Consider the following 72,089-nt stretch of genomic DNA (forward strand, 5'->3'; position numbering starts at 1 on the left):
CTATACACGATGAGAACACCATGGAGACAAGGCTTGATGACTCAATGTGAAGACCAGTCTCTTCCTCACAACCTTCTGTTAGTTCACATTGACTAGTTCTCAAAGTTCTAAGCCCCCACAACTACTTCACTATGCTGTCACATTGATCAGAATCACCTCCTTTGCCTACTTAAGTGAAAGCAGCGACATCTAGCAATTCGTGTTGTGGATCAGAGAATTTGGAGGCATCGATGCATATCGTTATCACCGGTCTGGATGATTCTCCAGCACCCTTGTAACATGATGACTCACGTCAAGGTAGGAGGTCCTTAGGCTGGGGCCCCACATGATGACAAAGGGCCCCCACATGATGACAGAGTCCACCGCCACCGCCAACCTAGCATCGTGTAGTTTGAGAAGGGAGTCTTGCCATATCTGGTACCACACTTCCACTTGGGGTCATCTAACTAAGATCGTGCTCCACCCCTAACCAGTATAGGGCGAGGGCGATAGGGTCTTCCTTCTCATCCTTGTCACCAGACTCGGATCCCTGATGGATTACGTAGCATGGAGGAGGCCTGATGAATCCTTGGTACTGATCTTCATGACGTAGGTTCACGATCTTGATAACTAGCTATGGAATAGCTGGATAACTTGCTACAAGCAGCGATAACTAGTGCAACCTAACAAATAAAACTCAAAGCCAACCACCATCTTTAACCGAGAACCTAAATCAAGGATTTATCCAACCACACTCTCAAAGAACCAATCAACACAACCTACAATCAATCAAGCCAAACCTTGAAGGAAGTAGGAGCACCAATTGGGAGCGGATGAAGCCGCCACTTCTATAACCCCATGAAGGAAATCACAAGAGTAAAGGGGTAGGGATCACTCTCAAGTTTTGTTAGCCATATCTGAACAAAGGGGTTCTATATTTTGATTATCAAAAGTCTTCATTTGCTTAGAAGCACAGGAATATTTATACTAGGTGCAACCCTCCTTGATAGGTATGAACATGAAATGGAAAAGACAAGATAGAGTATGTGAAAAAGCTTCCATGAAATGGATTTCCAAGAGTTGCCACGTGGCTGTTGGTCTCTTGAGCAGTCCCCACTAATAGAGTTGTAACTCCCTAATGGGAAGTAAAAAAGATGAGTAGTTGGTTAGGTGTCAAAGTAGACTCAATAAGCTTTCCATCCATGTGTAGCATGCATCATGAAACATTGTAGAATGGTATAGTTTTGCATGGGAAGTTATACAAACATTCTATCTCGGAGACACTATTGACCTTCTGAGTAGTCTTCACTAATCTGGTCGTATCTCAACATTCGGAAGTCCAAAATACTTGGAACTGGTGCCATTGGAAACTAGACTTGATAACCTTTCCAAAATATCATCATGGACCTTCCTAACTTTTGGAAATCAAAAGTTATGGTTGTTTCTTTCTAGGGTCCGATACTCCTTCCGTGTTACTTTTTCCTGGCAGCAGATTGGTCTGGTCATCCGTTCATGTTACTTTTTTGATGGAGCCATTTTGTAGCATCGTGTCTTGATGCTTAGGCCACATGTCTTTCATGTCTTCATGTGTAAACCTAAGCAACATCAAGATAGAATATTTAGGTAGTATAACATTCTTGGAAGTGTTGAAATTAAAATCAGTTAGGAATGAATTTACCTGCTCTTGTAGTTTCATGGCGCGACTTCTTGTAAGTGGCCCTTGGTTTGCATATTTTATGTTGGATGGCGGATGATTGATACTTGAGCTAGCATGTACGGTTGGGATGTCCTCATCAAGGCCCGTTTGCTTGAAGTGCCTCAGCAATGAGCGTAGGTGTCCACTCTGTAATCATCATCGTTGGCGGCGGGGGCAAGGTCTCTACATAGTGTGAGGTGCGGTGCTTCTTGTCCTCAGCCTCGCCACTGGGGAATAGGACACGGCCTCTCCATAGTGGAGCTTCTTCCTCTCTACGTCCGAGAATAGGTGCGCAAGCAAGTTAGATCGGTGCTTCCTGCCCTCTCCGCTCTGTAGCATTAACTATTCTACTTCAACGCTGGCATTTCTTGTCCTCGACACCGACAAATATGTCCTCACCTTGTGGGTTTTCTTCTTCTCCCTGTCTAAGAAGAGGAGTGCAAGCTTGCCAGCGTGGAGCTTCTTGCACTCATCGCCCAGGAACAAGGACCCGTTTCACCGGTGAGGCACCTCTTCTCTCCATCTCTACTGAAGGACAGACCCTCCGTGCCCTTGTGGGGCTTTTACTTCTCTCCGTCTAAGAATAGGAGTGTAGGCTTGCCGACATGGAGGTTCTTGCACTCGTCGCTGGAGAACAAGGACCCCAACTTGCCAATGAGGCGCCTCTTCTCTCCATCACCGCTGAAGGACAAACCCTCCTCACCCTTGTGGAGATACTTCTTCTCTCTGTCCCTACGTGCCTCCATCTCTCTTCTACGAGGATGGACCTAGTCAGCTAGGGAACGATAATTGCACAGAGCTTCGAATAGGAATCACAATTGCTGTAGCTAACTTGGTCGATCAACCATTACCAATTTGTTGCCCCTTTTGTCTAGACTTTGGAGAATTTGGATTGCAACCGCCTTTCATTGCAACCGCCTCTCGAATGGGTTGATGCGCCTATCTGCACGGGTCGTGTAAAATTTTAAATGGACTTGGCCATGCAAGGACACTGGTGTGCCTGGAGGGGTAGTCACCATCATCTGTGTGACTGTGTCTTCATCACATCAAAAGAGTGGTCACCATTGCTAGCTTGCTACAAGTCCTCCAAAGTCCAGACAATGCTCGAGCTACCACTATTTTCAAAGCCTCAAGTCTCTCCTCACAACACGTCGTGCTGCCTACAAAACCATGGCCACAATATCATTATTAGGGCTGCATGTGGTATAGTTTATGAGGCAGTTTCAGAAGCTATTTTCAGCTTCAAGTACCAAATGGAGATTTGGGAACAACTTCACAAGTGAAGTCCCCCAAAATGTGCTCTTAGAGGCTAAGGACCGCTACTGACTCTAGCTTTGGTTAGGCAAGGCTGACTCTCTGGGTTGGTGATGCATAGATGCAGGCGTAAGGAGGGATAGAGCCACTGATCATTAGAGCTTGAGCGCCAGATCTCGGGCACACGAAAGTGTGGAGCCACTAGGTTTAGGCATGGGCGCTAGAGCTTAGGCATGGCTACGTAATGAGGGATGGAGCCACTAGAACTTGTGCCACTTGGCGCATAGGAAAATTGAGGGCATGGACGCTAGGGAAGTTAAGGGGGCGGTCATTGGGAAACCAAGGAGGCAGCTGTTGAGGCACGTGAGCTCATGTCTTCTGAGGCTGAGGGGCACATGATTGGTGGGAGCGCGTGCCACACTATGTAAAAATGATTTTTAGCAATGGTTCAAATTTTTTGTAGGGCCGGCTGGTGATAGAGCTGCCCCTACAGTGGCATGCTCGGGTGCCCAAACACCAACCGCCCCTACAAATGGAACAGCAGGGGCGGCTGGTGATATGAGCTGCCCCTACAAATGGGGTCTGATTTGTAGGGGCGGCTCAATCACTAGCCGCCCCTGGAGTTGCTATTTGTAGGGGCGGCTAGTGATTGAGCCACCCCTACAGATGCCCCCATATATATAGCTTTAATTTGTAGGGGCGGCTCAATCACTAGCCGCCCATACAAATGACCCACATATAATACAGCTGCAGCACCTTCTTCCTCCTCGGGTCACTCACTCCAACCCATGAAAGAAAGGTGGCGAGGCCTTGGGCACCTCCCAAAAATTGCTCTACTAAGGGGAGAAGGTTTTAGTCTCAAATCCTTTGGTGGAGAGGTTGTAGAAGGTAAGAAAATGCTATTCCACATTTTTTTTGAAGTTTTAATGGTTGGTTAGTGAGTAATTAGAGTTTTGTTTTACTCTCTCTTCTATGGTGCTTGAGCTACTTATGAAGCAAATTAGACCCAAGTTTTAAATGTACTAGGGTAAATTAGGGAGGGGAACAAGATCATACCCTTATTTGGTCCATGTTTCTTGATTTTAGTGAACAATTAGTTAGTTTTATGGATGTTTCATGTGCATGTGGATCTAGATCTAGGGTTTGGTTTTTTTATTAATTTTGTTTTTGTAAATTTATGTTTGATGAAATTGGACTAGGGTTTATATGAAAGATATTGGGTAAAGTATAATTGTTGCTAATTGTTGTCTTTCAAATTGTTTATTGTAATCAATAAATATGTATTTTAATTATTTATGGATAAATGGGCCATTAATCAATTTTCCTCTACCATGGTGTGTTTGTATGCTTCATGTAATTATATTAGATTTATATTCATATATATTTGAAGTATATACAATTATTCTCAAGTAATTATTAATTTGATTCATTTTTATATATATCTGAATAAGTAGTCCTTTAATGTTTGTTTTGTTGTTGTTGTAAAAGGGAGTACATGAACTCTTGGATGTATGGTTCATTAAGGTTCAAGGTAGGTTTCCGTGAAGAGGTGGATAAATTTATTGAAGCCGCAAAGAAACATGCAACGACATTGAAAGAGAATAAGGATACAATTATTTGCCCCTATAAAGATTGCAAGAACCGTATGGATAGATATGACTATCATCAGATCACATTTGATTATGCGAGGATTTGTTGAGGACTACACAGTGTGGATTCATCATGGTGAAACAGTTATTGTTAACGACGAGGATGAGGAGGAATACGACGACGAAACCATATAATCCCTGTCCCAATATTTAGTAGAGCTTGATGCACGAATGGATTTTGAGTTTAGCAATGAACAAGATGGTGATGTTGGTGGATGGGATGGTAACGACAAAGGTGGTGCTAATAATGATGGTAGAGCACGTGTCGGGGATGAAGACGATTTGAAGGACATGATTCGAGCCCTTGGACCAGAGATTTTACTAAATAGCCTGAAATGTCTAGAAAATTTGGAAAGGGTGACAAAAGCATCAAAGGAGACCGTGTATGGTGTTGAAAAGGGTTGTCTGACACATTGGACATTGCTACATTTTGTGCTTGAGCTGCTCATCCTAAAGGCTAAGTACGGCTGGTCAGACTGTAGTTTCAATGATCTATTGCATCTCCTATCATGGGTACTGCCACAACCAAACTCAGTTCCCACCAACACATACCAAGCGAAGAAGGTCATAAGTCCATTGACAATAGGGGTTGAAAAAATCTATGCATGCCCCAACCATCGTATACTTTTTCATGGCGAAACATTCAAGTCACTAGATAAATGTCCCTGGTGTGGGGCCAGCCGGTACAAGAACAATAACCTTTATAGTGGGGATGAATCCTCCACTAGGAAAAAGAGGAATAAGAAGGATACAAAAAAGGTGGTACAAGAATCTCAATCACCAGAGGACACTCTATTAGGTAACGATGCAAAGCAGAGAAGAATTCCTGCCTTGGTAATGTGGTACCTGCCAGTGACCGATCGCTTGAGACGTATCTTCCTAAACCCTAAAGAAGCCACACTCATGACATGGTGGGATGATGAGCACAAGGTGGATGATGATAAGATTGCACACCCGACTAATTGTAGTCAGTGGCAAAGGTTTGATGAGAATCACAAAGAATTCAGTGATGACCCAAGGAATGTACGATTTGGCTTGAGCACCGATGGAATGAATCCCTTCAATGAGAGGATGAGAGACCACAACACATGGCCAGTGATCTTGACCATGTACAACATCCCAACATGGTTGTGTTAGAAGAGAAAGTACCTTCTCCTCACTATTCTTATTTTTGGCCCTAAACAACCAGGCATTGATATAGACATGTTCCTCGAGCCTTTGATGCAAGAAATGAAGAGGCTATAGAGGCATGGGGAGCAGATGTACGATGCATTCCAAAAGGAGGACTTCATATGTAGAGCAATAATATTTGTTACTACTAATGATTATCCCATGCTGTTTGCTTTGTCTAGACAGATTAAAGGAAAGACGAGATGCTTGGTTTGCTTGGATGGTACTACATGGGTGTACCTGGATGCATCCAAGAAGATAGTTTACCTAAGGAACCGACGCTTCTTAAAGACAAGTCACAAGTACCATAGCAAATTGTTCTTTAGATTTTATGACAACACCTTGGAGATTGAACCCCTTCTAGAGAGACGTCATAACGGAGAACACGTGTATAGAATGGTGAAAACATATGCGTTGTCTATGGAAAGAAGAATCCAGATGGGACGAACAGAGATAGAAGCACACCTCCTGTCGAAGGCGTACCTTTCAAGAAATAATCGATCTTCTTTCAGTATCTGCCTTATTGGCCAGACTTGGAGGTCCCCCATGCCATTGATGCTATGCACGTGTAGAAGAATGTCTTTGAGAGTCCCATTGCTACCTTGATAGACACAGGCAAGTCAAAGTATGGTCTAAAAGCACAGAAAGCCATGGTGCAGCTAAACGTGATGCCATAGCTTCACCCGGTACCTGAGGCTAATGGAAAATACACTCTGTCCGTGGTGTGCTTCAACCTAACACCAGACAAGAAGAGAGCTATATGCACTTTCCTGAGGAGATCAAAGTTTCGACTAGGTTTTCATCCAATGTGAAGAAGCTAGTGTCGATGAAGGACTTGTCAATAACACACTACAAGGCTCACGATTGCCATGTGATGCTGATAGTGTTTCTACCTATTGCAATCAGGGCTATAAAGCTAGAGTTCTTGAAAATGGCCATCACCCGCATGTGCTACTTCTTTTTGAATATCTCACATAAGACGATTGGTAAGCAAGAGCTGAGTGACCTACATGAATTTGTGGTGGAGACACAAAACCAACTGGAGATGTGTTTACCTCCTACTTTTTTTGATATAATGCCATATCTCATGATTCACATGGTTCATCAGATACAGGCGCTAGGCCCTTGCTACTTACATGAAATGTGGTCCTATGAGCGGTTCATGTCGGTTCTAAGTCGATACGTGCATAATCGAGCATACCCAGAGGGCTCCATGATAGAGGGTTATAGTACTGAAGAAGTCATCGAGTGCTATCAAGAGTACCTAAAAGTACAGAAAGGGATTAGTAAACCCAATTCTCATCACAAGGGTAGGCTGGCTAGGAAGGGCACCAGTGGTAGAAAAGTGTTCATCAACCATGATTACAAAGAGGTGAGTCGGGCGCATTATAGTGTCTTACAGAGTACACAACTAATGCAACCGTACATTGATGAACACTTGGCTATCATTATGGCGGAGAGAAATGGCCGTTTGGATGATTAGGTCATGAAACAACACAAGCAATGACTAACTACATGGTTGAAGGACCAAAACATACTGTCTGGAGAAACCATAGACTCTATTACCATCAGTAGGTTGGCAGAGGATCCATCGAGACAAGTGACATCTTGGAATGCTTATAACATCAATGGGTATACGTACTATACCCATACAAAGGATAGTAAATATGTGAACCAAAACAACGGCATTCGAATAGAGGCTCTCGATGGATTGGGGTGAAAGATCCAATACTTTGGCATCATTGAAGAGATATGGGAACTTGACTATGGAAGGGATATAACGGTGGCCCCATTTCAATGCCACTGGATCAAACAATACCAACTGAACGAGATCGGATTGAGAGTCCTAGACCTCGAGAATCTAGGCTACCAAGATGACCCTTGGGTGCTCGCTTCACGTGTTGCACAAGTTTTCTATATGTCTGACCCATAAAGTAACCTCCCCCCGAAGAAGAAGACAAAGCATGTGGTTGCCTCCAAGAAATAGTACATTATTGGAGTTGATGGCGTGGACGATGTTAAAGCTTACAATAACTATGATGAGATGCTGCTATTCATAGACTTTCCTAAGAAGATCAGTGTTGTGGAAAAGAACCTCCCCAAAGACATAATGCTATGGGAATGAAAAGGTGTCAAAGGGAAAGTCGTTACAACGGGCTAGCTATTTGTTGAACGTGGAGTGTTTGTGTAAGTGTGTGTTTTAAGACTTCATTTATGCATGCGTGTGAGACTATATATTTATATACGTGTGTAAGACTATATATTTTTGTATGTGTGTAAGACTACATATTTTTGCATGCGTGTTTATAAGATGATTTTTTCCTAAAATTTTGTAAAATCTTGCCCTATCAAGTTAGTGTGTTGATTTGGGCATTCTTTTCATTTGACAAAGTTTGAGCACTTTAAATTTTCAAATTTAAAAAAATGACAAGTTTGAACGAGATTTTCAACCATTAAATGATTTCAGCTAAAAAAGTGATGAATACCAAAGTTGTATAACTCATCAAGTTCTACGACTTTTATTTTGATAATTTCTTCATCTGATAAAGTGATAGTAAACATTGTTCACAAACCAACATGTTTCTCGTATAGTTCATGAAACTATGAGTTATATGTGAATTTATGAACAATGTTTATTAATACTTTGTCACATGAAGAAGTGACCAAATAAAAGTTTTAGGTAGTGATGAGTTCAACAACTTTTATGTTCATGACTTTTATTGTTGAAATCATTTAAGGTTTCAAAATCTTGTTTGAAGTTGCCATTTATTGAAATTAAAATTTTCAACTATTCAAATTTTGTCAAATAAAAATATGGTCAAAATAAAAGTTGTACATATTGATGAGTTCTACAACTTTGGTATTCATGAATTTTTCATCTAAAATCATTTACTCTTTCAAAATATTGTTTAAAGTTGAAATTGTTTGAATTTCAAAATTTGAATCGTTCAAACAAAGCCACATGACAAGATGACCAAAATAAAAGTTGTACATGTTGATGAGTTATACAACTTTTATATTTACAATATTTTCATTTTATTTCATTTATTGTCATAAACTTGTAGTCGAAGTTTTAAAATTCAAATTTTTAATTTTTGTTTTTTTGTTTTCTATATTGTTTTGACTACAATTGTTTATATATATATTTATTCATATATAGAATAATACAAAATATTATATTTGTGCATATACACAATTTTTTTATATTACTTTGTGTTTTTATGATATAAAAAATATAGAATTTATAATTTAAAAAAATAGAAAATATTTGTAGGGGCAGTTGGATCAGGAACCGCCCCTACAAATGAATTTTTAGAGGCGGCTGGATCAGGAACCGCCCCTACAAATGAATTTTTAGGGGTAGCTGGATCAGGAACCGCCCCTACAAATGCATTTGTAGGGGCGGCTAGATCAGGAACCGCCCCTACAAATAGTCCCAAGTATAAATACAAGGGCGCACGGGAATTAACCAGTTGGGCACTGTCTTCTTCCTCCGACGCCGTCAGGCTACCCCGTCGACACCGCCTCCTAGCCGGACCTATCCCGACATTGGCCCGTGCTCCCTCCCTGCACCCACGCACCCCATCTCCACACCTGCGCACCCCCTTCCCACACCCGTGCCCCCTCCCCGCACCCACATGCCTGCTCCTCCCCGCCCTAGGGTTTCCAACGGCGGGCGGCCTCCGCGCACCTCCACCAGCGTCCGTGCACCTCCATTTCTCCACCTTTAGACCTAGGTACTCGTAATCTTCCCCATCTATTCATTCTCTCTAATATCTCTAATCCCTTCTCATGGGTGGCGCCAGCTGCAGGATTCGAGCGCGAGCGGTTAGATCTGAGTACGGACGGCTAGATTTGAGCATGGCGGGATCCTAGCCCGAGTGACGGCGACGGTGAGATCCTGACATTGGGGCGACGACGGCAGGAGGATCCAGGTGCGTGGCCTATAACCTAGCCATCTCGAGTCTCCTCCTCCATGGTGCTCTGCATGCTCATGGGTAATCCTAGCCACACCTGTGATGCCCCAAACCCTAGCTGCATTCTGGATCAAGGGGTCCATTACCTATATAGTTCATGGATTTTATTTGGGTAACCCTAGCTGCTTAGGTTTTGTACATATGTCCCTTCGTTCTCTCCTTATTTCCCCAAATTGATATGGTTCCTTGATCTATGATGGCTGCAATTTCCTATGAATTTCCCCAAACTAAGACTTAAAGGTCCTTTACCATGTGATTTGGGCTATATGATATAGCAGCTCCACTTAGCCTATGGTTTTCATGGTATATTCTGTTTCATGTCTAAATTGTTAATCATTGAATTGTTACAATCAGAGGATATAGCAGCTCCACCAAGTAGTATGGAAAAAGTAATGGGAATTGATGAGCACATAGGCTGTGCCATGAGTGGACTTATTGCTGATGCTAGAACACTAGTTTTGACTACAATCATGGGAGAACTTGCACTACCATGCAAAGTCCTCAAGAGCTTGGCCATTTACCAAATATTGGTCGTCCTAGTTTCTCAAACCTCAATAAGACTTTTTCCCTTGTGGATGGATGTTACCAGCTAAGAAAGCAGCACAATGCACATAAAAATAGGATCACTCACATTGCCTTGCCCTCTCACATGTCCAGCCAAATGCTGCTCTTTTTTGTTCTAAGAGTTTATAGAAAACTACTCAAGATCTGAAAAGACACTAATCCCACAATAACACTAAGGATAACTATAGTTTCTAAGATGCACACTACTTTGGACATTATGGCATTTAATTCTCAGAAAAAATCAGTCAGAATCTAATATTTGAAAAAGTGCTTATATACTGCTGGTGTGTAGTGACTGCTACTGCTGCTACTACTACTACTGCTGCTACTACTACTACTACTACTACTACTACTACTACTACTACTACTACTACTACTACTACTACTACTACTACTACTACTACCACTACTACCACTACTCCTACTCCTCCTCCTCCTCCTACTCCTCTTACTACTCCTACTACTCCTCCTCTTACTACTCCTACTACTCCTCTTACTACTTGCTACTCCTAAGTGGTTGCTGCTCTTACTCTACTACTACCACTCTACTGCTACACTTACTCTACTCTACTACTTTCTACTTACTACTACTACTTGCTACTCCTAAGTGGCTGCTGCTCTTACTCTACTACTACCACTCCTTCTCTATTTTTTGCTTATATACTGCTGGTGTGTAGTGGCTACTGCTACTACTACTACTACTACTACTACAACTCCTCCTCCTCCTACCACTACTCCTCCTACTACTACTCCTCCTCCTCCTACTCCTCTTACTACTCCTACTACTTCTAAGTGGCTGCTGCTCTTACTCTACTACTTCCACTCTACTGCTACACTTACTCTAATCTACTACTTTCTACTTACTACTACTACTTGCTACTTCTAGCTACTAACCATTGGCTACTGTTGCAAATTTTCTTATATAATTCTAGTGTTTCTTATCCTCTCCTCTATGTTTGGCAGCAGCTGCTGCTCTATTTGTTTTGGCAAGCTGGTGCTGCTATTTTTTTGCTTATATAATGCTAGTGTGTAGTGGCTGTTGCTACTACTACTACTTAACTACTACTACTACTACCACTACTCCTACTAGTACTCCTCCTGCTCATACTACTACTCCTTCTCTGTTTTTTTGCTTATATACTGTTGATGTGTAGTGGCTGCTGCTGCTGCTGCTACTACTACTACTACTACTACTACTACTACTACTACTACTACTACTACTACTACTACTACTCCTACCACTACTCCTACTCCTCCTCCTCTTACTACTCCTACTACTCCTACTACTCCTCCTCTTAATACTCCTATTACTCCTCCTCCCTGTACTTGCTACTCCTACTGCTGCTCTTCTTTCAATGATGCTCCTACTACTACTCCTAAGTGGCTGCTGCTCTTACTCTACTACTACCACTCCTCTATTTTTTTTGCTTATATACTGCTAGTGCATAGTGGCTGCTGCTACTACTACTACCACTACTACTACTGCTACTCCTACCACTACTACTACTACTCCTACTCCTACTCCTACTCCTCTTACTACTCCTACTACTCCTCTTACTACTTACTACTCCTAAGTGGCTGCTGCTCTTACTCTAATACTTCCACTCTACTGCTACACTTACTCTACTCTACTACTTTCTACTTACTACTACTACTTGCTACTTCTAGATACTAACTATTGGCTATTGTTGCTTTTTTTTGCCAAATCTCCTAGGACTCACCCAGGACTTGTCCTACTTTTGCCATCAGCTGTTGCTCTATGTTTGCTAAGCAGCTGTTGGTTTTTTTGCCAAATCTCCCCTCTCCTCTCCTCTCCTTTGTTTTGCCAATGATGAAATTGTCCAAGTCCATACATTATATGGAATATGAGCTGATGATCAAGAACTTGTGAGGAACTTGTCATCATTAGCAGTCGTCCCTACATTACCTTCTCCTCTCTTCTCTGTTATGATGCCTTGATGCTCCAAGTTCAAGATCAAATGATGATTGACATGTTTCTGAGGCATCTACCACTGCTACTACTCATTTTTTGATATATTGTTATTTTATAGGACTACTTTGGTTTATAAACCTTTTTGATTTCTTATACCATCTCGCGTACCTAAAGCACACTTTCTTGCATCTATTAGAATAAAGCGTGAAATAATATCGTGGACACTAGACAGTGCAGCCCAATGCCCCAAGCATGATGAGCACCCAATCTATGAGGAGCAAGCACTAGAGGACCAGCTTACTTAGGAGCAGTTAGATAACAAGTTAGAAAAGGATCTAGAAGTGATGCTTACTCAGGAGCAGTATACCAAGGAGGAAGGGGGAGCAGAAGGAAGAGTAGGAGAGACTACTAAAGGCAAAGAAGTTGATGATGATGATGATGAGGACTCAGAAGAGGGATATGTAAGTCCCAAGGATTCGTTCCCACGTGAAGCCAGAAGGAGGCCAACGGAGGAAGATTTGGACAAGGATTTTGACCTGAACGAGGAGGTAGGGAAAAAGCCTTAGTTTGTAAATTTTGTTAAAGCTTTGGCTGTGTTACCTCTGCTAACACTTTGACCTGTCATATATACAGGTCCCTCCTAAAACTCAAAAAAGACGACATCAATGTCCGTGACATCTTGCTGGACAAGACGGAGTAGAGGAAAGGAGAGCAGAGGCAACAGCCATAGAGACGGATCACGATGCCTCTATTTCACAACCTCAAGACACAACCATGACTACCAAGCCTAAGAGGAAATGAGGGGATAGAAAAGAAAATCTATATCTAGATAAGGCATGCTATGTGATAACGGAGGTCGGGCCAGCAGGGGAGATCCTTGAGCCAAAGGAATTAAGAGGATGATTCTGTAATGCGATCGGAGCCCTAGTAAGAGATAAATTGAACCCAGCAATCTCTAACTAGAAAGAGGTACCAGAGAACACAAAGAATGCACTATGGGATAGGCAGCTAAAGCTTAATTTTAGATTTCCAAAGGGTAAGCACGAACTGGTAAAAAAATGCTTTTAGGGGGAGAGTCATTCCGACGTTGGAGGTTGGAGCTCAACACGAAGTATATCCAAAAGGGGTTAACTCCCTTCAACGAGTTCGGCAAAATAACTCCTAGTAAATAAGAGGAGCTTGTGGCTCGAAAGACTTCACCAGAGGCATTGGAGGTCAGTGCCCGTAACACCAAGCTGGTGAAGAGGAACAAACACCACCATCATCTAGGCCCCGGTGGCTACTATGCCAAGGAAGAGAAGTTTAGGAAGATGGACGAAGAGGCCGCAACTACTGGGAATATCAATGTGACAGATTTGAAGGTACGCTCAAGGAATTAGATATATGCGAGGAGTATAGAATCATCCAGCGGTAATCTTAAGTTTGATAAGTCGAAGACCCAAGAGGCAGTATCAAGGATACTGAAATATGCTGAAGACAAGGAGAAGGGCTCATTCAATCCTTCTAGAGAGAGGGATGAGCTTAGCCTTGGCTTAGGAAACAAGGAGCACACAGGCTGCACCAGGGGGCTAGGGAAAAGGACGATATGGAAGCAAGGATTCGAAGAGGATAGGCACATGTACAAGAAACATGGTAGAGACCGGGAGACTAGTCTTGAGCTCCAAGTGAAGGCTCTAGTTGCGAAGGCGTTGGAGGAGCAAGGACTGTCTATGGAGCCATGGGTATTAGTGATGCCGCTGGGAGAACTAGCATTAGTTGGTAGCCCTCCAAAAGTTCCTAGCAGCCAAGGTTCCACTACAGCCACAACCCCCATTGATCGCATATGGGAACCAACTAGTTGCACCTTGGTGTTTCTCAGTAGCTGGTAGAACACTGTGATGGAGGTGGCAACGGGTGTGGCATATCCTCCCGGTGGCTTACACCACAATAATAAGATACCACCGGACTATACTAAGGTCGAGGTGCATACAGTGAAGCTTGAGTTCATGTAGTGGAGGATAGACTACGCAACTCCTAAGGGGCTGGTGTTACTCAGAGACGTTAGGGGGCAGTTCATCCTCTGGCACAAATGGGACATTATATTGACTGCTTCTTCATCGCCTCCCCCTCTCCCAAATTTGGAGCGAGTTGTTAAGGTTGGGGAGATATTTTCACCACCTCATGACCACCACATTCCTAAGATGCCACATTCTTCCCTGCCTCCTAGCGAGCATGTGCCTGATGAGATGCCACAACCTTCTCTAGCTCATACCAAGCAAGTGCATCATGAGATACCACAGTCTTCTCAACAAGCACAACCAATACATGAACAACGAGTGCCTCCTGAAGAAGGTGATGCACAAGAAGATGAGGATGTGCCTGAATGGGAACTTTGAAAGAAGCATCCAATCACCATAAGGCCAGTTTATATTCCGATCAAAGATGTCTCGTCGGTGTCCAAGTGGTTTTCCCATGACCAAATCAAGCCTGAGAACCAAGTTAAAAAAGTCCCATCATAGGGTTCTGAGGAGGCCGTCACTAGCAAACTCCACCAAATTACAAAGCAGTATCCAAATGTTGATGCCATCGAATGGTCAAAGGATTGTCCGAAAACATATGAAAGAGGCAAGCCCTTCCTACCAAACTGGGACATCCAGCGCCTACCACTTGGAATGAGAAGGTTCCATGATTGGTACTTGCGTGTTCTCCCAACAAGCATAGATCTCATACAAGCATGCTTCCCCACCAGCATATTTGGAAGCCTCGCCGGGAAAATTGTCTTTGACTTCAATGACATGCACACATGCTTTCACCTAGGAGAAATGGAGATGAATCTAATTCACACGTGGTGCCTGTAAGTCCTTGTCCTCCTGATATGATATGAATGTAATCTTTGAATTTTGTTGTAACTAACCCATGCCATGATTTGTAGAATGCAAGTGTAGATTGTCAAACAAATGCCAAGTGTGAAAGCCGGGTATCTAGACCCTCAAGCTGTAGCCCAAATAAATTTTAATTACCCTAAACGGTGGACACTAGATGCCAAAGAGCTAGCTGTTGCAAAGACTCTTCGGAAGAAAGAGTGCATCCGTATGGCAAAACTAAGGGAAGAGTCCCTTAAGGTTGCGGCATACATTGCCCTGGCTTTCAAAAATCTCCAACAACACTCTACTATATGGCTACCATACAACTTCAAGTAAGTTCAACTCTATACTTAAAGCTTTATTCGATATATTTTATTTGATGCAAAAGAGCTTATCTAGTTCTATGATTAAATCCATGTAGCAACCACTGGATTTGTTTAGCCGTTGATGTCGGGAGGAGCATGGCATGGGTCTTTGATTCAATAGATAGGGACCCCATGACATACAAAGACTTCATATAGATTCTCAAGACGTATACAGATCGACAATCCTCATTAGCTTATATATTTGTATACGTACTTGTAACGTTCACTTTTCGATTCTAATAAGTTGTATTTGCTAAAATAATTCAAATAGGGCATTTAGGTTCTATGTCACTAATCATCACGGAAGGCATGATCCAGCAAGGAAGGAAAAGCTAGCTATAAAAACACTATGTGCGGTAAGTGTAACTTACTTCTTCAGTACTCCGATACATGGCTGTCAAAAGCATTACTTAACATTTTCATATGCAAAACACACAGTGCCCCAAGCAGAAGCCTAGGAGTGTACATTATGAATACTATATATGTTCTATGATAAGTAACACCGGTGCCTACATGAGATGCCCCTTAAGGGTAAGTTTGGACCTCTTCACCCGTAGTATAAAAACTTCATACATGGTATGAAATACTAAACTGAAACTTGTTCTCTTGTAGTGGAGAGAAGAGAAAGGAATGAAAAGAGACCCATGCAAGGATGACCAACTCTTAGAGCTCGTCGGTGACCTTTGCAACTTCATATTGAACCAGATTGTACACATCAGAGGCGCCTACCATGACCGAGAGTCTAACTTAGGTACAAATCCTTAGTACCAACACCTTCGTGAGACTGAAAGGCTAGCTCTAGGATGTTGATAACAATGTGTATAGAATTTGTATATTTAATGATGGATTGTATATATTCTTGTGAATTGGACTTGTAATTGTAGTTTATATAATACTCTTGTGCTTGTAGTCACGGTCGCGGGGTGTTTGGCAACGCGAACGCTAGTTGTGGGGCGTTCGGCAACGCGAACGCTGGTCACGGGGCGTTCGGCAATGCAAACGCGGTTCGAAACATTAGTCGCGGGGCATTCAGCAACACGAACGTGGTTTAGAACGTTGGTCGCGGGACATTCGGCAATATGATTTTGAATTGTAAATTTGAATTTTTTGGCGAGAAAACGTACTGTAGGGGTGGTTCTAGATTGAACCACCCCTACAAACAGGTATTTGTAGGGACGGCTGGTACTATGGCCATCCCTACAAATCAATTTGTAGGGGCGGCTAGAAACACCAACCGCCCCTACAAATTAATTTGTAGGGATGGCCTGGGAACCGCCCCTACAAATGCATGATTTATAGAGACGATTCGGTAGGGGCAGCTGGCCAAATCGCCCCCTACAAAGGCTTACTAGCCGCCCCTAGAAATGCTTTTTGTAGTAGTGCCACCGAGGGCTGAGGGGCTTGTGGCCACCTGGAACTCATGCCACCAAGGCACATATCGCTAAGCGCGTGGCCGGTTGCTCATGAAAAACTGAGGCCTAACCAAACACATGAAGTGGCTATGGACAAGGAAGAAGAAATATGAGGTAATAAAGAGTAGGGCATTATGGTCATCTCTTTCTTTCTTTTTTTGTCTACTCTGAGGTGCAATTTTGCCAAACAGTTCACCAAAACTATTTCAGCTTCACCGGCAAAGCAACTCGAAGAGCTAAAGCTAAAAAGAAATGCTCAAAGCTAAGCTATGGCAAATGGGGTCTAGATATCTCAACATACAAGTCATAGTGATACGAACATAACATATATAAACTCGGCAGGAGTGAGCTAGCCCTATGGTATTGTTTGGAAGAAGAAACCTCGTCCTTTAATCGACCAATAAACTTGCTGAACCATGAGTGTAGGCCCTATAAAGCCACACCATAACCTTAGGCTAGCACCCTATAGTGCCACACCATAACCCTAGTCACAACCACCTACTCCCTTCATCCCAAAATAAGTGCTCATCTCGTACTTCGAGGAGTCAACAAATCTTAAGTTTGACCAAATTAGGAAAAATAATATTAACATCTTGTCACGCCTGGTTTTCCAAAGAGAACCAAGCACTCATCATATGTGTGCCCAAGAAGTCCGCATATACAACAACAGAATAGAAATATTAGAAAATAATGTTATATAGCGAAAAACATACTTATGTTAACACTTACAACTATCAGACTATCATGGAACAGTTGCTAAGCTTCTTCTCGGGCTCCATTCTTCCCAGGGACGGCTGACTGGGGGCTCCATATGCCAAGCACTTCTGATAGACCTTGGAAAACTTCTCTGAACCTTTGTCCTTCTGAGCAGCACTTTATTACACACTCGGGGTGTGGGGGAGATAGCAAGGGTGAGTCCATGTTGAACTCAACAAGTACAGGCAGAAAGTATATGACATGCAAGGCTATAACAAAAGTAGGCTTACTCAGGTTTACTGTAGATTAGCATTTTAGTTGGCAAACTTTTATTATTGCAACCTAATCACTAAGGTGAGTGAAAGATCCCAGCCATTAATTAATAGAGTTAGTATACCATTTTTATTATCATCATATAACCAAGGTAGCAACCTCAACATTAACCATAGGGTAGCAATCCCAAATATTAACCATGGGGTAGCAACCCCAATTAAGAGCACGGTATAGCAATCCTGCCAAAGCACCAGGTAGCAACCTCAAACCGCAAAACCAACTCCATTGTCCATGTGAGTCATATTCTAATCATGTGAGAGTCTGGGCCGCTCGTGTCCGTGAGCATGGCTGATGTATCAGTTTTAACTCTGTAGAGGTGTACATTTTCACTTCAAGTTGTGATTCCCATTTTCCCAGGGTTGTGACTCCCCAAAACACTACCAAGGTGAGTAGGTAGAGTTTCACTATGAGACTGTTCAAAGTTCCTACTAGTAGGTAGCAACCCCCAAAGGATTCTCCAACAGAAGGTAAGATCCCTCCTCCAAGTGGTGACTAACAAGAAATCCAAGAAAATCAAAATGCACCACCTTGGTAGGCCGAGATCAAACCAACCAGGGCCCCTCTTGCGCCTACCTAGTAAGCTGCCACAAACGAGCAGAAGGTCTGCTACTATGTCAAGCTAGAGCCATGTGGTTTGAAGATGTACTATAAGTCCCAGGTGGCCGCTCCACGAATAGGTCCTTAGGGAGGCAGACACAGGTACCCTCAAAAAACCAGGCCAAGCTCTAGTACCCGTTCCCCCTTCATCACCATAACCACAATGCTATAATGCATCTTTACTTCACCATCATTATAGTAGCCATTAATCACCATCATAGTAATCATTAATCATCATTAAAGTAGTCATTAATCATCATTACTTTCATCAACATGTAATAATTGTGAGTAGAGCATCTAAGCATAACTACACTACCCAAGTATTGAACCCTAGGTAACACAACGAATGTACTAAAGGGCTAGTCATGTCCTTAGGGTTTGCAATATTAGACACATGTAATGAAAGTAAAAGTGAATTATAAATGAATAGGTACAATATGATCAAATGGAGCCTGCACTTGCCTTTTTCCAAAGTTTAGCTGCTCAAAAGTCTTTGGCTTCTATCTTCTGGTCTCCAACTTCTGTTGCACTTGTCGATCCTCAGCTCTTGGTCTTCAGTGCTAACGGACCGCTCTTCTTCTACTCACAACAACCAAGCAAGACAGACAACAAACAAGCACAACTAAGAACAACAAACATAAAACAAAAGAGACACTTGAAAAGAGCGCACTGAATGGCATGACTCGCTGCTATGGTCATGAGAGCGCAAGAACGACTGAGAACGAAGCTATCGTTAAGGAGGACATGACTAACGAGGTGTTTGCAACATAACTAAAAGAGCATATTATGATCTTGGTCTATTTTATTTAATGAAATAAGGTAATGGACATTTCAGAGAAATATCCTAAAGTTGAATTAATCAACTGAATTACAAAAGCCAGAGTTAACCTTTGTCATATTTTATTTATGAAAGATCATATATCAATTAAGTCATTTAAACATTTATAATTTAGAAAACATAGAACGGTTGAGGGAAGCTAATTGAATTATTATGTTTCGAGGTTGATCTAAACAAGTCATATTTAAAAAAGATAATAATGTTGGTATTAATCGTATTAATATTGTTTTATGAAAAGCCGATGGATAACCCTAAGTTGCTTTTAATTCAAAAGGAATTGAATAATCATTAATCTTATTATATTTATGTTGAATTTCAAAAGCATAGATCATGGTAAATGTTGCTACTAACACGTAGATTCTGTCGTTATGAAGCTAACACAACAAGAACAGGCTCAAACGGAGCTAGAACGTGCAAGTTATGGCTAAAACGGTGTCTAGTGGCAAAACTATGATTTACTTGAACCTTTTTCGCATTTTAAATAAAAAAACCATATTTTAAAGAGTTTGGACCTCGCATACAAAAACCAAGGACTCCAGGGTCTAAACTACAAAAACACTGGTCTATTTTGAACTAGCATGGACCGTAGGTTGACTATCGAAAACTACATGGGCTTTTATACAAAAAGGCTAGGGTTGACCGGGTGTTGACTTGGTCTTCACACACGTGGCGCTAATGGGGCAGTGGCGTGGCGGATGACTGGGCTTGGTTGACTTTGGTTGACCGGTACGCCCAAATCTAATCTAGGTTGTCCAGATCGGATCGGGCGGATATGGAGAGCTCGGTGGGAGTTGGTTCACCGGCGATGGCACTATGCGCGGCGGCACGCCATGGCCGTTCAGCTAGAGTTTGCTGGCGAGTGGCGACATGAGGACTACAGGGCTCGATAGGTCAAGGCGAGGGCATGGGCAGGTGCGGCTCATTGTCACAGACATGGCAGGGGCGCACTCCGTGGTGGACAGTCGTCAGAGTGGTGGTCCACACGGCGGTAGCCATGGATGTCGATCGTACCTCATCGGAGCTCGGTAGAACAACGGCTATGGGGCTCAGCTGGGCACGTGGGTCGTACCAACGTGTAGCGCTCGATGAAGCAAACTCTGCTCGGGTGCTCGCGTCATCCACCGGTGGTCGAAGATGGTAGCAAATGCGGTGGGATGGCTCGAGGATGGCGGCGCTACTCCGGCGAGGTCATGCAAACATAAGAGAAAGAGAGAGCAGGTAGAAGAGGTGCTGGTGGCTTGCTCACCTCGAGAAGAAGGTCGTGGAGGGGATCTCGCTACCAGCGGTGTGATAGTCACGGAGATCGATGGCAGCGGTGGCTCAATGAAGCGGTGACGCGTGTTGAGATGGTGGTGCACAGGCTAGGGCATGGTGACGGCTGAGCTAGGGTTCCAAAGGGCACTGTGCCAGACTAGGGACCTCCATTTATAGCCGCAGGGATCCCTATTTCGCGTGCTCAGGGCAGGAATGGATGACGGCGATGGCGTTCCCCTTCGCCAGATTTGGACAGAGGTTGGGTAAGGGCCCTGTCGCTAATGAGCAGGACCCATGGGTTAGCGACACAGGTGGGGGCATAGGTGTGGCTGTACCTAGGCTACTACGGCGCTTGGCTAGTCCGCCACCCATCAAGGCTTGGGCTGCTGGCCAGTTGGGCCAGCTACTGCTGGACTTGCACGGTGGGCTGAAGGGATGGCAGGGCACTGGGCTGGGCCACTATGCGTGGGTGAGGGGGAGAGGCTGACAGTGGGCTAGGCTGCCAGCTAAAGCAGGCTAAAAGCGAGGAAAGGAAAAACAGAGAGAAAGGAAAAGCTTTTTCTTTTTACTAAAAGGATTTCAAACCACTTTTCCAAAACAATTTTCAAACCCTTTTTCCAACCAAAATTTGAGAGGTATTTTGAGGTTATTTTGGAACATGTTTTTAGTTTATTTTTGAAAACTAAAACATATTTTCTTCTAACTACAATTTAAAATGTTTTCAAGCTCAAAGTTGAACTAGTTTTCAAATAGGACTTTTGAAGTTCTATTTTCAAAAACAAAGAGGACCTAATTGTGGCTTGCTCGAATTTTAGAAATTCATTTTTCACACACAACAAAGACAAATCAAGGGCACAAAGGCAACAAACCAACCTTCATTAACTTTATAAAAGTTTTTTTATAAATCCACATTTTTCTCATTTTGCAATGACAACCATTAATTAAATCATGGAAAATTTTAGAAAAATTATTAAATCCTTTATTTTATTTAGTGTTTTCTAATAACAACACAAAATAGAAATTTTGGGGTGTTATAGGCTACCCCACTTAACATGAATCTCATCCTGAGATTCGAAGGGACTTGAGAGAAAGATAAAGCAGATCAATAAGGTTGTTTTGAGACTTTTGACAAGATAAGGATTCAAGAATTAACAAAGGTTGACAAGAAAGACAAGGATTGATCTTCAAGATTATTTTGAGCTCTTGGGTGGGGGATGATGAGAAGATTGAAGATCGACATAGGTTGAAAAGAACTATAGAGGTTGATCATTGGGTCTTCACATTAGGAAGTGTAAATACAAGGAGCAAGGACTAGCAAAAGATGATAAGAAGATAAAGAAAAAAATTATGGTGCTCACAACATCCTTGATTCAAGATTTATGAGATGTATGATGAAAAGATAAAGATTTAGCAAAGGTTAACAAGGAACATGAAGATTGATATTCAAGTCTTCGCGCTTCATTGATTCTAGGTCTATGAGATGTAAGGTCAAGGATCAAAGGTTGGCAAGAAAGATAAGGGTTGGTTGCAAGAACGATAAGGATCGATGATCTTCAGTTCTTCATGCCTTGAAATTTGAGATACTCAAGGTCGATGGCGGTAGCGAATGCTACCCTACTTTAACAAAATGCTTACTTATCTTTGAAAACATGTATAGGGACATCATCATGTTAGAACTATCTTCAAGGGATTCCTTCAAAGATTACCACTTTAAACAACACGCCACACTCGAGATTCAAAGAAACAAGAGAGAGAATCAAACAATGTTTTTGAAAGTATATGAAAAAGAGAACTTGATAAAACATTGCAATGTCTCAACTTATAAACCAACATGACAAGTGACTCATGTCTCATCTCTAAAGCTCAAGAACAAAAAGACTTTATTAATAGGTCTACCCCTAAAATAATGGTTACAACCAACTTGAAAACAAAAGCTTTAAGCTCATTGGCATAATTGAGCTTCATATGACACACTTTGAGTGTTATTGTCCTTGTCTAACCAAATCCTATCTTGACCTTAATGTGATTGCATTACACCTCCAAAAGATGATGGAACCTTGTCTTTATTTGATCCTTATTTTCCCAAGTTGCATCTTCCTCTAATTGGCTACTCCATTGAACTTTGCACACTTTAAGCACTCTTCCATTAAGAGTCCTCTGGATTGTTTCTAGGATCCTTGCTAGATAATCATCATATGTGTAATCATCTATCGTATTGAGTTCCTCCAAAGGTGCTTGTCCCTCTGCATTTATTTCTAAAAACTCACAATCATCTTTACCATCCTTTGTGTAACCACCTTCTAATATTTTGCCTTTGAAATCCTCAGGTGGAGCTTTGAATACCCTTATACTCAATTCTTTCTTCTAATGGGGTTGTTAGAAGTATCGAACATTGGGTATATTTAATCACCCCCTTACAAGCAGATAACCATCCCATTCCTAGGATAACATTGACTTCCGTTAACTCCAAGACAACAAGGTTTGCTTCAAAGTTTACCCCCTTTATGTAAAGACTAACTTTTGGACATATGCAATCTGCCTTCATTTCTCCTCTTGGAGAGTTAACTATTATGGGTTTCCTCATTAGAAGCATACGTATCTTATGATCTTCTACATATTTTCTAGAGATAAATGAGTGTGTAGCACTAGGGGCAAACAAAACTGTGGCAGGGGTAGAGTTTACTAGAATCCAAACATACACGACCTTCTGAGCTTCATGAGTGGTAACCATATGCACATTGTTCAACCTGCCTTGGATGTAGTTTCGCTTTACTTTGTTTCCTTGCACCTGCTTCTTATGGACCTTCTGTATTTGTTGCAACTATTGCTGATTCTGATTCTTATGCCTCTGTGCAAACTTCTCACGACAGTTGTTCACATAGTGTCCAATTTTGCCATAATTGTAGCATCCCTTACTAGTAGGAGTGTTAGTCTTCATCAAGGTGTTAGTAGGAGGCAACATACATGGCTCTTGAGAGTAGGAGTGTTGCACTTCATCGTTGGGTTGCTGGTACTAATCCTAACCTATATTTCCAAATAGATTTGTAGAGTGAGACTAACATTCTGGTTGTGTAGCAAGCCAAGGACTAGTGTTGCTTAATCGGTGCTAAATGTAGAGCTTTCTCTTCTTTGTATCCATATCTTTAAGTTTGTTCTCCATAAGAAGTGCCTTATCTACTAGCTACTAGAAGTTAGGAAAAGTGTGTGACACCAGTTGTAATTGAATGCGGTCATTCAAGCCTTCCATGAAGAGGTCTTACTTCTTATCATCCACTTTCACCTTATCTGGAGCATATCATGACAACTGGGTGAACTGATTCCATTACTCACACATAGACATAGAACCTTGCTTCAGGCTTAGGAAATCCTTCTTCTTTAGCTTGATCAGTCATGTGGGCACATGGTGTGATATAAAGCTTTCCTTGAACTCCTACCATGTGATGTTGGCTAGAGTTTTATGTGAGGTGTAGGATTCCCACCAATCTGAAGCTGCTCCCTAAAGTTGCCCAGAAGCATATAGGACCTTCTCCATATCAGTACATTAGGTAATCTCAAGTTGCCTCTCTACTGACCTAAGCCAATCATTAGCTTGTAGAGGTTCAGAGGTATGGGAAAAAATAGGTGGATGACCCTTCATGAATTCTCTTCGTCTGTCTCTAGGTGGATCTTGCATCTGCTAAGCTAGAGCTTGTTGAAAAGCCATCATGGCCTAAACCATCATTTGCATAAACTGAATATGCATAGGTATCATCTGCTCTATGTTCATTTGGGGTGGAGGTGGTGATGGTTCTTGGCTTGGGTTGGGGTTGTCATTATTGTCTCCATCATCACTTCTTTTGCCTGACATCTGGCATTTAACAAAGGTAGCATAAGTATGGATAGATTGATGATAAAGCATGGGATTATATAGGAGACAAGGTTAGAGGTTTAGGATAGATTATAAAGAAGCAAGGACAAGAGATCAAGGACACTACCCCATTTAACAAAGATCGAGTTAAACCTCATGACTTAACCTTCTAGGCCTCCTACAACACCCTAGAACAGAGACGACACCCAAGCAACACAACAATTGAGACAAGCACACAACACATCAATGACACTACATGTGCTTCTCCAACAATGGTGGTCATCCTAAGGGTAGATTATAGATGATGAAAGGCCATCGAATTTTAGAATAAGGTGGTGTCAGTGTTTCAAATAAACACCAACTAGTAAATTTATATTTGTTGTGCGTTAGGCCTAGATGGTGTACTAAAGGACACAAGGTTTATACTGGTTCAGAGTAGAATGTCCCTACATCCAGTTTGCTACTGCTCATGTTATTAGCACTGAAAAAGGTTTATGGTAGGGGGTACAAACGGTCGAGAGAGGGACATGTCCCAAGTCTCTGATGGAAAGGTCGAAAGGATACCAAGAGCTCGGTTATTGCTTGGCTGTGTGTTATGTGATGTGTTGTGTGTGGAATCGATCCATCCCCCTAGTGGGGTGTCCTGCCCTCCCTTTTATAGACCAAGGGGGAGCAGGGGTTACAGATGGGAGAAAGACAAAAAAACCAGAGGTAGAGAAGATCCTTCGAAGGTGTCGGGTCTTCCTTTTCCCTTGAGCCTTCCCTATTGACACGGCAGACGATGCTAGGGATAGCACATTCGTTGATCCTGATAGGCCATGCTCTGGCTTCATTTCAGCAAGTGGTCACATCCCATACTACTTTAGTGGACGGTGCGGCATGCCAGGGTGCCGAGCCGTGACCCTACGGGGAGTAGATGGGGAAGTGACTATACGTTTGTTACTGTAGATGATGCGAGTTCTCTCCTAGATTATAGTGGTTGTCGTATGCTTATGTCAGGATCCGTGTCTAAGGGCTGATGGCGGCACCCACAACACTATAAGACAAAAGTTAGTGCCTACTCCTTCATATCTTGACGGTACTTTCCCATAGACGTGTAGGGTATGGTCCTTGGTACTATGGTTGACTTGAGTGTCCTGTCCTACCCTGTGCTTGTCATTATGAAGGAGTAGGGTGCAGACATTGGGTGAGGCGGAGCCAGCCCTCAGATGTCGGGCGAGGTGGAGCCTGCCCCCAGATGTCGGGCGAGATGGAGCCAGCCCTTAGACGTCGGGTGAGGCGGAGCCCAACCCTCGAGGGTCAGGCGAGGTGATGCTAGTCCTCAATCGTTGGGTGAGGCAGAGCCAGCCCTCAGCCATCAGGCGAGGCGGAGTTTGCCCCCAGACATCGGGCGAGGCGAAGTCCAGCCCTTGGGGGTCGGGCGAGGCAGAGCCCATCCCTCAGGGATTGAGCGAGGCGAGGCCAGTCCCCGATCATCGGGCGAGGCGGAGTCTGCCCCCAGACATCAGGCGAGGCAGAGTCCAGTCCTTGAGGGTCGGACAAGGCAGAGCCAACCCTTAGGGGTCAGGCAAGGTGCGGCCAACCTTCGGTCGTATGGACAAGAAGTGCAGTTTCATTCTTGTCTATTTGAAAGCATCAATGTTTGATGGTTATTAGTTCCACCTCATTGGGTACCCCAGTATTAGGTCCTCGACAAGTGGGATCAGAAAATTTTAGTAAAACAATAGAAACCAAAAGCCAAGGGAATAAGCAAAAATAGCTCAAAGGAAGCTATTTAAGGAGGGGATACAACAGGACAAGGATGAGGAAATAGTTAAAGTTGAAGAGTCAAGGGATGAGAAAATAGTTTTATAGCAAAATAAGTTTAAGAAATCGACCAGTGCTATCTAGGCATATGTCCTACAACCAACACCACTCTGTCACACCCGGTTTTCCAAAGAGAAGCAAGCACTCGTCATATGTGTGCCCAGGGAGTCCACATATACAACAATAGAATAGAAATATCATAAAACAATGTTATATAGCAGAAACATACTTATGTTAACACTTACAACTATTAGAGTATCGCAAAACAGTTGCTAAGCTTCTTCTTGGGCTCCATTCTTCTCAGGGATGACTGACTAGGGGCTCTGTACGCTAAGCACTTCTGACAGACCTTGGAAAACTTCTCTGCACCTTTGTCTTTCTGAGCAACACTTTACTACACACTCGGGGTGTGGGGGGATAGCAAGGGTGAGTCCATGTCGAACTCAACAAGTACAGGCGGAAAGTATATGACTCACAAGGCTATAACAAAGGTAGGCTTACTTAGGTTTACTGCAGATTAGCATTTTAGTTGGCAAACTTTTATTATTACAACCTAATCACTAAGGTGAGTGAAAGATCCCAACCATTAATTAATAGAGTGAGTATAACATTTTTATTATCATCATATAACCGAGGTAGCAACCTCAACATTAACCATGGGGTAGCAACCCTAAATATTAACCACGGGGTAGCAACCCCAATTAAGAGCATGGGATAGCAATCCCGCCAAAGCATGAGGTAGCAACCTCAAACCACAAAATTGTCTCCACTGTCCATGCGAGTCATATTCTAATCATGTGAGAGTCTAGGCTGCTCATGTCCATGAGCACGGCTGATGTATCAGTTTTAACTCTACAGAGGTATGCACTTTCACTTCAAGTCGTGATTCCCATTTGCCCGGGGTCACAACTCTCCAAAACACTATGAAGGTGAGCAGGCAGGGTTTCACTATGAGACTATTCATAGTTCCTACTAGTAGGTAGCAACTCGCTAAGGATTCCCCAACAAAAGGTAATATCCCTCCTCCAAGTGGTGACTAACAAGAAAACCAAGAAAACCAAAATGCACCACCTTGGTAGGCCGAGATCAAACCAACCAGGGCCCCTCTTGCGCCTACCCGATAAGCTACCACAAATGAGCAGAAGGTCTGCTACTACATCAAGCTAGAGCCATGCGGCTTGAAGCTATAATGTAAGTCCCAGGTGGCCGCTCCACGAACAGGTCCTTAGGGAGGGCAGACACGGGTACCCCAAAAAACCAGCCAAGCTCCAGTACCCGTTCCTCCTTCATCACCATCATTATAGTAGCCATTAATCACCATCATAGTAATCATTAATCATCATTAAAGTAGTCATTAATCATCATTACTTTCATCAACATGTAATAATTGTGAGTAGAGCATCTAAGCATAACTACACTACCCAAGTATTGAACCCTAGGTAACACAAGGAATGTAGTAAAGGGCTAGTCATGTCCTTAGGGTTTGTAATATTAGACACATGCAATGAAAATAAAAGTGAATTATAAATAAATAGGTACAATACGATCAAATGGTGCCTGCACTTGCCTTTTTCCAAAGTTTAGATGCCAAGTCTTTGGCTTCTATCTTTTGTCTCCAACTTCTACTGCACTTGTCGGTCCTCAGTCCTGATCTTCAGCACTAACGGATCGCACCTCATCAGAGCTTGGCGGAATGGTAGCTACAGGGCTCAGCCGGGCACACGGGTCGAACCAGCACGTAGCGCTTGACGACGCGAACTCTGCTTGGGTGCTCGTGTCGTCCACCGGTGGCTGGAGATGGTGACAAACATGGCAGGGCGGCTCGGGGACAGCGGTGCTACTCTAGCGAGATCACGTGGACATGAGAGAAAGAGAGAGTAGGCGGGAGAAGTGCCGGTGGCTTGCTCACCTTGAGGCGAAGACCGTGGAGGGGATCTCGCTGCCAGCGGCATGATAGTTACGGAGATCGATGGTGGCGGCGTGCGTTGAGATGGCGGCACGCGGTCTAGGGCATGGCGGCGGCTGAGCTAGGGTTCCAAAGGGCACTATGGCGTACTAGGGACCTCCATTTATAGCCGTGAGGATCCCTGTTTCACATGCTCGGGGGGGGGGGGGGGACGACGGTGATGGCATTCCCTTCCCCTAGATGCGGACAGAGGTTGCGGAAGGGCCCCATCGCTGACGAGCAGGACCTATGGGTCAGCGGCATAGGGCTGCTGTTGCGGCGCTTGGCTAGTCCGCGACCCATCAAGGCGTGGGCGCACGTGGGTGTTAGGGCAGGCCGGGGCGTGGGCTACTGGCCAGCTAGCCCAGCAGCTACTGGGCTTGCGCGGCGGGCCGAAGGGATGGCAGGGCGCTAGGCTGGGCCACTACGCGAGGGTGAGGGGGAGAGGCCGACAGTGGGCCGGGCTGCCAGCTGAAGCAGGCTAAAAGCGAGGAAAGGAAAAAGAGAGAGAAAGGAAAAGCTTTTTCTTTTTACTAAAAGGATTTCAAACCACTTTTCCAAAATAATTTTCAAACCCTTTCTCTAACCAAAATTTGAGAGGTATTTTGAGGTTATTTTGGAACATGTTTTTAGTTTATTTTTGAAAACTAAAACATATTTTCTTTTAAGTGCAATTTAAAATGTTTTTCAAGCTCAAAGTTGAACTAGTTTTCAAATAGGACTTTTGAAGTTTTATTTTCAAAAACAAAGGGGACCTAATCGTGGCTTACTCGAATTTTAGAAATTCATTTTTCACACACAACAAAGACAAAGCAAGGGCACAAAGGCAACAAACCAACCTTCATTAACTTTATAAAAGTTTTTTTTATAAATCCATATTTTTCTCATTTTGCAATGACAACCATTAATTAAATCATGGAAAATTTTAGAAAATTTATTAAATCCTTTATTTTATTCAGTGTTTTCTAATAACAACCTAAAATAGAAATTTTGGGGTGTTATACATTTGAATCTATAAATAGGTTTAATATGAAAATATGTGACATGATTAACCTAATGATATCAGTTTTGGTGTCATAAACATTTGTACTTTTTATATATATTTGATCAAATTTAAAATTATTTAACTCCTTGAAGATGTGTACTTATTTTTGAGATGGAGGGAATAGCCTGCATTGCTCACACAGGCTGACCATTTTATGGGTTGGCTCATTACCATAGGCTGGCGCCCTGACACTATTTTGTGGGTTAGCTCTCTATTACAAATTATGACAACTGGCCCTGCCACTATTTTATGGGTTGGCTCTCATTTACAAATTATGAAAACCAAACCGAAGTCATTCAGATATTTACATATGCAAGTAGTAACTGACTAATAAATGAAGTGAAAATTTCTACCACTAACACAGCTCCAACTTTCATGTGTCAAAACAAACAAATAAACTAAGTCATTCAGTTATTTACATATGCAAGCAACAAAGTTCCATTAGGCTGCCTTTTTGGAGACATGAATCGTATTTTTATCAAAATCGACAGAACTGATAGTAAGTTCAAAATCAGCCAAAGGTAGCTAAGAATTGGTGGTGACTTGTTTGGATTTGAGAATGCCACTTTGAAGGTCTAGTTAAAACACAGGATCAATACAAACTGAGAATACCTTCTTAGCTTCTGCATAGAGGCACATTCCAGCAACGTCTTATAATTTGGAACAGATCTAGTACATAATATTGCAATAAGTAAGTTTCTTCTGTATCTACTTATTCTCACCCCTCTTTTTTTATGAATACAGGAGGGGTTGCCCCCCTACTGGCATTTATTAATAAACAAAAAGCAAGGCTTTACAAAGGGTTTCATGAAACAAAGAAGGAGATGAAGAAAATAAGCAAAATTACACATATGCTTCTAGCCATTGACTAATATGAGGTTCATATCCGGTTTTTGCTCTAAGAATATCTTGAGAAAATTCCCTCTTGAATATGGCTTTGCAATGTTGAAGAGATGGTTGAATATCCCTAAAAGTAAGGTCATATCCAGTTTTTGCTCTAAGAATAACTTGAGAAAAATCCCTCTTGAAGATGGCTTTGCAATGTTGAAGAGATGGTTGAATATCCCTGAAAGTAAGGTCATATCCAGTTTTTGCTCTAAGAATAACTTGAGAAAATTCCCTCTTGAAGATGGCTTTGCAACGTTGACCAAATACTCCAACACATCGTGATCAAAATTTCCAAAGCAAATGAACAGTGCAGCTGGGTTCTAAACATGACAATTGTGGCATATGGATCTTCAAACTGGGGGACCAGCAAGCCCAAGCTTGCCCAACAGGTCTGTGCAAAGGGGCAAGTGAGAAGCAAATGTGTGACAGTTTCTTCAGTTGGTGATGTAGCACAAAAAACACAATTGTAGTCTTCTAGAAACATATTCCTCCTTCTCAAAAGCTGCCTAATACTCAATTTGTCTCGAAGAAGAAACCAAAATAAAATCTTACGCTTGTTCTTACAGCTAGTCTTCCAAAGCCATCTAATAAACACCAGATGAACTTGTGGTGAGCCTGTCAAATGTTTGTAAGCCATCTTAGGAGAGAAGACTAAAGAATCCCAAATATATGTCCATTGATCTGGTTCACCCCTCTTAGTCGGTCACTCTCTCCCCCGTTCTCTCACTTGTAAAACCACTTATTTCATCTCTCTTAACCTGTCATCCCTCGCTCCCGCTCTTGTGTCTTAGTCCCCCACATCCTCTTCCATCCCTCGATCAGTTATCCCTCACTCTCACTCTTCTTCTTTCTTGATTGTCAGACATAGACCCATGGGGAGTCAAGATTCTATAGATTGTACAATCTTCCTATTACAATTTGGACATGCAAAACCTTTGTTGGCGCTGCTCACGTCGTGACTAGCCACTTAAACCCAAGGTTGTGCCGTGATGCGTGGTTTGAGGTTGGCCTTCTATCTTTGTTAACGTCGCAATATGTACACACAATAGCCACATATTTAGTACGAGCCAATCTCTAGTTAATTCCTCATATTGAATTTATTTCTTTATTGCATATAGCATTCATTACGACTAGCCTTATAATTTATTTGATTTATTATTTGAAATAAAGACGAGTTAATCCTAATTAAATTTAATAAAGATAGCTACTAGCTCGTTATCAATTATAGTACAGGCCGATTAATTTGATCGTGCAATAAGTTCTCCGTTTTGAAAAAAAAACACGTCTAAAGTACAAGTATCTTTTTTTTGCGAGACAAAGTACAAGTATATCTTTGAAAAGCACATCCTTTACCTTTTTTATATCTTGCTCTATTATTTTTTGCCCTAACGACTCATACGCACTCCACTCCAAACTAGACGGGCGCTAACGGAGGACGTGTCCATGCGCAGCTCGTGATGGTTCCAGTGTCGCTGTCGCGCGCAGCATATATGATATACGCACGGTACAAGCTATCATCTAATCTGAGGTAGAACTAATCCGAGTTCTGATGAGAGACGATCCCACAGGTAGAAGTAGAAGTAGAGCTACGCGAAAGCTGAGGCCATATGCAGGACATCAGCAATGCTCCAATGCCAACTGGCCACCGGCTGTCGCCGGTGGTCATAATCAGCGCCTTTCTTGTCCTTCTCGGCGCCGGCGGATCGCTCCTCATCCGTGTCTACTTCGTCCAAGGCGGGCAGAGCCTGTGGCTTTCCACCATGATCCAGGTGTCCAGCTGGCCGCTCCTCCTCCCGCCCATATGCATCTCTCTGCTACTCCGTAGCCGCCGCAGGGACAGGGACGGCGGCTACAGTATCGCCGACGACCTCCTCCCGCCTCGTCTCGTTGGCGCCGTGGCCGTCCTGGGGGTTTTCTTCGCGGTGGCGTGCTACGCGTACTCGCTGGGCTCGCAGGCCCTGCCCCTGACCACGTCGTCTCTGCTGCAGGCGACGCAGCTCGCCTTCAACGCGCTCTGCGCGTTCGTGTTCGCCGGGATCCGCTTCACTCCCTTCTCGGTCAACGCGGTCGTCCTGCTCACCGTAGGCCCGGCGGTCCTCGGGGTCGGGCCGTCGTCCGACGAGAAGGTGGCGGGCGAAGGGTCGAGGTCGAGGGCGGCGTACTGGGCAGGGTTCTCCTAGTGCATGGCCTCGGCCGCGCTGATGGGGCTCGTGCTGCCGCTCCTCGAGGTCGCCATGTCGAGGTACGCGCGCCGGACTGGCCCCGGCGCCTCCGCCGCCAGAGCGCCTCCCTCGTACACGACGGTGATGCAGGTACAGGCCGTGATGGGTGCGGCCGGCACGGTACTGTGCCTGGTCGGCATGGCCGTCATGGAGGAATTCCAGGCGGTGCCAAGGGAGGCCGCTGCGTTCGGGCTCGGCGAGACCAACTACTATTCGCTGCTCATCTCTGCAGCCGTTTCCTGGCAGTTCTTCAACCTGGGGATCATGGGGCTCATCGTCTGCTCGTCTTCGCTCCTTGCCGGCATCATGATCGCTCTTGTCCTGCCGCTCTCGGAGGTCCTCGCCGTCATCTTCCTCCACGAGAAGTTTGACGGGGTGAAGGGCGTCGCCCTGGTGCTCTGCCTCTGGGGCTTCGTCTCCTACCTCTACGGTGAGAGCGCACAGAAGCAGGCGACAAAGAGAAATGAGGACCCCCTGTCGATCTGTTGCCCCTTGATCACCACTCGTAATAACTTTTAAATACTCATATTTTGTCCCACGGTTGGAATTGCTCAGAGGACCGTGCTAGCTATGCAGGAGAATACGTCCACACTGTCCAAACAATCACATGACAACACGCACTTCATGCATGTGGCAGTTACAAAGGAAACTTTGCTGTGTCAGGACTGAAGAGTGAGGTGCTACAATGAATCAAAACCACATGATGATCTGCCGGCTAAAGTGCATCTAATAGTAATGGCTCTGATTTTTAACAGACATGATAAACATTGTTTGCTTGACCAGAAAATACATCCCAGGCTCTCCAATTTCTTGTCAAGGGTCGATTTGGAGGGGCTCCAACCGGCTCAGGTTCCAGCTCCCGCCCAATGCTGTACTAGTACTGTGACGGAGCCCCCAAACCTCAGCTCCTCTATTTCTCTGTTCATTTTTTAAGGAGCCAAAGTTGTTTTCCCGGTACTAAGCAGTATTGTATAGTATTCTTGGAGACAGAAGAGACGGAGCACCTGAAGCCGCACCAAAGGCGCCCTAAGTCCAACGGCTGAAGTTTATCGATTGAATCTAGCACCAAAACATACTCCTAATCTCTGTAGTTAATAGCTGATGGCCTTATCTACTATCAACTAGTTCAATAGCTGATGACATTGTCAAAAACTAAGTCCAATATGTAAACTTCTATTTCATCTCACAATCTACAAAATGGTTATTTTAGTCAAAAAGTCATAATAAGCTTTGACAGCAGCATGTTGAGGGGGTGGGGAGTGGGTGGGCGGGGGTGTGACGTGTGAGCATGACCTCTGCCAGCCCCACCTTGTACCTATATATCATATCAAAATACTCCGTATTGAAACTAGTCTATCAAGAGTCCCGTGATAAGACTGTCGTAACCTAAACACAACACTCATTTTCAGTCTAGGTCATACAAAGAAAAAAAAGATCTGCACTTAAAATTTAGCTTCTCCAGCAGCTAATGCAAATCACTCCCCCGTCATCTACAGTATACCGGTAAAAATATCTCTTCATCTCTTTTCTCTCTCCCCTCGTCACTTCTCTTCCCCTCCCTCTCTTCCTCCCGATCTTCCGAAACGGACAGGGCGGCGGCGCGAGCGCACCTCGGCGGTGCCCGGACCTCGGCGTGGCGACGGACGCCCTCGCGGGTGGCATGCCGGTGGCCCCCTCCACCTCCTTCCTCCCTCTCTCTCTGCTCTCGACCTCCTCTCTCCCTCTGCCTCTCTCGGTCTCTCCCCTTGCCCTCTCTCTCTCTTCTGGTGACCTACCCCAGCACGTCGGCCGGCCCCTGGCGAGACGACAACGCCGGCCTAGGGTTTCACGTCTCCATCGCTCGGCTGTCCCCGGATCGACCGGGGCCCGACGTGGGTGATGCCGTGCCTGCCGCCTGTGGACGCCCTCGTCGAAGGCGCCCACCTCACCGGTGGCCCGCTCGTTCGCTCTGCCGCCTCCGCGACGTCCAGCGGCCAGATCCGCGCAGGGGGAGTGGCGGTGGGCGCCGGAGGGCTCGGCCGGGGACTCCGCGAGGCTGGAGACGGAGGAGGAAGGGAGTGGTTCTGCGGTGGTAGATCCGTCGGTCCTGTCGCCGGAGATGGACTCCTCTGTTGAGAAGGTGAGCTCCGATCCGCGGTCTCCCCGCTCGATCTGTGTCCCGGATGCGGGATTGGTGCGGGTGTTTATTAATCGCGCTGTCTGTTTCATTCTTCTGCCGACGCAGCAGTGGAGCGGGGTGCTGGATCCGGACGAGGGCCCGCCGGCCTCCGGCGAGGCCAAGGCCTGCACTGAGTGCCACACCTCCGAGCTCGAGCACTTTCCTCTTCTTCCCCCTCCCGCGAAACGGTTGTGCTGGCGCGGCAGAGAATTGGGTCGAAGAGAGAGACAAAGGCATTTTTGGGTTTCCACTCGACTCCGACGTAAATTGGGTCTTTGATTTGGGTACTTTGTTGGACCGTCGTTTTTTCACCTAAAGCAACATGGACGACGTATATTTGGGTTTGGGTGCCGTGATGGCTAGGCTGTTGGAGACCGTCTAAAGGAACACATTAAAAGTTGCATGAAAATTTTCAAAAAAATGTGGATGAATAACTGATGCAATAACTTTCTCATATCCTATGTAATAGTCTTATATATTATAACATAAAATAAACAAATAGAGCACCTTTTTTCCAATTATACATACTAGTCCGTCAACCAGTTCTTCTATACAGACTATATAAATTTTAAGGGACCCAAATTACCCATATATTCTATTTTTTGTTGTCCAAATTCCCCGGGACCCAAAAATTAAACAATGACTCAAGTCCAATTATTACTATATATAAACTTGGTTGGGCTGTGAGCCGACGCTGACGTTGGTTTGGATAAATATTAGACCAAAATAGAGTTTAAGAACCAGAATAACATATTTTATGAGTTTGAGAATCAAAATGACACACCGCAATAAGTTCGAGAACCGACCATGGATTTTACTCAAGCTTAAATACAGCTAATGAAAAGCTGGAGTCTGACAATGTACTCATTTTAGGCTTGTCCTGATAGGTTTGGATGGTCTTGAGGCTTAGATCGATCTTGGCTACGGTCTACGGATCGGACACACCAATAGGCTTAAACTTGAGGCAACAATTAACTCAAAAAAAAAAAAACTTGAGGCAAAAAGCTAGCTCGAGCTTGGCTCATTTACAACCTACGGTCGTATATTACAGGTAGATGGCACATCAAAAAATAAATGTTAAAAAAGACTGATACGAGTTTACGACGTGGACGCACATTACAGGTTGATGGCACATCAAAAATAAATGTTAAAAAAAAGACTGATTACGAGTTTACAACGTGGACATACACACTTCAAGACGTGCGCGATTACTGATAGGGAGTGTCTATGTCTACCTGACAGTTTAGTTTCAACCCTTTTTATCAGTAGCTACGTCCTAGAAATTATACGTTTAATTAACAAAAATTATTTCCGGTGTCAACTTTATTTTTCACAAACAGAACATAAAAAGGACTTATTTTCTTCTTTGTTTCAGCCGATGACGCAAGACGAAGCACTAGATAGTTGAGACAAGTTTTTTTTATCATGTCGTTTACTTTCACAAGACGAAGGGACTACAAAGTCCATCTCTGGGTTGTAAATGTATTTCATTCGATTCAACATGAAAAAAATATGAATCTTGGTTGAAATATTGTGAGCTGAGCGATCGAGTGTGGCAATAACCAAAAACCATAGGAGCAATTGGTTCAGTTACAATATAAATATATAATAACCTGTAAAAAATGAGAGGGGCTTGTGTCGGGGATCAATACTAGGGTATCCAAAAGGGAGGATCTAATAACCATCAACATTGATTCATCCGAGCAGTTAAGAGCGCGACTATAGCTCCTACCAACCCCCAAGTGCGCAAGCTCCGCCTCGTCCGACCACTGGGGGCGGGCTCGGCCTCGCCCGACACCGAGGTCGTGGGCTCGGCCTTGCCCGATCTCTAGGGGCGGGCTCCGCCTCGCCCGACACCTAGGCCGCGGGCTCTGCCTCGCCCGGCCTCTAAGGGCTGGCTCCGCTTCGCCCGACAACGAGGCCGCGGGCTCCGCCTCGCCCGACACCGAGGCCGCGGGCTCCACCTCGCCCGACCTCTGAGGGCTGGCTCCGCCTCACCCGGCCTCTGGGGGCGGGCTCCGCCTCGCCCGACCCTTGGGTTTGCGCTCCGCCTCGCCCGACACCAAGGCCATGGGCTCCGCCTCGTCTGACCACTAAGGGATGGCTCCACCTCGCCCGACCCTTGGGTTTGCGCTCTGACTCGCCCGACCTCTAAGGGCGGGCTCTGCCTTGCCCGATCTCGGAGGGCTGGCTCCGCCTTGCTCGACCTCTAAGGGCTGGCTCCGCCTCGCCCGACACCGAGGCCGTGGGCTCCACCTCACCCAACCTCGGAGGGCTGGCTCCGCCTCGCCCGGCCTCTAGGGGGAGACTCCGCCTCGACCGACCCAGAGGTTGGGGGATCCGCCTCGCCTGACAAAGACCCATACCACCTGTAACCACTCTAGGTCCAAGAGAATGGGCCTGGGTCAAAGCTCTGACACCAGGGAGGTGCCCGGCATGTTCCGATATAACCCGTGGCCATGATAGGCCATACCTAGGGATTCACATCAGGAACAGCGTTGGGCGTACTGGTGTTGTTTTGCCTAACCCTTGTACGAGCACTGACAGGCGCATCAGTTCACCACAATGCCCGCTAGGACGGAGCGGAGTGCCACAACCAAGAGATGACGCCTGCGCATGGCGCTAATGACGGATAGGGTCATGACGTGGAGCTATCCCTGTTGACATCTACAGGGTCAACGGAACCTGCGTGAAGGAAAAGAAGGACTCGATGATCCAGGAGGACTTCTTCTCCTTCTTATTCTCCTCTTTGCTCTCCACTGTAACCCGTGCTTTCTCTTGGCCTATAAAAGGGAAGGTAGAGCGTCCCATAAGGGGCATCACAACACATAGCATCGATTTGGACTGAAACTCATCGAACCCCAAACCGATCAGAACACACAAGCACACAGCTGGGAAGCAACCGAGCTCTTGACACCCGTTCGCTCCTCTCATTAGAGACTTGGGACCCATCCCTCTCTCGACCATTTGTAACCCCTACTATAAACTTTTAGTGCTAGTAACACCAGCAGCAGCAACGAACTAAACGTAGGGAGATTCTACCCGAACCAGTATAAACCTTATGTCCACCAAGCAATGCAAGGCGGCAGGCTACCCACCGTGGTCCTGATGCATGAGTATCTCAGCCGCAACCATGACACGCGCGACACCCTCGATGTCCGTAGGCATTCCCGTAGTGATGCGAGGGAGGGAGCTAGCCGTGGCTACCACCCTCGTCGTGGCAAATGCTATGACAGTGGCGAGGACCGAAGCTCGAGCCCCGACCTACCAAGACCTAAGGCCTTCGGCTGACACATCCTCTATGCCGCCTTCCCACCATGGTACCGACCACCAACCAACATCCCAAAATACTCTGGGGAAACAAACCCTAAACTATAGATCGAGGATTATTAGCTTGCTTGCCAAGCCGGTGGAGCGAATAATGATGACTTCATTATCCGCAACCTTCCATTGTTCCTAGCCGATTTAGCACGAACATGGTTGGAACACCTTCTACCCAACGGAATCCAAAGTTGGGTGGACCTAAAAGAGATCTTCGTGGGGAACTTTTAGGGCATGCACAAGCATCCTAGGACCACCTGTGAGTTCCTGGTTCACAAGCTGAGATGTAAGGGCATGCGAACCACCAAGGAGCTCCTTGACATCGCCACTAGCCATGCCTCGGGCAAGGAGGCGGTTGGAGCGATCTTTGACCGCCTCAAAGGCAAGGCGATGTGGGACAAGGACACCGACGAAGGTGCCTCCAACCATCTCATCAAGAAGAAGAACAAGCAGTGGTGAGAGGGCTCGCTCATGGCCACCGTCGACTACAAAGGGGGCCAAAAGCCCATGGAGGGTACCCTAGACCACTTCAAGAAGCTACTCGAAGGGCCATGCCTAAACCATTCCTTCCCCGTCAAGCATCTATACAAGGACTGCAGCCTCATGAAATGGTTCTTGTCTGGAGGGTTCAACAAGGGAGGGCATAGGAAGGACCCCGAGCCAACCGCGAACAACGTCGAGGGGAGGGACGATGGCTTTTCGACGCTAGATGGCTACCTCATGATTTTCGAAGGGTCGATGGCCTATGACTCCAAGCATCGCCAGAAGCTCACGCACCGCGAGGTCTATACGGCCGAACCAGCCACGCTTGTCTTCCTCCGGTGGTCGAAGTCCGCCATAACCTTTGATCGGACCGACCACCCGGAGGGCATCCCACAACTAGGGAGATATCCGCTCATGGTCGACCCAATCATCAGCATGAAGTAGCTCACCAAGGTACTGATGGATGGAGGCAGTGACCTCAACATCATGTATGCTGAAACGCTAGATGCCATGGGCATCGACCGATCGCGCGTTCGACCGATCGGAGCACCTTTCCACGGCATTGTACCTAGAAAGTAGGCCATGCCACTTGGATAGATCGATCTGCCCATCACCTTGGGGGATCCATCCAATTATAGGATGGAGACCCTTACCTTCGAGGTGGTCGGGTTCCATGGAACCTACCACGCCATCCTAGGACGTCCATGCTTCGCGAAGCTCATGGCCATCCCTAACTACACCTATCTAAAGTTAAAGATGCCAGGACCATGTAGGGTCATCATCATCAACACCTCCTTCTAGTGCGCCTATGAATGTGAGGTCAAGTGCTACGATCACACCACGGCAATCGTTGCCTCTAAGGAGCTTGCGGCCATCGGGAAGGAGGTCGCCGAAGAAGCACCCGACCCTAAGCGATCGGTCGGGTCTTTTGAGCCAATGGAGGGTGCTAGGGAGGTCCTCATAGACCCTAGCGGCTCCAAGGGCGAAGTGGTACGCATTGGCACCATGCTTTCCTTCGAATAGGAAAGCACGCTCGTTGACTTCCTCCACGCCGACAGAGACATCTTTGCATGGAAACCCTCAAACATACTGGGCATTCCAAGAGAAGTCGTCGAGCATGCCTTGAAGATCAAGCTAGGCTCCAAGCCAGTGAAGCAGTGCCTACATCGCTTCGATGAGGGGAAACGTTGGCCCATTGACGAGGAGACCGCAAAGCTATTGGCGGTAGGGTTCATCAGGGAAGTGTACCACCTAGAGTGGTTAGCCAATCCTTCCCTTGTACAAAAGAAGAATGGGAAATGGAGAATGTGTGTTGACTACACGGGTCTCAACAAAGCGTGTCTAAAGGATTTGTTTCCTTTGCCACACATAGACCAAGTAGTCGACTCTACCTTAGGGTGTGAAACCCTTTGCTTCCTTGATGCATACTCTGGGTACCATCAAATCACGATGAACGAGTTTGACCAGCTTGTGATATCTTTCATCACCCTGTTTGGATCGTTCTGCTACATCACAATGTCATTCGGTCTAAAGAACGTAGGGCTACGTACTAGCGTTGTATGCTCAAGTGTTTTGGAGACCTCATCGGGTGAACCATTGAGGACTATGTGAACGGGCTGACTAGCTCATAGCCGACCTTCGTAAAACTCTGAGCAAATGACATTAAGCTCAACCCTAAGAAGTGCATTTTTGTGGTCTCAAGGGGTATGCTGCTTGGTTTCATGGTCTTCGAGTGTGGCATCAAAGCCAACCCAGAGAAGATCTCAGCCATTACAAGGATGGGCCTGATTCAGAACATGAAGGGGGTACAACGAGTTACAGGGTGCCTCGCCGTGCTCAGCCGCTTCATCTCACGCCTCGACGAATGAGGTCTCCCTCTCTATCGGCTTCTGAAGAACATTGATCATTTTGAATGGACGCTCGAGGCCCAGGAGGCGCTTGACATGATCAAACAGCTCCTAACGAAGGCCCTGATCTTGGTTCCTTTGACCAACAGAGAATCGCTTCTGCTCTACATTGTGGCCACCACGCAATTGGTCAGTGGCGCCCTGTTGGTGGAGCGAGAAGACGAGGGACACGCCCTTAAAGTATAGTGCCCTATGTACTTCATTAGCGAGGTCCTATCCGATTCTAGGACCCACTACCTCAAATCCTAAAGCTCTTGTACGTCATCCTCATCACCAAGAGGAAGCTACACCACTACTTTGAGTCACATCCGGTGATGGTCGTGACATCCTATCCCCTCGACGAGGTCATCCAAAACCAAGATGCCATGGGAAGAATTGCAAAGTGGGCACTCGAGTTGATGGGACAGGGCATCTTGTATGCCTCTTGGACGGCCATCAAGTCCCAAGTGCTGGCTGATTTTGTTGCAGAGTGGATCGAGGTCCAACTGTCGCCAGCAGTCATCGACCAGGAGTACTGGACGATGTACTTTGATGGATCGCTGATGAAGAAAGGCACCGGTGTAGGGCTGGTCTTTGTTTCACCCCTTGGGGTACGCATGAGGTACATGGTTTGTATCTATTTCCCCTCCTCCAATAATGTGGCTGAATATGAGGCACTCATCAATGGCCTACGTATCACCATCAAGTTGGGTATTTGATGCCTCAGTGTCCAGGGTGACTCCCAGCTAGTCATCGACCAAGTCATGAAGGAGTCGAGCTGCCATGATGCCAAGATGGCTGCATACTATTGAGAAGTCCACCAATAGGAGGACACGTTCGATGGCCTTAAGCTCAATCACATCCTAAGGCGTCTCAATGAGGTGGCCGATGCGCTGGTGAAGGTGGCGTCCGGTTGAGAGCCGGTGTCGACAGGCATCTTCACCAGTGATTAGCATAAACCCTCGGTCCACTATGAGGAGCCAGAACAAGCCAGTGATGGGCTACCTGCCCTAGGCTTAGGGGCTAACTAGCCGTTAGCTCCATCCAACCCTGAGGTCATGGAGCTTGACGAGATCCAACGACAGAGCCTGACCCTCTGGCCAACTAGAGGACATCTTACCTCGACTACCTTCTCCATGGCGCTACCAATGGACAAGATGTAGGCTCGGTGGCTCGCATGTCATGCCAAGTCTTTTGTCCTTGTTGAGGGCGAACTCTACAAGCGAATCCACACCGGGATCCTACAGTGCTACATCCCCATCAAAAAGGGAAGCAACTACTGAGCGATATTTATGGTCACCATGCCATGCCTAGAACCCTGGTCAAAAATGCATTTCGTTAAGGCTTCTACTGGCTGACCACAGTAGCCGACGTCGAACAGATTGTGTGCACCTACGAAGGGTGTCAGTACTACGCTCGGTAGACCCATCTACTGGCCCAAGCACTCCAGATAATCCCCATCACATGGCCATTCATGGTCTAGGGGCTCGATGTGATTGGACCTCTCAAAAGAGTGCCTAAGGGCAATACCCACTTGCTTATCACCGTAGACAAGTTTACAAAGTGGATAGAGGCCCGACCGATCTCCGCGATCAAGTCTAAGCAAGCAGTGCTATTCTTCCTTGATATCACCCATCACTTTGGAGTATCGAACTCCATTATCATGGACAACCACACGTAGTTCACCGGGAAGAAGTTCCTCCAATTCTACGATGAATATCATATCTGCGTCGATTAGGCCACCGTAGCGTACCCCCGCACGAACGGGCAGGTCGAGCGCGCAAATGGCATTGTCCTACAGGGCCTCAAGCCTAGGATCTTCAACTAGTTGAACAAATTTGGCAGATGATGGGTCATAGAGCTTCCTGCGGTGCTCTAGAGCCTGACGATGACCCCTAGCTAGGCCTCTAGCTACACATCGTTCTTCATGGTCTACCGTTCCAAGGCTATCCTCTCAACCGACCTAGACTATGGAGCGCTAAGGGTTAGGGCGTATGATGAACAAGGAGCCAAGGCATCCCTCAAGGACGCCATGGACCAGCTGGATGAAGCGCATAATGTTGCTCCTTCGCTCGGCCAAGTACCAGCAAGTGTTGCATCGGTACCATAGCCGTCGAGTGCAGGGTCGGACCTTCAATGTCGAAGACCTAGTCCTCTGCTTCATCCAGAGTAGCAAGGACCACCACAAGCTCTCTCCACCGTGGGAGGGACCGTATGTCATCACAGAGGTGCTCCGACCAGGCACCTACAAGCTCAAGACTATCGATGGCGGAGTCATTGTCAATGCATGGAACATCGAGCAGCTATGTCGATTTTACCCTTAATAAACACACACTTTCTCTTATCAGTTTTGCTATCAAACTCCCTGACCTTTAGTGACACTCGACCCCAGCAACGATGGGGGGTCGGGCCTCACTCAGGGGCTAATAAGAGCATACCTATCCGGTAGACATTCTGTACGCCCGACCCTCTCACGTTAAGGCCCATAAGCGAGGTTTGCGGAAATGAACACTGAGTAAAACTGGTCAGACTACGAGAGACCTATGCCTCAGTGGCTATGGCGCCTTTACTCACCAGCGTGATCAGAGTTTTTTCCACACCTTGGGTTTTTTGGGCCTTAGTCACAAAAGTGTCGGTGCGCATCTAAGAGTTTGTCCACCTGGCCAACTTTCTCTATGCCCGACCCTTATCACGTCAAGACCTAGGAGCTTAGATTGTGGGAACAAGTTCTGAGTATAACTGGTCGAACTACGAGAAACCTACGCCCTAGCGGCTACGGCGCGTTTGCTCACCAGCGTGATCAGAATTTGCTCACCCGCACCTCGAGCTTTATGACCTTAACAATGGAAAGGGTCGAAATGCACTAACCTTTTTATACAAAAAGGGGAGAAGGGCTAAAAAGCTATTTAGCTATAACGAAATTTAAGAGCTTGTAAATTTATTACAAATTCGCTGCCTGGCTTATCTGCCTAACTAAATTCTTACACAGGATGTTCTCATCCTCTATCTTCGTAGGTAAGTCCTATCCTAGCGGGGCAATACAAGTCAACTGGATGGCTTAGCCGCTACTAAGGGACGGGTAGGGACTAATAGGATGCCCCACGTAGGTTATGCCGACCCCGTTACGAACGACAGACCCAGATTCTGCTCGAACATATCCAGTAAGAACTCCCTGAAATCGTCACTCGTGCCATCGAGGTAATTCCTATGCCAGTGGGTCACCCAAGTCGATCAAATGATTCAGGCCACTGCCGAGAGATGAGTCACCCTTACTTTACATGCATTAATTTTGCTATCGAGCCCCCAACCCTAGCAACGGCAAGGGGTTGGGTCTCGCTCAGAGGCTGGCAAGAATGTCTATTCAGTAGACATTCTCGATGCCTGACCCCTTTCTCATGCTAAAACCTAAAGGCAAGGTGTGTGGAAACAAACGCTGGGTCAAATTGGTCGGACTGCAAGAAACCTATGCCTCGACGGCTACGGTGTTTTTTGCTCACCAGCATGATCGGAGTTTGTTTCCCGCACTCCAAACTTTAGCCTCTGCCTTTCCATGAAGGATTTGGAGGGGCCCACCTTTGGAATCTCCATCGAGGAGAGGCCAACAGATCACCCAAAGTCGATCGAACGGCTCAGGCCACTGCCGAGAGACGGATAGAGAGCAGTGGGATACCCCATGTAGGTTATGCTGGCTCCATCGCGAACGATGGACCCAGACCCCACATGGACATATCCGGTAAGAGCTCCCCAAACCCATCACTCGAGCCATCAAGGTAACTTTACCGACTCCCACTTTTCTTTTCCATTGCATGATCATTCATTCATCCATTCTCATGCATGCATTCATTCATTCATTCATTTTGTGGGTTTGTTACGCTCTTGTCATGGGTTCCGGCTCTTTCCGGACCGACCAATTGGAGGCGGGGAAAGGTGGAGGTCTAAACACCATATTGAGACCGGGTCTCAAGTGTGGAGGCTTGGAGTCCAAGTTTGGACGGGGACCTAGACCTCAGACAGGAGTGGAATGGGTTGGTCTTGTTTGTGCCTAGGATACAAACGGAGCATGTGTTTCAGGGTACCCAACTAGGATATATTGGTTCACGAATCACCGTTTCTATGAGATAGTACGATTTGGCTATAGTCTAGCACCGTAGTAAGAACTGGAATATGAAATATGGTAAAATGGTTATCATTGCTCAACACGTGCTTGAAGGTAGTACAGGTGCTTACCTAGAATGGTTAGCTAATGAAGTAATCATGACTGCTAATTAAACTTGATCCTAAGGACATACTTCTAGTAATGCTTTTCGCAAACAAAAAGAAAACAACAAATCCATATTACCTATCATACCCCATGCAGTCGGGAAACTATTCCCACTAGTTGGGTAAGCCTTGTGAGTACATTGTGTACTCTGGGTTTATTTTACCCTGTTGCAGGTGCAGCTTGAGGAGTACCTCTTGTGTGGAGCATTCTTCTGGTGGGCATAGACGGATCCTTGTATCATTTCCGCTAGATGTTTATTTTTATTTCGTTGTTTAATTATCGCACTCTAAACCGTGGTATTGTAATAAATAATTTTCAAGAACTCTTGTTGTATGAAATAGACTAAGTATTGTAAGCTCGTACTTATTATTGGATTCTGAAGGTAAAACGTGGATTGATTCGAGTTCTCCCATAGGGTGTGCTCAACGGAACTGTCCGATGTAGCTAACTTTCGGGGTGCTTAGTGTCGAGTGGAAGATGAGCGCATCTGAAAGCATGTTATTTTAGGTGGTTCTACCACAGCCACTGTGTGGCCGAGACTTTGCAGTACTGGCCACATACTCTAGTAAGTCTGATACCTTGGCTATTCCATTATGTGAAAGGATAATCATGCACTGAGTGTGGAGAGATGGCGGGAGTAGCGTGTATCCAACCTACGAAAACATTCGGGATGACGTAGGACGGTGGAGTACTGTACTCTCAGGTGGCACAAACCCGTTCATGTTTTGAAGGATCTAAGTGAAGGTTGATATATGTAGGTCTAGGACCTGCATATGTCGTGTGGTAAGGAAACCCCAGCTGGGCCTAATCAATTCGAATCATTGTGCTCCTCGGTTATAGAGACTCGATCCTCTGACCTGCATCGTAGTTAATCGATGGAACATGGTTACATGTGAATAAGAGATGAGATGATTAAAAAAGTGGTTGAATTAGATCAGGTGCAAACTGGATACTACTAATAACTTCATACGAAGCTAAAACATTAAAAGTAAAGATCCACTTTAGTAAGCTTTTCTACAAAAGTTATTCTTGCTTAAAACTTATCCTTAAGCCTTCATACCCTTGGAGTCTTTTTTATAATCGGGTAAGACTTGTTGAGTACCCTCAAGGACTTAGGATTTGTTAACCCCTGTTGCAGGTTCTGACTTGTGCTGCTAAATCAAGGTCATGTCAGTGGGCTCGACATGATCTGGCTGTCTCTTCTACCTTAAATGCTTTACCTAAGTCTGCTTCCGCAAATTCTACTCACCATTTGGAACTAAGTTAAAGATTTTACTTGAACATGTTTTGGTAACCTAAAGTTGTAAGTCTCCCGCACTTCGATGTATGATATTTTTGTACCAAATGTTGTAATGTTGTGGTAACTCCATTGTTGATCATGTATGAGTTATAAAAAGTGGATGATTCGAGGTTCCCCAAGGACACCCGACATACTACCGGAATTATCTGGCTCTCATGTACAGCAGTCAGATGTCTTTAGGATAATGACATGTGCACGTGGGTCATATAATTTGGGTGGTTTTACCACAGGTTCTCCTATTGTTTTGGCATTTAAAATTTAGTATAAATTTTCTCTACTAAATACTTCTAGTGACATTCCCATGTGTTATAATTAATGGTGTTGTTTTATTACTACTTAAAAATAGTAGGAGAGTTTCACCATTTTGATATCGAAGGGACACCATAGAGCCTCGAATCTGCGCCAACGTAAATAAATAAAAATATTTCTTTCAAAAGGGCGGTAAATTTTTTCCCGTAAATTTTATTAAAAGGAGAAAATAAATAAGTGTTGGTCTAGTTTTTAAGTGAAAATTGTGCAAAAAAGGATCAGACAAATTTCCTCGTACAACTCAATACTAAGACCAACTAAAACCTAAGCCAACTCAAACGAAGCATCAATTAAAACCAACAACTCATACTCTCCACAAATACCTCAATGCTCTCTAGAACTGAATTTCGATCATTTGCCTAACACACGTGTGTAGAGGCGTCAGCACAACAACCTGGGACCTGAACTCCGACGATCCATCGAGATGATCATTTTTTTTTTTTTTGAGAAAATCGAGATGATCATTTGCGCGCCCTCTCTCTCTGCGCACAGGAATTAAGGCACCGGAAATGTGGGACTGAATGGGCCGAACGAGAAACAAACTGGAGACAAGGCTTGAATTAGAAAATTAGAAAATTAAACCCACTCAAATGACGCAAATATCTAGCCCAGGAGACGATGCGGCCCAGAACGAATTGGACAAGAACAATGCAAAAATCAATCCGTATGGGTTGCGGCCACGGGCTAACAAGCATTTTCATGATTCAGCCAGTCATGGGCTTCTGAAGTCCGCTCAGCTGGCCCATGGGCTACAACAATGACTTTTCTCCTGACGTCCTTTCCTTTTCTAATTAGTACTGTACTAATCGTCTAAGCACACTAGTTATTGTAATTACGAGCCATCAGCCATGTTTTTTTTTCGAATTATTACAGTAACGATTAGTTGTTTATTTGGATGAAGTGTTTATAGATTGGTATAGGTAAAACTTGTTTAATATTGAGTTTCTGGAGAATCCGTTTTGAATTTGCTAATAAGATCATGTTTACCATAAATCATGTTTTTTTTTGGTATAAAAGTCGGTATTGATTATCTAAAACATTTCACAGAACTCATTATTTTAAGTTTTTAGAAAAAAATTGGTTGTCTTTGTCCTGCTGTAAACTTAGTGGATCGACTAGGTGTAGATCTAGCGGGTGTACATGTTCTATTCGGGATAAACAACCTAGAGAGACAACTAGACGGAGAGAGAGCGAGAGGGGAGCAGAGGTACAGATCGTTGGGCATGGAGGAAGAGGAAGCCATAGAGTCGGTGGTGAGGTTGCCCTAATCAGCGGTGGCGCGGTGTCGGTGAAGACGGGTGGCGGTGGAGGAGTAGCGGTGGAGTCCGGCGTCGGCGAAGGCGAGTCGAGGAGGACGGTGGCGACGCTGGCAGTGACGCTTCCCATCGCTGTCAGCGCTGCCCTCTCGATTGGACTAGGGTGAGGATGTCGTGGGGATTTGGCGGCTGCGGTGAACCTCGTATCCTCGCCCCGGCCCCCACCTTCCTCTTTATAGCGTTGCGCGATGGGGACCCGCAAAACATGATTTGGTTGGACGCTCCCGATCAGGGCATGGATCAAAGGCCTAAATTGGTCGTTGGGCCAACTTGGTAGAGATCAACCTAACATTCTCCCCTTGATCTCACCTTATGACTTAAACTTAAAATACTTATCTCTTTTGCCATTCCATCATAGATTAACGCATAGAGCGTGTCTCGTCACAACAGTTAGTACCATTGGATTAACAGCTACAAAACACCTCTCTATTCTAAAATAAATTCTCAACTAGGCCCTTATTGTCCAGGAATCATAGGCTTTTCCGTAAACCAATGCCGGCTAAGTATTCTCTGAACACATTAGATGGTAAGCCTTTTGTAAGAGGATCCATAAGCATCTTCTTTGTGCTTACATGCTCAATACTAATAGCATGATCCCGGACTTTGTCTTTCACGACATAGAACTTTATTTATGTCAATGTGTTTAGTAGCATTACTTGACCTATTGTTGTGAGCATAAGTTACTGCTGGTTCATTATCGTAGTATAACTTGAGTGGTCTATAGATGTTGTCAACCACTTTCAACCCAGGCATAAATTTCTTTAGCCAGTTCACCTGCCCCGTGGCCTCATAACAAGCTACAAACTCAGCATACATTATGGATGATGCAGTGATGGTTTGCTTGGAGCTTTTCCATGATATAGCTCCTCTTATGAGAGTAAATACATACCATGATGTGGATTTTCTATCATCTACATCTCCCGCAAAATCTAAATCCGAATACCCCTCTAAATGTAGGGAATCAGATCTTTTGTACGTTAGCATGAGGCCTTTTGTGTCTTGCACATAACACAAAGCTTTCTTCACCATTCTCTAGTGCTCTACTCCTACATTACTCTGATATCTTTCAAGTATCCTAGTAACAAAAGCTAAGTTAGGACGTGTGCATACTTGAGCATATTGCAAGCTTCCAACAGCCGAAATATATGGAGCCGCTTTCATTCGATCGATCTTATATTGGTTCCTAGGGCATTGGAATTGCCCAAAAACTATCGCCCTTGACTATAGGAGCAGGTGAAGACTTACACGCATGCATACTGTATTTATTTAAAGCCTTTTCTAAGTATGCCTTTTGCGATAATCTTAAAACCCTCTTTCTTCTATCTCGGTGAATCTCTATTCATAAAACAAACGAAGCTTCACCAAGATCTTTCATGTTAAAATTTGAGGACAAGAACTTCTTCGTCTCCAGTAGTAGATTAACATCATTACTAGCGAGTAGGATGTCATCCACATATAGGATTGGGAAAATAAATTTCCCATTCTTGAACTTTGTATAAACACAATTGTCCTCCATATTCTTTTTAAACCCAAAATTTATTATCATTCCATCAAACTTTAAATACCACTGTCTAGAGGCTTGTTTTAATCCATAAATGAATTTCTTTAGGCAGCATCCCATACTTCTTTTTCTTTCACGACAAAACCTTTTGGTTGTGCCATATAAATATTTTCATCTAAATCCCTGTTTAGGAAAGTCATCTTTACATCCATCTGATGTAATTCTAAATCGTAATGCGTCACTAACACCATTATGATTCTAAAATAATCCTTGCATGAGACTCGAGAAAATATCTCATTATAATCTATTCCTTCTCTTTGCATAAAACCTTTTGCCACAAGTCGCGCTTTAAATCTTTCCACATTCCCTTTGGAATCATATTTAGTTTTATATACCCATTTACAGCCTACTGTCTTGGCTCCTTTAGGAATTCTTTCTAAGTCTCAAACATCATTGGTGCTCATTGATCTCATTTCATCTTGCATGGCTTCAAGCCACTTTGATGAGTGAGCGCTTCTCATGGCCTCTTCAAATAAGGTGGGATCACCCTCCATTTGAAATTCTTCACATTCATAGACTTCGTAGTCATCAGGAATGGCTGATTTTCTAGCTCTTTGAGACCTCCTAGGGGCCTCATTAGTTGGTGCTTGTTCTATATGGGGCTGTTGTTGCTCTTCCTCATGTGCAACAATGGGTTCTATAGGATCTTGAAGGGTAGGTTCCTCACATTCATTTATTGTTGCCATGGGAGAACTAACAACAGGTGTTGTCACTATAGTGTCTTGTACTATTGGTGTGGTAGCAACAGGTAGTGAGAAAATTAGCTCCTGAACCATCGGAGTAGGCACGTATACCCGCTTCTCCTCAAAGTTAATTTCTCACACTACCATGCTCCCCCTGACCATATCATCCTCCAAGAACACAACATGTCTTGTTTCTACAAACTTCGTATGTCTGTCAGGATAGTAGAAACAATAACCTTTTGACTTATCTAGATAGGCAATGAAATGGCAACTGACTGTCTTGGAGTCTAGTTTCCTAATGTTTGGGTTAAATACTTTGGCCTTAGTTGGGCAACCCCACACACGTAAGTGATTAAGTGAGGGTTCCCTACCTGTCCACAATTCATATGGTGTTTTGGGCACTGACTTGCTTGGTACTCGATTGAGAATATGAATGGCGGTTTTTAACGCCTCCATCCATAAACTTATCGGTAAACTAGAGTAACTTATCATACTTCTCACCATATCCATTAGGGTAGGGCTATGTCTTTCAACTACTCTATTTTGCTGAGGCTCGCCCGGTATAGAGTACTGGGCAACTATGCCATTTTCCTATAAGAACTTTGCAAAAGGTCCTAGGAACTTGGCCATATAGGGTATGTTGACCGTAGTACTCCCCCCCACATGATCAAATCTTACTAACTTAATCTTTAAATTGTGCTGATTTTCTACTTTAGCCTTAAATATCTTAAATTTATCCAATGCTTCTGATCTTTCCTTAATTGGATAAATATAGCCATAATGAGAATAATCATTTGTGAATGTTATAAATGAATCATAACCATCCACACTATACATAGGAAAAGGACCATAGATATCTGTGTGAACTATTTCTAAAATTCCTATGCTTTGTTTGATATCTTTCTTTATTTTCTTAACATACTTTCCTTTTATGCAATCAATGATTGTTCTAAATCTGAAAATTCTAATAGTGGAAGAATTGATTTCTTAATCAATCATTCTATCCCCCTCTCGAAATATGGCCTAAATGATAGTGCCATAATTTTGATGATACATCATAAACTCTCTTCCGCTTATTTCTTGCATTTATAGACAAGGAGGCATTCTCATTCTCAGTGCTCATAGCATTCACATTCTTCGAAAGTAATACAAATAAAGCATGTCTTGTCGGAAGGCAATATCAACACACTTGTGATTAAACATTATCTTACATTTGCCATTACCAAAATGGCAATCAAATCCATCATCGTCTAAACGTGAAACACTTGTTAAGTTTCTACGCAAAGATGATACATAAAGGACATTTGTAAGCTTAAGTACAACGCCATCATTTAATTCTAATGAGAGTTCTCCAATGGCTTCAACTTCAGCTTGTACTCCATTTGCCACCTTAATGTATCTTTCTCCTCTTTGCAGGGTCCTCCTTGTATGGAATCCCTGTAATGAATTTACAACATGAATAGTTGCACCTGAATCAATCCATCAAGTAGATTTTGCATAACTTAAATACAAGGACTCGTCTATGAATGTAATAATGTCCTCACCTTTTCTCATTAGGCGCTTCAGGAAATCTGGACAATCCTTCCGATAGTGTCCATTCTTCTTACACCATTTGCAGGTGTCCTTGTCCACTTGAACATAGTTGGATTTCTGATGGTGATCTTTCTAAGGGGCCTTTCCTTGTGACTTAGAGGAGGAGCTATTGTCCCACTGAGGTTTCCCTTGTGGTTTATCTTTCTTGTTGTAAAAGTTCTTCCTTTTATATTCCTTCACCTGGTTGGCTGAGTCACCATGTGAGCTCTTAAGCCTCTCCTCTTGCACACACATTGCAATGAGCTTCTCAATGTCCCACTTATCTGGCTATAAGTTATAGCTCACAACAAAAGTCTCATACTCTTTGGGCAAAGAAGCAAAAATCAAATGAATTAGGAACTCATTCTTGAGTCCTAAGTTCATTGGCTTAAGCTTAGATGTCGTGTTGCTCATCTTCAATATGTGCTCTCTAATACCTCCACCAGAGTATTTCTCATTAACTAACTTCTTAATGAGAGTGCTTGCATAAGCCTTTGAAGATCCAGTAAATTGACTCTCTGTCTTTTTTAGATACTCAGTGGTGGTAGTACATTCTAGGATTGATCCCCTTATTGGATCCTCAATGGAGCCCTTAATCACCATTAAACACTTGTGGTTTGAACTAACACACTTCGCACGATCAAGATCGTACTTCATTCTCACTTCTACATGGTCACGCTATCGAGTAGCAAAAGCCGCAATCAGTCTCATTTGCTTCCCCCACTGGGTCCATAGGTTTAGTGGGACACAAAGAGATAAGTGCTAGATCATTGTCGGAGAGCGCAAGTGTGATCTCAAGCTTCTCTTGCCATGTGTTATAGTTGCTCCCATTGAGAGAGGGAATGGATCAGATAAACGTCATTGGGTTATAACCTAAAAACAACATCAGAGAAAGTGAAAAACATTTAGCATAATAATTGCATGCCTTAATTTAATGTTGGTCAAAATTAGAACATACAACATTCTCCTACATTAATTCCACATCACCGTTGGATAGAAGTAGAATTAATGTATAAAATCTTATGAACAAAATTATAATATTGCTATTATCAATGTTGGTCAGAAAAATAGCAATATCATAAAATAACTTAAACAAATACAACTACTCCTCCAATTTAAAATTTCCCGTCGGTTCCAATTAAATTAGAGGATAAACATAATCATAATTTACTGAATAGAAATAAGTGCTCTTCAAATTAAATCCTCTCATTGGTTCATATTTAATTAGAAGATAATAAGCATTAACTTTGCAGCGGAAACATGAAAAATAATATTAAAATAACCTTATTCAGAAGCATTTTTATGTACTCATCTACTCTCTAAACAAATTATCCCATTGGTTCAAATATGAATAGAGATCAAACATCAAAACTTGACAAAATTCATCAAAACTGTTTCTAAAAAATAATAAAACTTAAAACAGGGATTTCATTCAGTCTGGCCCATGGCCTGCTTGTGTGCCAACCGTGCTCTTACCGAGCCCAAAGAGGCCCACAGCCTACTTGCGCGTGTGCTCCCCCGCACCCAGGCCGCAACCTAGGCCTGGGCCAGGAATTCGCCTTCCCGCCTAGGCCTAAAGGTGGTCCGACTGCCCGAAGCCGTCCATCTGGATCGGACTGTGTAACACCCCTGGTGTTACAAGCTTGCTTAGCACCGAGATGTAGGTCTAAGAGGGATTAGCCTAACAAGTTTTTGGGTTTTAAAAATTTATAATGCACGTGAAATGATAAACAAATCCTCAGTGACTCACTTTTGTGGACTCAAATAAATATCTAAGTTAACTTACTTGGTGCATAAAAGTGCTAATGAAAATCCTAATGAGAAACATGGGATAAGTCGTTTTAATTGTTTGGCACGAAAAATAATTTATATAAAATAAAACTTGTGTGTAATACTTAAGTAAAGATGACGAGCAAGTGGTGTAGTTGAAGATGCAACTTTAATTTGTGAAAACAAATGTTGTTAACTAGTGTTCCTAAGAGTTCAAAAATCAAATCTAAAACTAAAAATCAGCCTTTTCGTTGAATTGGCAAGAATCTGAACTTAAGTTTAAAATGCTATTTTTGGTGAATTATATTGAGCAAAATAGTTAAATAGTGCTTAAGTATTTTATTCCTATGGGTTAGTATGAAGTATGGACTATTTCATAAAATATTTGTTGGTAGCAGTTAATAGGGTTTAGGCCTTTTAAAAATTGTAACAAAAGTGTTAATGGTTGTTAGTTCGAATCGAACCTTAACTTTTCTAAGTATTGAAAAAGTAGTAAGACGATGCTATTTTGACATTTAATTTCTAACAAAAATATTTAAACACTAGTTGCATGGTATTATTGATTGCATCAAAGTGAGTACTTGAGCATAGTATAGATGGTTGTTGTGTTGGGTGTCACATTGCTCTCATAAAAATTGCCCAAACCTCTTTAAAACACGCTGTGAACCATGATTTGGTGCTCGGTTCGTGAACCGGCGTTTAACGTGATGAACTCACGTTGGCACCTCCCTATCTTCCTCTCTGGTCGCTCTCTGAACATGAGGTTTACTTTGTCAGTTGGGTGTTAGTATCGACTTTAGGTTAGGGGATTTAGTTGAACCTCAATTATGATCGTTAGCAGCTTTTGCTTCGCTTTAAAATACGTGCACATCACTAGTTGCTACCTCTCGGCCCGAGTTCATGGTCACCACGTGCATGGGCGCTGCTAGCGCCAGGCTCTAGCTGTGGGTGGGCTACTGTCGCTGGCCAGCTCACGCACCCAGGTGATGCCATGTAGTGCCTATGGCCTGGCATTGGCTGGTCCCAGCTGGCTGTGGCTGGCCCTACTGCTGCACGTGCATCGTGCTCGCACGGCTAGCTACTGGGTCATGCTGTGGTTGCAGCGCGTGATCAACGTGGTGCTTGTCCCACCCCTCGTCCTACCTACCCTGCCTAGTCCTTAAGCTAGAACCTTGCCGACGTGAGGAGTCAAGGGCTAAAAGCAGTGGCGATGGATGTTTCCCTACCTCGCCCTATCCCGCTAGCCGACGCTGGTGAGCCCTACATGGGTCTGGATGCTCTAGTTTAAGCGTGTCGCGACAGGTCGCCTGGTCTCATCACCTATGTGCATGAGCTCGCTCTACCACCGCCGACCAGAGCCCTGCTTTAGCACGCCCTACCACTCGAGCTCAGCCACATGCTTTTCCCCACGATGTGGCCTCAGCCTAGGCACCATGCTCCGCCTTTCAAATTCACCTAGCCCATGGTTTCTCAGCCCATCTTCTCACGTCAGTAAGTAGCAAGGAGGGCTAGCTAGCCGCCTCAACTGCATCTAGCAATGGTAGAGTCCTTCGTCATGGCAATTCGATGATTAGCTCATCATGGCCCAGGTTCATCGCCATGACCTTGGACTGGGGAGAGAGGTAGGATTGGAGTGGTAATAGTTCAATTGCTCGTATCCTCAAATTTGCCTTGACTCACACCCTTTGGTGTTGGTGCTATTTTGGCCAGGGTTCTTGACGATGGTGGGGTGACGCATCGGTGTCCATCCTAGAGCGTCACTGCCCTGGTGGCTCGCACGTGGCTAGACCACCATAGTGCTCCCCAGCTTCAACTGTCAGTAGGGCATACACCAGGTGAGCTAGTCATGCTTCTCTGCCATCTCTACCTTATCGTGAGGGCGTAGGCTTACCGAAATAGTCATGCCACCAACACGGATAGCCGATCATCGCTGCAGCCCACGATGGTGCACCTCCGAGTCCCTAACCACCACTCATCCTTGCGTGTTTAGCTGTAGATGGTGGTCGGCCCCTTAATTCTGTCGTAGCGAGCCTAGTTTGCCCGGTGTAACCACCTTGTGTTGTCGGCCGGTGTACCAGCACGCGTGAAGGTTCTAGGGACCTCCCTGTGTTAAAGGTGAAAACATCCAAGGGTTTTGTTGTAAGATTACCGATGATAGGAATAGTGCGCACAATAGTCATGTTATTATCTAAAAGCACGAGGGTTTTTCTATAAAGCAGCCAACACGCGGCGCCGCCGTCCTTGGGCCGTGGTTGGGCTGGCCTACTACGCGCGCCCGTGTCCCACGTTGGGCCAGGCTAGGCTGCTGGGCCGAATGGTTGCTACCAGCCCTTTTTCCTTTTCTAAGTATTTTCTAATTTAGTTTATAAGGTAAACTTATAAATTCAATATAAATTTATGTAGTTGGCCAAAAATTGTGAAACTAATTTTGTTAGGTTCCTAAAATTATGATCTATTTGCTAGTATATTTTGTTCACATAGTTTTATAATATTTTTAGGAGTTATCTAATTAATTTCAGATGCTTAATATTGTAAGGTATAAACTTGTAGGAATTTTTGTGATAAATTGGTGATAGTGTTAGCTCTGAAACTTTCACAGTAAATTCCTCATATTATTTGTAATTTTTGTAGCTCCATAATAATTAGTTTGCTAAGGTAGCTAAATGAGCCCTAGTTGGAAAATATATATTTAATCCATAAAATGTTGAAACACCTTTGGGATTATAGGTCTAAAACATTTTTTCTGGAGACAAAGCCTTACATGACGATGTGGATATGTAGATTAGTATGTTAGTCATTAAAGCTATCTCGTTAGCTTGTGGAGCGTAATCGTATTTTAAAGTTGCAGTTGTCGTTGATTATTTACGTCTCTGCGTTGCATCCACGTATATCATAATAGGAACAACGATGGATCATGGAGTCGACTGAAGTAGCAGAAAAGATGGTGCCTTAATGATCGTGTCACCAATGGAATGCTAACCTTTGGTTATATCTTGCCCAGGCAAGCCCCGGTGTATAACCCCTATTATTCTATACTTTATTTTATGCTTATGCATTAAGTTTTAAGGAGTTGAATAAATAAATATATATATATATCCTATGAGTCCTACTAGTATGTCAGGATCGTGTAGATTACTATGTTGTAGGATCCGGTAGAAGTTGAGTGATTACCTGTCACTCACGAGAGATAGGAAAGCTATTATTGTTGTTATTACATTACTATCACATGGAATATATATGAATGATAATTGGAGACCGGGCAGAATGGTACTTGGATTTGGACTTAGTTAGGCGTTCGAGAAAGGCTTGGATTGCATTTGTTCCGCCTGTGTCGATTGAGGACTGTCTATTGCTGTGGTTAGTAGTCAGGTCACAGACTTATTATCCTGAGCACATACTTGCTTATGGGAGCGGAAAGGCTCGTTATGCTCTTGTCGTGGGTTTCGGCTCTTTTTGGATCGACTGATTGGAGGCAGGGAAAGGTGAAGGTCTAAGCACCATACTGAGACTAGGTCTCAAGTGTGGGGGCTTGGAGTCTAAGTTTGGACAGAGACCTAGACCCCATGATAGGAGTGGAATGTGTTGGTCTTGTTTGTGCCTAGGGTACAAACGGGGCATGTGTTTTGGGGTACCTTGCTCAGAAATATTGGTTCGTGAATCGCCATTTCTATGAGATGGTACCGACTTGGCTATGGTCTAGCACCATAGTAAGAACTAGAACTTGAAAGATGATAAAATAGTTCTGATTGCTTACTGCCTGCTTGAAAGTAGCATATGTGCTTATATAGAATGGTTAGTTAAGGAACTAATGATGACTGCTAATAAAATTAAATATAAGGACGCATGTTTAGTAATGCTTCCGTAGATGCAATAACCCATAAGTCAAATGAGACTTGCATATCCTTGGAGTATTTTATTTTTTCTCCTGTTGAGTAAGTCTTGCTGGGTACAATCAAGTACTCAGGGTTTTATTCCCCCTGTTGCAGGTGATCGGAGGATACATAGAGCTGACTCTTATGTGTGGAAACCTCCTAGTGGGCTTAGAGAGGATTCTTTTCACGTTACGACCATAGTGTTTATTTATAACCCTCACTAAAGGTTTTTATAAGAAAAGATGTAGAATCTGATAGCATCTCTTGTATAAAAATGTCTACTATGTTAATGCTCCATCATATCATTAAATTAATCTTTGCTTCCTCTGTAACTCTGATAACATTATTATATTCCATTATTGTAATCAATTGAGGTAATATTATGTTACTATAATAAACTGATGTAAGAAATGGCTTAAGAATGTTGTAAGCTTTATTCTCTCATTTATGATCCTGATGGAAAAATGTGGATTTTTAAGTTCTCCCATGGGGTGTGCTCGATGGAACTATGAAGTTTAGTGTCCTCTCTTGAGTACTTAGTGTCTAATAGAAGATAAGTACTCCTAGGAGATATTAGATTAGGCGGTTCTGCCATAGAAGGCTCCTCGTGGCTCTCGGCCGATCAAAAATGGTGGCCGGCCTCCTCCCCTAGAACCCTAGAATCCATTCTATCCCTCCCCTTCTCTCTCAGCATCGGCCGTGCAAAATGGAGCGGCATAGCAGTAGCCTCCTGTGGCTACTGGAGGAGGGTACGGTGCCACCGTGGGCCCCCTTAGTGGAGCACACGCTCCTAATTGGTAGAGTGCACTGCCATCAAGTGGCCTCATGTCGGCGCCCTAAGCCCGTGCGCCTATGCACACGATGCGGGGGAGCACTGGCAAGCCAGCAGCTCGGTTGGCCCTTTCTTCCTGCATGATAGTGATCACGACGGTAGGGAAAGAACCCAGGTAGGTCCCTCGGTCCTTTCTTACTTAGGGCAAGTTCACTAGAGGCAAGTATCTTCAAAGTGAGCTACTAATGAACACCATCATGAAGATGGATAGAAGTGGCATTGGGTACATGGCAAACAAAGAGAAGAAGGCTCAAGCTCAACAACAACAAAAGCCAAAGCTAAAGAAGTGTTTTGAGTGTGGACAAGAAGGCCACTTTGCTCATGAGTGCCAAACTCCACCACCATAACCCTTGCCCAAGCATGCTAGACCTTTTGCCTTCAATGCTCACTACATGCTTAGAAAGGATTCTAGTGGAAAGATGAAAGTCATGTTCTTAGGACCTCCCAACAAGAATAGGCCTAAGAAAATTTGGGTTGCTAAGTCACTTGTTGAGAAGGTGAAGGGCCCTCAACAAGTTTGGGTTCCTAAAGCTTGATCTCTTGTGTGTAGGTGAACTACAAAACCGGTGGAAGTCATTGGGTTATTGATAGTGATTGCACACAACATATGACCGGTGATCCTTATATGTTCACCTCACTAGATGAAAAAGTAGATGGACAAGAAAGAATCACATTTGGAGATAATTCAAAGGGCAAGGTTAAAAGATTGGGCAAAGTGGCAATATCAAATGATCATTCTATCTCAAATGTGCTATATGTTGCTTCATTGAGCTTCAACTTGCTATCCATTAGACAATTGTGTGATCTTGGCTTCCAATGCTTGTTCACCGAGAAGAAAGTTGTTGGATCTAAGAAAGATGATGATCAAGTGATATTCAAATGATTTAGATACAACAACCTATATCTAGTGGACTTCACCTTTGAAGATGCAAATTTGAAGACTTGCCTATTCATCAAAACAACACTTGGGTGGCTATGGCATAGAAGACTTGCTCATCTTGGAATGAGCTCACTCAAGAAGCTAATGAAGAATGACTTGGTGAAAGGGTTGAAGGATGTGAAGTTTGAGAAGGACAAGCCTTGTAGTGCATGTCAAGACAGCAAGCAAGTTGCAAATACTTATCCAACCAAAGCTTTCATGTCAACCACAAGAGTGCTAGAACTCCTTCACATGGACCTATTTGGGCCAACAACATACAAGAGTTTGGGAGGAAATCTTTATTGTCTTGTGATTGTTGATGACTATTCAAGATATACATGGGTATTTTTCCTTCGTGACAAATCTGAAGTTGCATCTTGCTTCAAGAAGTTTGCCAAGAGAGCACAAAATAAGTTTGAAGTGAAGCTCAAGAAGATAAGAAGTAACAATGGGAAGGAATTTGACAATACAAACATAGAAGCATATTGTGATGAAGTTGGGATCAAGCATGAGGTATCCGCAACATATACTCCTCAACAAAATAGTGTAGCTGAGAGAAAGAACCGAACATTGATCACTCTTGCAATAACAATGCTAGATGAGTACAACACCCCTGAAGCTCTATGGGTGGAAGCTATCAACACCGCATGCTATGTATCCAACCACCTATTCCTTCAAAAGTTCCTTGGCAAGACACCTTATGAGTTGCTCAATGGGAAGAAGCCGGACGTCTCTTTCTTTAGGGTGTTTGGTTGCAAATGCTACATCTACAAGAAGTGGTGACACCTAGCAAAGTTTCAAAGACATTGTGATATTGGTTTTCTTGTTGGTTACTCATTAAAGTCCAAAGCATATAGAGTATTTAATCATGCCATCGACTTGGTTGAAGAAACATATAATGTGGAATTTGATGAATCTAATGGATCCTAAGGAGCACATGAGAATCTTGATGATGTAGGTGATGAACCATTGAGGGAGGCTATGAAAAACATTCCAGTTGGAGCATCAAGCCTAAAGATGATGAAGATGATGTATAAGTGATTGATCCACCTTCTTCATCAAGTGTGCCATAAGATGATGATAAAGATGGGAGAGTAGAAAATGAAGACACCCATGTCTTTCATGATCAAATGGTGGCACAAGCACAAGATGTTGATGCTCCACAACCTCCTCCTTAAGTGGTCAATAGAAGAAATACACCTCTACTACAAGATCATCCACAAGATCTCATCATAGGGAGTCCATTCAAGGGTGTAATGACTCGCTCACAAAAACTTGCTTCATTTATTGCTCATCACTCTTTTGTCTCTTGCTATGAGTCTACCAAGGTAGAAGAAGCTCTTCAAGATCCTAATTGGATAAATGCCATGCATGAAGAGTTGAACAACTTCACCCGCAATGAAGTTTGGACTATTGAAGAGCAGCCAAAAGGTGCAAGAGTCATTGGAACAAAGTGGGTGTTCCGCAATAAGCAAGATGATCAAGGCGTAGTTGTGAGGAACAAGGCAAGACTAGTTGCAAAGGGGTTCTCTCAAGTTGAAGGATTAGATTTTGGAGAGACCTTTGCACCGGTTGCAAGATTAGAAGCCATTCATATCCTCCTTGTGTATGCATCACATCATGAAATGAACCTATATCAAATAGATGTGAAAAGTGCATTTTTAAATGGCTTTATTAATGAACTAGTCTATGTTGATCAACCTCCCAGGTTTGAAGACCCTAGATATCCTAATCATGTTTATAGGTTGTCCAAGGCATTATATGGGCTTAAGCAAGCCCCAAGAGCTTGGTATGAACGCTGTTGGGACTTCCTCATTGAGAAGGGCTTCACTATTAGGAAGGTCGACATCACACTGTTCACCAAGAAGCTTGATGGGCACATCTTCATTTGTCAAGTGTTTATTGATGATATCATCTTTGGATCATCAAATGAATATTCTTGCAAAGAGTTTGGTAAATTGATATCAAAGGAGTTTGATATGTCAATTATTAGAGAGCTTACATTCTTTCTTGATTTTCAAGTCAAACAATTGAGAGAAGGGATTTTCATCTCTCAAGAGAAATATACCAATGATCTTCTCAAGAGATTTAAGATGGATGAATATAAGCCAATCAAGACACCAATGCCAACTAATGGACATCTCGACCTAGATGAGGGAGGTAACATGGTTGATCAAACTCTCTACCGCTCTATAATTGGTAGCTTGCTATATTTAACCGCATCTACACCCGACATCATGTTTAGTGTGTGTATGTATGCTAGATTTCAAGCTAATCCTAAGGAAACTCATTTAATTACCATAAAAAGAATCCTTAGGTATCTTAAGCACACATCAAGCATTGGCCTTTGGTATCCCAAAGGAGCTATATTTGAGTTAGTTGGCTATTCCGATTCGGATTATGCCGGTTACAAAGTTGATAGAAAAAACACATCCAGAGGGTGCCATTTTCTTGGTAGATCACTTGTGTCTTGGTCCTCCAAGAAGCAAAATAGTGTGGCTTTGTCCACCGCCGAAGCAGAATACATTGCCGCGGGTGCTTGTTGTGCACAAATACTTTATATGAAATAAACTTTGCTAGACTATGGTGTAGTTCTAGAAAAAGTACCTCTTTTGTGCGACAATGAAAGTGCGGTAAAACTTGTAAATAATCCGGTTCAACACTCTCGCACCAAGCACATAGATATATGTCATCACTTTCTTAGAGATCATGTTGCTAAAAATGATATATCATTAGAAGGTGTAAGGACTGAGGATCAATTGGCGGATATCTTTACTAAACCGCTAGATAAGGTGACTTTTTGTAGATTGCGGAATGAGCTCAATGTTCTTGATTTTAGCAACTTTACTAAAAGATGAGCTTGTGTTGTCCCTTGCATTACATTGTAAATATATAACATGTTTAATCTTTGGAAATGCATATAGACTTGTCTAACATGGTTAAGATAACCGCCGTAAAGCGTGTGAAGAAGCTTAACCTTGGATCAAACTTGATAAGCAACTAGATTTACTTTCAAGTATTGCATTGCATATGCATGAATGTTGTTTTATCGTTTATCTTCAATTGCCCTCTTATTGCCTATTTTCATAAAAAAGAATAATAGTCTAAGGCAAAATATTTTTAAAAAATATGAGGATTTAAGAGAGGTCACTCACATCAGTCCTAATTGGTGTTTATTTGGATCTTATTGGAGTTGGGACTTGATTGAGAACAGACAACATGAAGGACTTTGAAGATTCGCTAGAAAAAGGAGTGACCGAACGCTGCACCAGACTCTGATGTCCAGCGTCCGGTCAGTTCACAGGAGGTGAACCTGCTGTGAAGGAGTGACCAGACGCTAAAACACTATTCTCCCAGCATCCGGTTAGATGGTGGCTCTACATTCGGTCGATCGAAGACGAAGGAGACAGCTTGCAACGGACTCTGGCTGCGTCCGGTCGCAATTCTATGGGATTTGGACCTCTCTAGAATTGATCGGACGCTAGGTGGCAGCGTCCGATCGCCGCCACCGGAGCATTCGGTCACTTGAAAACGTGCGGGATTCAATCGCTTTTCTCTATTTCCTTTCCCGTCATGTTGGAGGCCACTATTTAATCATAGCTCCATTTGACCTAAGGCCACCACCGCCCTACTCTCATGCCCTAGCAGCCATAGTGCTACCACAAGTCGCCGCCCACATCGCTCGTGTCTCCGCACCACGCCATTGCGCGCCGCCGCCGCTGCCACCGTTGCGTGCCGCCACCACCACGCCAGCCTCCCCACGTCTCCTCCGCCATAGCCGCCACGCCTCGCCTGCGCTACACCAGAGCCACCCACATGCCACCCTACCTACGCCACCGTGCCCACACCATGCCAGCACGCTGTCGAGCTCCCACTATAGTCGTGCCACCTCGCTAGAGCCGCCACCGTGACCTAGCGCTAGCACCTTCCATGCCGCACCATGCTACATAGCCTGTGCCCCTGCCCTAGCCACTGAGCTTGTGCCCTAAGCCACTGCCTCCACATCATCTCGGTCGCCGATTTTTGTTGAGCCAGAACCCTAACCCTAGCCAATTCGGTGGTTCCCTGCGTATCGCTTCTCATCTCTTTGAATCACCGGTTCATCAAGTAGCAAGCCCTCGATTCAATTTCGTACCTAATTGCTTGCTTTCTTAGGGTTTCATATCTCTAGATGAATAATTAAGATTATCTATATATACTCTATTCTATCGTGCAGCGAGTCAATGCCGTTGAGGTTCTATTTGTAGTTGTTAGTCAACTCGGGGCCAAGCCTCGAAAGTGACAGTTGACAGTTGTTTCTTATCAGTGGCAGTTGTTCTTTTTAGATCCAACCGATGGTTCACGTCAAGAATATTGGAGGTGGTCCTAGTGATGAGGATCCAAGACACCCGCCTCGCCTACCTACAGATCCAAAAGGTAAGGCAACGAAAAAACCTACAACAAAGAAGCAGAAGTATCTAGATGCAGACATAGCTAGAGCAGCCATAGTTGTAGCAGCAGCAGAGCGTGCAGAGGCAGGAGGTGCTAGGAGTGGAGTCCAGATCGTAGATCAGTTCTCTCCTACTAGAGCTGCACTAGAGCAGGTTGAGTGTCATCATGGTGGTCTAGCTAGGACTATCATGGTCATGTGACAATGAGTTGTCTTGGATGAGAGTCAACCTCATGTGGGGTCACAGCAGGAGCCATAGGTAGCAGAGCATACTTAGGAGGGACAGCAGGCCAAGGAGATAGAGAAGGCACCTCAGCCACAGCTTCGTTGCTCTGATCGTACTCATGCTCTAGTCACATCGAGGGTAGATACACAGCGGAGGGGTTCTCGTCCACCGCCCAGACCACAGGGTCTGCCTCCAATGACTCATCTAGATCTGAGGGCCGCCACGACTAAGCAGGTGCAGCAGCTCAGATTTGTGGATTTTGAGTAGTGGTTTCCACCGAGGCGAGATGAGCGTGCATCAGAGGGCTTCTACACACCACTATAGAAGGACTTCTACAATACATATCTTAATAGTGGAGCTATTTTCATATCTTAGAGGGTGTGCAACATAGAGTCTACTATTGTAGCAGCTGGAGAGCATATTCGCCCCTACCTTTCTTACCTGCCAGGGCTAATAGATTTACTTGGATGGATAGACTTATATGTTCCATTTTGGGTTCGTCAGTTCTATGATTCTCTCTGGATTGACCTGCATCACAGATTCATACACTTTGCATTTAGTGGTAGAGATTATAGGCTGACGAGCACTAGGGTCAGAGAGATACTCAGGCTTCAGGAACAGCCCGTTCGGCTACATGAGGTTTGCTATGGACAGACAGCGCCCCCCAGACATCCTCATGGCAGGATGGTGCCCCCTATAGATCTAGTCCACCACTGCTTCATAGAGCCATTCGGCAAGGGGTCTAGCAGGACACCTAGTGATCTCACTCCCACTGCTAGAGTGCTTGATGCTATTATGAGGAGGACACTGCTTCCGAGGATGGGGTATCATGAGGGCTTGACTCGCATACAGTTGTGGCTACTAAAATGTCTGATGTAGCAGACGGTGTTTGATATTTGGGATCTCCTTCTATTAGAGATGGAGGATACTATTGCTAAGGGGTTCAGAGGTCACCAATAGTTGCCCTATGCCCTCTGGATCATGTTTCTTATTCATAGAGCAGTTACAGTGAGGCCACCTAAGATGCTAGCTGAGTACAGTGGTGCTACGACAGAGTTCCCTACATATAACCTGACTTAGATGATCTGTCATAGTACACTGACTGCACTTAGCCAGCCGTGCTGTTGTCCAGAGGTGCTAGAGACTACAGCCCAGCAGGATGATACTCTCAGGGGCATAACAGCTATTGAGGAGGAGCAGTTAGATGCTCAGCAGGAGGGGATGGTTGAGAGCGACCCTAGTGATAGTTTAGATGAGGACTACCGTGATATCCCTTAGATGCCTCCTCGATGACATGATCATGAGGCCGGTATCTCTAGTTCAGCTCCATCTGCACCATAGACTGACCCCGCTCTACTTACCATACTTGAGCGGATGAGGCAGGATCAGGCTCACTAGGCTCAAGAGACCGCCGCTACTTTTGCATAGTTCCAGGCTCGACAGGATGAGTTTTAATGACAGCAGCATGCCATACAGCAGCAGCAGCAGGCCATGCATCAGTAGCAGCTCCTCATGCAATAGCAGCTCCTTGGATTTATGCAGCATGTAGTGACTGCTATTAGGGTTCCACCGCCATAGCCTTTACCCCAGCTTGGTCAGTCTGCCACCACTTCTATGACTCTAGCGTTACAGCCTAGTGGGCTTTAGAGTCAGGGACAGCCACCAACATAGTTTGCTTCACCTACAGAGTAGGTGTCCTAGTGGTTTGCTTCGCCTATGTTAGCCCCGTAGTTCACACCTCTTCAGACGGGCTTCACACCGGCTCAGACTTCCTCGGTCCTAGTGCCAGACACTTCAATCTCTAGGAGTCTTGGAGTGACTTTTAGTGAGTTGACAGGGCAACCTACTCCACCATATTTGCATGTCCTAGGTCCTTCTATAGTTGCACCTATTACCGGGACTACAGAGACGCTCCCTTCCTCAGTGGCATCATCAGAGCCAGCTACTCCAGTCATACCTGCACAGTTTATAGTAGCTCCAGATGTTAATCTGACCCAGACCGCTTCAACATCGCTTCTAGCTACAGAGGGTCAGACAACTCAGAGCTCAGGGTCAGATGATGATGGCACTTAGTTTCAGCTTGCTCCTCGTACTTCAGCGTCCGACTCATCCGCTGTAGCCCCGCCGACTGACCCTTAGGTTTTGGTGTTTGACGCCAAAGAGGAAGAGGGATCGAGTATGTTAATCTTAGGAGCAGCGACATATCTAGGGGGAGCTTAGTTTACTTAGACTATCTATTATATTTGGAGTTTTATGTGTGATACACTATTATGCATGTGTGTGTTTACTTTTATGCATCAAACTATATTTATGTGATAGTGATATCTACGTGATCGTGATATATGACATGTGTGCTTTCTACTTTGAATTATTTACATGTCATATCACTTGTGCTTGCTCATTTTCTTTGCTTCCGTGTTTTACTCCGATGCAAATGAGCTTTATTACTTGTACTCATGCTTATTTTCATATCTTTTGAGTATATCCTTGCCTAACTCTCTTGTTCTTATTGTCAAAAGCTTATATGAACCAAGCATGTCAAAAACATTAACTCTTTCACATACTTGAGGTAGTATTATCATCAATCACCAAAAAGGGGGAGATTAAAAGCATCTAGGCCCCTAGTTGGGTTTCGGTGATTAATGATAATACATGATTACTATGACTAACGTGTGTTTTGCAAAGGCAATTAAGTTAGGTCATGGTAATGGAGATCGATTGGGCTATCATGGTGGTCATGCCCCTACAATGGAAATCGTTTCAGTTTTCAAAGGATGGACGACAAGGTTAAGGATGGACTAGTTCTAAGTGTCGATTAGAGTTGAAGAGACACTTAGAGTAGTTTAGGACTTTGTTTTTTCTTTGGCCGTACTATTAAGGGGGGTATGGACGGGTAGCTTGACCTAGATAAGTCTAGTGGGTTAGGTGTGGTGCACACTTGCTAAATCTAGTACTAGGTAGCTCCTAAAAAGCCCTTAAATCTATTGGAGCAAACTTTATTCACGTATGATCGAAAGTTGGAAGTGAATGGATGGTTAAATGCTGACTAGACGTTGGCTTCGGTGTGACCGGACGCTGGCGCAGAGTCCAATCAATTTATTTGATCAAGGTGAAGTCGTATGGAAGTGACCGGACGCTGAGAGGTGGAGTGACCGGACGCTGAGGGCCAGCGTCTGATCGACTTCAGTAAGGTTCCAGAGAGAGAAAATCACAACCAAACGTGTATCAAAGGCCCAAATTAGCCGTTAGACTAACTTAGTGGTGATCAACCTAACACCTGCTAGTACCGCGTATTACCATTGGTTGAACTTGAACCTTCACATCATTAGTCTGACATGCTTTTTCTTTTGTTTGCATTGTCAGCAGAGTAGGTAAGACCCCTAGATAGACAGTGTGTTGGGTCGTCTTAAGGTTAACACTACTAGATAGACAGAGTATATATGTATAATATATAGGAACACGCGCAGAAATTGTTCAACTATAGTGAAATTGTACGTTTCCACACATGCGAGAACCTACACCGGCTGCGTAAGACTATACAGCATTATATTACAGCTAGTATATGGTCTCACACGGATTAGATGATCTCACTACTCTTGACTACTTCAATTTGATACGATACTGCTAGACAACACTAGCTTAAGAGACCAAATTAATAAGAGCACTGAAGTAAATATCATACTTTTATTAATAAGTTATACTACAAATGTGAACTAATATAGGCAACTAGTAGTACCTAGCTAACTTCCACCTCATTTGTGACTATGTTAGAAAATGAAAAATGCGAAAAAATGCACACTAATATAAATATTTTTATTAGATGTAGGTACTAAACATTAATGGGGACTAGTATATTACATAGTAATTGCCATGAACGGTGAGAGTGCATTTAACTTGTTGCATTTCCTCATAAAAAAATTCTTGTCCCGGCTGAACGTTTTTTTTTTAAAGATGAGTTGAACGCGTTATTATTTTACTAATAACTAGTCTTGAACATTGCATTGACATGTGCCTCGAAGTTTCTGAAACTCAATTGGACGAGGGTCTGAAAGAAGTCTACTAGCCACAGGCGGCTAGCTCAGTACATCAAATTTTCTAGTATAGCTGTTGAACGCGATTATTGAACACGTCGATCTTTGAAAATCCAGGAGAACGTATGTACAATGTGTTGGTTGAGCTTTCCTGCCATGGAAGCTGGCCACCAGGGCTTCTTAAAACATGAGCTCACCAAAAAGGCCCATTGCTGCGCAGCCGCAGCAGGGTTCAGGGTCTTTTTCTCTTCTCTATCTTAATGAGAAACCCCGGGTGGTCCAGCCAGCCTCATGAGTAAAGTGTTTTTATCGTTGAAAATCCAGCGGATAAATCATGGGAGATCATATCTGCTACTCATGCGACCAACTGCATCCACCTAATTGGCGAATAGTCATAGCATAACCGTAAGTCTGATGTTTACTTTCAGAAAAAAAAGTCTGAAACATATTGCCTGTACTGTACCATCCACTTAATTATCCGATCCTTTTCTGGAATGAAGTGCACGCTCTTACCTACGTATATACCAAGAAAGGAGAAATTTTTGTATTTTGGTCCCTTTTGAAAATAATTTTTACAAAAAAACCTACGTCAAAACGTTTTCTGAAAATAGACCATTTTTAGGCGTCTTAGAACATGACGCCGAGGTATGGGGGTCGGCGTCGACTGACACGACGCCGAGGTATTGCCACGTCACGGACGACCGGGGTCGTCGACGACACGGTGGCGTGTGGGTCCGAGACGTCGGCGTCGTGTCAGCCAACGCCAAGGGCCCAACCTCGGCGCGGCTGGACTGCGCGCCGAGCTATTGGCACCATCCAGCGCGCGGCCCAGGCGGCCCAACAACGCACGGTGGCCTAGTAACTTGGCACAGGGTCACTTAACGCCGAGCCACAGACCTCGGCGCGGCCCGACTCAACGCCGAGGTCTGGTCCCTTGAGGCCGCACCGAGGCCCCCTTCTTCTTCCTCCCTCCATTCTAAAGACGGCCGACCTCCTCTCTTTCTCTTGTCCCCCGCGCCGCCACCAAACCCTAGCCTCCAAAATCGACCCTAGGTGCCACGATCTCGGCTCCCGAAGCTTCCTCGAGGTAATGGTCCCTCCCCTCCTTCATTCTATCCGCGTAGATGTGCTTACATTGTCCCTAATCATGTGGAATCATGGGTGTATGGTGTTTTGGTATATTTATGTTTGCATTTGCAAAATATATGGCTTAGGATGATTGAGTGCATTGTTGTTTAACTATTTTATATGCTGAACATGTTAGGTTAGTTTGATTTCTAGTTATTTTGGTAATTAGGGTTCTTTGTTTATTGTAGGTGTCATTAGGGTTAGTTATTTGTTGGTCATTAGAGTTAGTATGTATTTTATTTATTTGTTGGTCATTACATTTCAATTTTGTATGACTAGAAATGATTATGTTGTTGGGGTTGAAAAAGATGAAATGATATATTTTAGTTTCTACTTATTGGATTGAAACTCGCATGATATATTGATATGTGACACTACTTGTTGTGTGATGGCTGTAGATGGATAAATTAGTGAGGTTGCATCATGGAGGCCGTATTGTTAGGACAAGAGATGATAGTTTGGAATTTCTAAACATGTGTGAGGAGTTGTTGATTTTTTCTGAAACACCATCTTTAACCCAGTTAGTGGAGCGAGTGAAGGTTAAGTTAGGCTAGAATAAAGGAGACGTGCATGTTCAGTTTGAAGGTGTCATAGATGTTGGGTCATCGAAGGGTCCTCGGATCAAGCGGTTGCTCAAAATTACAAGCGAGACTGAATGGAATGATTATAAGGCAGTTGTATTGGCCTCAGAAGTGCGATCTTTGGATTTAGTAGTAAGTAAGGAGTTCGGCTTAGGAAATGATAACTTCGAAGCATGGCCATCTTCCCCCGCTCACATAGGTTATGGTCCTTTATCTGAAGAAGAAATACTTGTCACACAACTAGGCTACAGTGGAGATGAGGAAGAGAATCCGGTTGCCGATGGTGAGGGCAATCATGATAGTGATGAAGAGGATGATGATTATGTAATTGGTGATGCAGAAGAAGGTTTGGACGATGCTAGCGGAGACTTGTCTATTGAGGATGAGCTTAGCAACGAAGATGATCTTAGTGGTGAAGAAGACTTTGGTGATGCTAGGGCTACGAACCGTTTTGACATGGAGATAGCTGGAGATGATGAATCCTTCGTAGAGGAGATAGCTGAAGACTCTGATGACGATCGCCCTGTTGGTCGTCTCAATTTTAGGGAAATAGAGATATTGTCTAGGGTCTTGCCTTGGAGAGATCCACTAGTTGGTGATTTCGAGGACCTTAGCCATGGTCATAGGGCAGTAGCTGATGGTGGGCCAAGTGATCCAACTATGCTTGATGTTAGCGGTTGCCTCATCATACGGAAGGGCATATTGTTTGCTACCATGGATAAATTGAAATCATGGTTGCAAGAGTACTCCATTGTACACAACCGACCTTTTAGGGTCATCAATTCATTCAAGGAGAAGAGGTACACTGTTGCTTGTGAAGAACAACAGTGTGGTTGGAGAGTATGTGCTAGAAAGACGAAGGTAGGCAAATGGAAGATTACCTTAGTGAAGCAACCACATGTTTGTGCCACTGCTGAGGCAGAAGAGAACCATCTGTAGCTCAATTCTAGGTTCGTTGCAAGGTAGTTATGCCCCGTGGTGAAGCATATGCCAACCATTACGGTGTCTGCGTTGGTTGAGATCATCTTCCAATGGTACAATTACTATGTCAAGTATGGGAAAGCATGGAGGGCAAAGCAGCGTGCACTAGAAATAATATTTGGAAATTGGGAAGAAGCTTATGAGCGCCTCCCTGTAATGTTGAACACAATGAGGGCTGTAAATCATGGGATACACTTCGAGTATTTACCTAAGGAGGGTGAAACAAGGAATGGTAGCCAGGTATTTGGAAGGGCATTTTGGGTGTTCGGGCAGAGCATCGAAGCATTCAAGCATTGCAGGCCTATCGTCTCAATTGACGGGACCTTTCTTACAGGGAAATTTGAAGGCACAATGCTTATTTGTATTGGGATAGATGCAGAAGACCAGCTTGTGCCATTGGCCTTTGTGATTGTTCGGAAGGAGGACACGGGTAGTTGGTGTTGGTTTCTTAGGCTAGTAAGACAAGTGGTAATTGGTCTAGTACATGATGTTTGTGTGATATCCGATAGGCATGCTAGCATTCTGAATGCCGTAGAACAAGAGATTCCTGGTTACGGCCAAATACATCACCGGTGGTGCACCAGACATCTTGCTCAGAATCTTATAAGGCGTGATCACACAAAGGACAACTTCAAATTATTTGAGGAGGTTTGCAGGCAGCAAGAGGTTCAATTATTCAAAGACAAGTTAGATGCCCTGAAGTTAGCCACAAATGTTGATGGCAGGCAATTCTTGAGCAAGTTGATGGCGTCGAAGGATAAGTGGTCACTTGCATATGACACCAGTGGTTGGAGATGGGGCTTCATGACTAGTAACATGGTAGAGATGTTCAACAGCCTTCTAAGAGGTTGTTGTGGTCTGCCTGTGACTGCTATTGCCTCATTCACCTTCTATAAGTTGAATTCTTGGTTCGTTTTGAGGAAGAAGCATGCGAGGTCTCTATGGACAGCAGGCAAAGCTTGGCCACTTTTAGCATCTCAGGAACTAGCTTTCTCAAAGAAAAAGTCTAAACGATAGAAGGGTTCATGTTTCGATCTGATCAACCATGGATATGAGATTCTAGAGGGTGGTGGAACTAACATTGGTGGTGAAGACCGGGGTGCTCGAAAACATAAAGTAGTGATCAATGAGAACAAGTGTACGTGTGGAAAACCGATCATATACCATAGGCCTTGCTCCCACATGATTACAGCCTATCGCCTTAGATGTGTTGACGCTGAGGTCCCTCCCCGTATGGCCGTGGAGTTCTCTTTGAGGAACCTAATGAGCACCTAGAATCCTTAGTTCGAGCCATTTCTTGATGAGAGTCAATGGCCTACTTATGATGGCCCCAAGTATGTGGCTGATCTTGGTTTACTCTGGAAGAGTAGAGGACCTAGGCGGCGGAAGCGGTTCAGGATGGACATGGACCAAGCCACGAAAGGTAGATCAACCACGAGTAAGGTTGGGAGACATTTTGTAGAGGACACCCAAAAGAGTCGTTGCTCTGGTTGCCATAAGTCGGGCCACAATAAGAGAAAATGTCCTGAACTACTTAGACAACAGGTATCCACCAAGCTAGCTACTTGAATTGCTTTGTGTAATAGTACATTGGTTTACTTTTGTTTTTTTTTATTTTTATGTTACTTCATACCACATACACATGCTTTAACTTATACTAATGCTTTGGCATTGCTTATGTTGCAGGATGGATCGGTTCCCCCTTCTTGATCCAAGGTTCGATGAGCACCACCGGGCTCGGAGGATTGAGAACGGAGAGGTATATTCAACAATTCGTATGAAATAGTGCATTGTTCATCTTTTGCTCTATAGTCCATGCTCTTTATAAAGTGACATGAACTAATACTTTTTCATGCTTGTCTTTTTTTGCAGGTTTTGAATGTGCTGAGGCCAATGACACATGAGGCCTCTACGACCATGGTCTACGACGAGAGGTACATGCCCCTCCTGAAGTTGGTGAACCTTGCTACCGTTGCTCATGTTTGTCGTCGAGGCACGCCACCTTTCAACCCAGCAGCGCTGACAGCGTTGATAGATCAGTGGTGTCCGGAGACACACAACTTTCACCTACCATGCGGGGAGATGACGGTCACTCTCGAGGACATTGCCATGATCCTTAGAGTCAAAATCTGAGGATTCCCAATGACAGGAGACATA

At 44.2% G+C, this 72,089-nt stretch overlaps 1 pseudogene; it reads left to right on the plus strand.

The window, feature by feature from the left end:
* Nucleotides 1-31,631: 31,631 nt before the first annotated feature.
* Nucleotides 31,632-33,537, plus strand: LOC136540506 (purine permease 3-like; annotated as a pseudogene).
* Nucleotides 33,538-72,089: the final 38,552 nt, after the last annotated feature.

The sequence above is a fragment of the Miscanthus floridulus genome, chromosome 2, assembly GCF_019320115.1.
Source record: "Miscanthus floridulus cultivar M001 chromosome 2, ASM1932011v1, whole genome shotgun sequence".
Classification (NCBI taxonomy): Eukaryota; Viridiplantae; Streptophyta; class Magnoliopsida; order Poales; family Poaceae; genus Miscanthus; species Miscanthus floridulus.